This window comes from Eurypyga helias, unplaced genomic scaffold (genome assembly GCF_000690775.1).
Source record: "Eurypyga helias isolate BGI_N326 unplaced genomic scaffold, ASM69077v1 scaffold24928, whole genome shotgun sequence".
NCBI lineage: Eukaryota > Metazoa > Chordata > Aves > Eurypygiformes > Eurypygidae > Eurypyga > Eurypyga helias.
The window spans coordinates 1-66,963 of NW_010266958.1; the positions used below are offsets into that span (position 1 = coordinate 1).

The window sequence follows — 66,963 nt, forward strand, 5'->3', positions numbered from 1 at the left end:
GGGAGGGCGGGCTGCGGCACTGGCGTTGTTGACCCTGTGGGGATTCCAGGGGTGAACCGAAGTGGGGGGAGGCCCTGTGGCCTGCCTGCCCCCTCCCCGAGAGGAAGCTGGCCATTAAACACTTAAAACCATAGAATGGTTTGGGTTGGAAGGGACCTTAAAGACCATCTAGTTCCAACCCCCCTGCCATGGGCAGGGACACCTTCCACTAGACCAGGTTGCTCCAAGCCTCATCCAGCCTGGCCTTGGACACTTCCAGGGATGGGGCATCCACAGCTTCTCTGGGCAACCTGTCCCAGGGCCTCACCACCCTCTTCGGGAAGAACTTCTTCCTGATATCTAATCACTTCCTGATATCTGTCACTTGTTTCCCGGTACCTTAAGGAGCCTCTCAGTTGGCTTGCACAAAATTACTGTGTGCATTAATTTTTTAGTTTATCTTCGCTGATGGGTTGTAGACGAGTGTTTTAATCTTTGTTAACGAACATTACTCCGTGTATGAAGGGACACGTGATGGTGACAGCCCAGCCTGTTGTACCTCGCAGCCCTCAGCAAGGCAGGTGGTGTCCTACTGTGGCTCTCCTTTGTCCTTGAAAAATTAAATTAAAAAGAAGTACAAATTTTAAAATAAAAACCAATTGAAATAATGTTAAATAAATTTAAAAAGCATGTGGTCAGTCTGTGTTTACGTAGCACTGCAGTGGGCAGGGTCTGCCAGTGTTTGCTGAGAGCCTAGATCCCTAGGGAGAGCAGGACACACTAACGCAGCGAGGACAGTCCCCCTGACACTGTTATCCCCTGTATTTCATTTCATGTGCTGGCGGGACTGAGCTGCTCGAGTTGGTGTTGCGGCATGGCAGTTCCGAGCACATGTCTGAGTCTGGGTGGGAGGCTTTCAGCTGGGCTGCTGCTGGTCGGCCTTTTCATTTATACTGGAGTTGTCTTAAATATTGACCTGAAGGTTTGCTGGGTTCAGCTGGTCGCATGCAGTCTACACTAGAAGTGTTGTCTTTGCTCTGTGCTGTCAAACATGAAGAGATTAGTAAACAGTGCTGTGACAGTTGAAATAAGTGTCTGACCTGCTAGGTATTCCGGATATCATGTACAACAGAAGATTCAGTTCTACTGGGTTTGGCACAAATGGCTGTATTTCTCTAACACTGCATGCTTACTTTCTGGTGTTCACTGTTAGTAACAGTGTTTTCCAGTTCTTCTAAAAGTAGATGCTCCTGTAATAATGACTTTATAGAGGTTTTCATGTGATGTGTTTGGGACTGACAAGATCCCGTTGTGTTTCCCCATGAGATTTTGCGCTTTTTAGTGTACAGGCTGATCTAAAACAGCAGCTGACATCTTTGTTTCTGTAATGTTCTTCAAGTAACTGGATGCACCTGAAAGATTCAGTATGTGAAATGTTCTGTTGTAAACTCACACAGTGTTCAGAAGAAGAGGATCCATGAGCGGGTAGGATGATTGTAGGACAGGATGGCATAGCATTAAGTCTGTCATTACATCTGGTCATGTTTTTCATGTACATAAAACTTAAAATAACCGTACACGTCTAGATTTCATGTCTTGAATAGCTTGCTGCAGTGTAACCTTCCAGCTGATGCGTTTCTTTTGTGTAATTCTTATATAATATTTCCATTGAAGGACTTAAACTACCTGGATTCTAAATCTAAAAACTTATTATAATAAAAAACTTATTATAAATCATCAACTTATTATAATATTTGCTATTATTAAATTTGACAGTTGTGAAAAAATTCTTTACCTGAGAAAGTTGTATATGCAGTCTTTTTAACAAGTAAATAAAAGACGTGGAAGAGCATAACAGTGCAGCTAAGGGCTTGTTTAGCCTTGAGAAGAGGAGGCTGAGAGGAGACCTGATCACTGCCTACAACTACCTGAAAGGAGGTTGTGCAGAAGTGAGTGTTGGTCTCTTCTCCCTAATGACAGATGATCGGACGAGGGGGAATGGACTCAAGCTGCGCCAGGAGAGGTTTAGATTGGACGTAAGGAAGAAGTTCTTCACTGAAAGGGTTATCACGCACTGGAACAGGCTGCCCAGGGAGGTGGTGGAGTCACCATCCCTGAATGTGTTTAAGAGACGGGTGGATGAGGTGCTGAGAGATATGGTTTAGTGGCGGACAGATATGGTTGGACTGGATGATCTCTAAGGTCTTTTCCAACCTAGTGATTCTATGATTCTAAGGAAAATGGCAAGGAATTGGAAGTTTCCTCTTAGCTATTTATTTAAAGCTTGCCTTTTCTTTTTTTTTTCCCTTCCATCAGAGTTAATTTTACAACTGGATGGTTTTGCTGAGACAGAGTTCTGAATATCCAAATAACAAATGTGATAGGATTCACTGATTTGTATTCTTGGTGTGTATTTGGCATCTGAAAGTACTAGGTGATGAATAGAAGACAAACGACAGTTGACTATAGGAAGTCACAGATGATTGCAAGGTGACCTTTGTTTTACTTAAACTGGTTGCTCAGGAGGTTGGTAGAATTGGAAGGTGAGCTGAATTTGAGTATATTTTGTGCAGTAGCTGTGTATGAGTGTGCTGCTGTTTGATCTTTCCCTGATGAACTCTCAGCATCTTACATATCACATCTGATGAAACACTTAAAGCTGTAATGATGGTTGTGTAGAATCATAGAATCACAGAATAGTTTGGGTTGGAAGGGACCTTAAAGACCATCTAGTTCCAAACCCCCTGCCATGGGGGGGTTGGAACTAGAAAAGCCTCATCCAGCCTGGCCTTGAACACTTCCAGGGATGAGGCATCCACAGCTTCTTTGGGCAACCTGTTCCAGTGCCTCCCCACCCTCTCCAGGAAGAACTTCTTCCTGATACCTAATCTACACCTCCCCACTTTCAGTTTAAACTTGTTACCCCTTGTCCTGTCACTACAGGCCTTTGTCAAAAGTCCCCCCCCAGCTTCCTTGTAGCCCCTTCAGGTGCTGGAAGGCTGCAATAGGGTCTCCCCAGAGCCTTCCCTTCTCCAGGCTGAACAAATCCATAAACTTTAAAAATGTAGCATAGATAGATGGTGACTGTAGCAGAAATGCTACGGATGAAATACAAAAATAATTCAGCTGTGTTACATAAAGTGATGGTAGTGTAACTGTTTTCTTTTGGGAAGGTAATTTCTGGATTCATGAATAGAGAATGGTCTTGGAAGGAGGAGAACTAGAAACCTCTACATTTGAAATGGTAAATGACAGTGCATCGCCAGCTGATTAGTTTCCTTTTTAGTATTTGCATCTGAACCTAGGAATGGTTTCTGCTTTTTAGCCACTCACATTTGAACAAGTTTTTTTCAGGAACTTGGTAGGTAGTAGCAAAAAGACTGTGCTGTTTTTTTGGGTACAGTTAAGATGTGTAGACAGTTGTGTGTTGGTGGTTTGGTGTTTTTTTTTTTTTCCCCTAGAAGTGCTGTCAGCAGCTGTCTGTTTCCGAATTTGATCTTATTTAAGCCAAGAGTTCTTTTCCAGAGATGGTTGAACTATGTTATGGGTGGGATGATGCTCCTGGCAGTTTGTTTGCGCTTCTAGAATAATTTTTTTTCCCTCTCTCTTAAAGACTAGGGGAGGAAAGAAGTTGTTCCAGAAATCACCACTATGCATTTCTTATATATGCTGTTAGGGTAGTATTTTGAAATTCCTAATATTCCACCATCCGTATGTCTATAATGTTTAAAGATGTCTCTGAACAAATATGGTGTTTGCTGGCTTTTAGATTTTTCTCTATGTGTTGGGTTGTTAAACATTTTCTCGTGTTTGAGTATGCTGATAAACAGACAAAGCAGTATGTTATTAATATAACAAAGCAATAATCATGCATTATTTTACTCCACTTGTGTGGTTTCTTACAGCAGAGACAGTGCAAAACTAGTTTTACACCATCTCAGAAAGCACGGTGGGATTTTGGGGAATGTTTTTTGGTGGTTTATTGGTTTGTTTTTGTTTTTGTTTTCTCCTGAATATTGTTCTGGGTGCAGACTTGTTCATCCCCCAGAATATGGTACAGAAAAAGCCCAACTGACCAGACTTGCAGCACTTTGAAAACCAGCCCAGTTTTAACATAAAACTGGAGTGCTTTATTGTTCTGGCACATGGCTTTAAACTGCTTTCATCATGGTCAACTAACTGAATGTATGTTAAACATGAAGGTTGAATGTCTTTGTATGCAGATACACACTAAAGCTTCAAGCTTATGTATTTGCAGAGAGTGTTGAAATGTTTGTTCTGGTTGTTTAGGGTAGTAAGGCAAGGAAGATTACTGCTGAAGGATGTCAAGCTTTTATTGTCTTAATACCTAGTCAAACATTTTAAAAAATTTCCTAGTGTTTTTGGTTGGGTGGGGTTTTTTTTTCCTCCCAGGGCAGTTTTTCTTTGGAACTCAAATCACACTTCTGTTACACAATAGGTAATGTATGTTTCAGTGATAGACTGAATTTGTTCCTTTGTCTTGAAATTCTAGTGAAATTGGAAACTCACTAGAACTAATAATGATCAAGAGAAATAATAAATACTGCTGTTTTCCTAGAAAATAGGGGGAAAATACTGTCACATACTTTGCTTATTTTATGTGTCAAGCAAAGTTCAAGCAACAAAAGGTGAAGTAGCCAAACAATAGGTATGAGAATAAAGTAATCAATTACCTTGTAAAAAATTTAGGTGCTGGCTAACATAGGGCAAAACTATTTGCTATATATGAAGGTAACATAAGCTTTCAGATATATTTGAAAACTTCTGCTAGGAAACATAAAGAATGATGAACGTTTCAACCTAAGTGTTGTTTTTTGCAGTAGCGGTATTTACAGCTTGGTTACATCGATGGCATTTTTCAGTGCAGAGTTAACCTAGTAGATATGTGGAGCACTTGTAATAGCACAGGACTTGTGACAACTAGGACACTTGGTTCAGAACCCTTATAAAAGTTGTTAGCTGTGTTCAGAAAAAGATATTAGTGACATCGTTTACCTGGATCAGTATGATGGGTTGTTGAGCCTGTGTGGCTTAGGGCAATGTGTGGCTATGAGCAGATGATGGGAGGGAAACTTTTTGGACTTAAACAAATAGTAAAATTTAGACGTAGGAAAAAAGTCACGAGGTTTGCTGTTCTTTCATTTTTGTTTTACAGTTGACTTTTGCTGAGGCTTGTAGGAATTACTGTGTGTTATTTTCAGAAAGGTCCAGGTGCTGAAGAGCCTTAGCACAGCACCTCCATCCTAGGATATGTTACATGCATTTTGTCCTAGTTTATAATGTGTGTGAGGGTTCTTTCTTCTATATATCTATGTGTGGTTTTGCATTTTAGCACTGGGTTTCTGTGTGTTTGTTTTGGTTTTGATCTTTGGATGACTGAGAAGATTGAATGTGATGAGGTGAGATGGTCAGATTAAAGTGAAGACAGATCTTGAGAACTTAATGAGTCCATGGCTAATTATAAGGAAGGGGCATGCACTTAAAATTGTTTGCTTAAAGACCAGGAAAATGTATCCCTTGGCAATGAATTTAGAGTAAAAACAGCATAGAAATGCGATACACATTTATAGGGATTGAAAATATTTTTTGGCACCAAAATATTCTTAAGTCCTTGTATTCTTGAATGTGTGTGACATTGCTACACAGGTGAGCATTAATTATTTATTTGTCATAAGGAGTACCTGGAAAGAAGTGTCTTGTGCCAAAGGCATGTATAGCTCACATGTAAATAATGAAGATGAGAGAGAGACATCTATGAAAATGAGAAGATACAGAGCAGGCCATACAGGAAAAATATATATAGAGAAAAACAATTAAGCCAACAGATGTGGTTTTATTCAAGTTAAACAGTACAGAAACTTGTGTTTGGGAAGTAGCGAAGGCTGGTGTGAAATTGAACAAAACAAGGTATTCATGGTTTTTGTGTGCTAAGTATGTTTCTAATTCTTTACTTTCCTGACAAACAGTTGGATAAATTGTTCTCAGCGGTGCGTGTTTGGTTTGGGGTTTTTTTTGAGTTACATTGACACCTTGTTGGTGCCAGTGCAACTCATTTGGAGTCCTTGCTAAACTCTGTCATTACAACTGGTAGTCGTGTTGAATTCATTCATTCAATTCAAAGCAGGGGTTACAGTCTCTGTGTGTGTATGTGCGTGTACACGTGAAGCTCTTCACCTTAAAGAAGGAAGCGAAGGACGTTGGCAGAGGGGAAACACCCTCCTACTGAGGCTTACTTACTAGAAAGTACAATCAAGTAATTGATTGATGGTCTCTGGTAAGGAGCTGATGAACCAGGAGCGTGTTGTTTCTTATAGTGCTGCATAGTTGGGATCTTTAGTAGAGGAATGACCTTGTCCACTTGAACTTTATGTCTGTCTTGATAGTTCTGCTTCTGTGGACTTGGTATTATTTTACTGCATCTTTACAGGTATAACAAGAAAGTAAATACTGTTCTAATATCAGATGATTATGCCAAGAAATGCTGTTAACTATATGCATGTGTCATGTTAGGATTCTTGGAGTTTCTTTGAGAAGATCAGAGATGCATTTAGTGAAGGAGATTGTGTAGATAAAAGCTTGAACTGTGGTGGAGTATGTCCCATGGACAAGTGCAAGGTGAGGAGCACCTGTGCTTTCTCATGGTGCGCAGACAGGCAGGAAGATGGAGTAGGCCCTGGAGACCACGGGAACAGCCAAGGTAAGATAAAGTTGACGCTTGGAATATCTGAATGAAATAGTCCTTAAGGAAGTGCTGTTTGGTGGAGATGCATTTGATCTTTGAGCAGATAAAGTAAGGAATTCGACTTCCATTCCATTCTGTGGCGCCTCTAGAGCACTGTTAAGGTTTACCTCATATGCCATTTGACATAAACTTCATTTTAAAATACATTTTAGTGTTTTTCATGTTGTTGCTTACAAGTTGTTCATGTATTTGAAGGGGTTGAGCAGTAGTAGAAGTTAGAGACTTGGACACTATCATTTCCAAGTCAGAAAAACGTGGTTTTGGGTATTTTGCTCTTCTTTATGTAGTCTTCATAAACTGTTCTTCAGTAACCTAAAATGCAGACTGGATTCCTTCGTCTATTAGTCAGATACAGAGCTTCAGTTTGGATCATTTCTTCATATAAGACCATAGATAGTCTGTGATTTTGGGTGATCTTGTGGTTGTTCTGTCCTGTGTGGTGTCATTGTCACCACTGCTGTTCCACCCTACTTTCCTTCTTCCACACCCTTGTGTATTTAGCTTCTTTGGTCATGAAGATTTACTGGGAATGATTGAAACTGCACAAATTTCTGAAATAAATAAAATGTAACTTACTCTTTTTGGCTGCTTAAAGTTAGGTTTTTAAGTCTCACAGAATACTGTGTTTTAAACCAGATCAGTAATACAATTTCTTGCTCTTATAGCTTTCTGTCTCTTCCTGATTTCTCCCCTTTAAGCACCATCAGCACCAATCAATAAAGTTAGTATTTAAATGCTGCTTATCTGATACAAAACCAGTTAACATCTTAGCATCTGAAAGTGATATATGCTGGAAGTTTCTTGTTTCTTGTGGGTTGGTGGGGGGGGTGTGTGAGTTCCACATCCTTAGTTGAGTTGATGATCACAGGAATGGTAGAGGGAAAGAACGGGGCTGAGGAGTCCTGGGACAGGTTCAAGGCACAAGACTTAGGTTTTCATTTGCTTGTCTACATGGACAGGGCAATGATTGTGGGCCGTTCACCCAAGGAGGATATTTGTGTGCTATAGTGCTGGTTGAGGAGCAGAGGGAGATTACTGGAAGGACAGGGAACTGAAGGAGAAAAGTGGTGGGGGCACGACAGACGCTCCTGAGTTAGTCACCACTGGCTTATATGAGTTAAATGCTAAGAAAGCTGAGAAATAGTGTCATCTAGGCTTGGACAAAAAATTGTGTGTGTAATCCCATGACAAACAGAATTTTGACAGAAATTTGGGAAGGGAGATGGGTTAAAATTTCTTAAAACAGGAATACTTTTGGGTGTAAGAATGTTCTTGTGTCCCCTCCAGATGCAGGGGTTCATGGATATGTTCAGCCTGTTGGGAAGGTGGGGTATGGTAGGTGGGCTTCTCTTCTGTAAGCACTGATGATTGCTGCTCCTCAAATAAGAAAGCAGGGAAACACTTCTTTCCCCAGGTGGATTTGTAGTGTGTTAATGTTTTTCAAATAATATTTGAAATACTAGCAAATTACTTGTAAATGCTTTGATTGGTCATTTTAACACAGTAGATCACACACTGAAGTGTCTTGTTTATGAAATTTTAGACCTGAATCTTGTGTATCTTTTTGTCTTTATAGTGATGAAGCAACCATTATCTCAGGTACAAAGCTTGCTAAACAAGTTTTGAAAGAAGTTCAAAGGGATGTAGAATCATGGATATCCTCTGGAAACAAGAGACCTCATCTCACTGTCATATTAGTAGGAGACAATCCAGCTAGTCGTATCTATGTCAGAAACAAGATAAAAGCAGCTGCAGCTGTAGGTATGTGTTATGGAATGTAAATGAGTCTTTGGTAAGCCCAAGATACTGTTACTTAAAAATAGTGGAGGGAACCCCTGTTGTAACTTAATTTAACTTGCACTATTTTCTTCCTGATCTTTGAACCTAAAGAAAAGCAGTTGCATTGACATGTGAAGAAAGTGGTTTTAACGGCATGTGAATGGTAGCCATGCGCTTGATTCTGTATCTTAAAATATTGCTGGAAAACGCTTTGCACCCTTACTGTTGGAAACTAAAGGAGAACACTATGGATGGTTTTTGGCAGTTAAATGTCTTAACTGGCTTTGAGAGGCTTGAATGAAGATAATCAGAGAGAAATTATGTCAGGTTTTAGTTGTTTTGGCAAGACACTTGAGTTATTTTTGGATGTGAAATATTAGCTTTGGAGCATGCCTCCTCCGTACTTGGTAGATTCTTTCTTTTTCATGCAGATTTTCTCAGCCCACCTCCAACTGTAGTAGCAAACCCTTCTACCCCAGATTGATGGGAACAGCGATTATGTAACCAGTTTTGCAGGAAGATACTGAGAAGAGTTTGTCTTTGTAATGTCAATCTTCATGTGCATCTGCCATATCTTATGGAATATCTGTCCTGTTGAATGCCTTAGGTCCACAGTAGAGCCAGGCAAGCCAATCCAAAACCAAGGCTTCACGGCTCTGAATATGAAGGGCAAAATTTCTGACATAATGAAATCAAACAGTAAAGTTAAATGATTATCTGGGATAAAGCCTGGTCACTACAACATCTCATCTCCAAATGAAAGAGTATCGTAACCGAAGCAGGGAACTTCATTATTGTGGCTGCCAGTGAAACTGCATTCTTGTGAAGTAACTTGAAAAAGTTTATTTTCTAATAACGAGTTTTGTCCCACTGAAGTAGAAAAGCTGTCAGATACAATGCCACCAATGCTAGTGTAGCTTTATCTGTTCAGCTTTAGTTGTATTTCTCAAGAGCATGTTTGTAGGAAAGTTTTCTGCTTTATTTTCCAAATATTTCTAAACTCTTGTTTAATTTCAGAATTGCTCTGTCCAACTATATATATATATTTTAATATGTGTTGTTGTACTTGACATATGGTAATGCAGATATCAAGTGAAGACCAGAGAGTGAAAGCAGAATTTTTAGCAAGCCAAGACAGTTGTTGAGCATTGGACAGATTTTTAGACAAAATGACTAAGCTGTCCATAGGTGCATTTCCTGATACTAATATGTCTTCTGTTTTTGGTTCCTATCAGGCATTTCTAGTGAGATCATACTGAGGCCTAAAGACATTTCTCAGGAAGAACTCTTAGATATGACGGTAAAACTCAACAAGGATTCAAGAGTTAGTGGTTTATTAGTTCAGCTACCTCTGCCAGGTAGGTGACCTCTTTTGTCCCACTCCTCACATACAGTCAGTGATACTAATATGTCTTCTGTTTTTGGTTCCTATCAGGCATTTCTAGTGAGATCATACTGAGGCCTAAAGACATTTCTCAGGAAGAACTCTTAGATATGACGGTAAAACTCAACAAGGATTCAAGAGTTAGTGGTTTATTAGTTCAGCTACCTCTGCCAGGTAGGTGACCTCTTTTGTCCCACTCCTCACATACAGTCAGTGTAAAGTGGGTCTTTGTGACACAAGAAGCTCTTGCAAGAGGACATGGATAATGAAGGATTAGTTGAGATGGGAATTTTTTTGTTGTATAGTAGCCTGCAGTTAATTTTAAACAATAAAACAAATGAAATCAAGAGAATCATTTCATATTGTCAATGCTGCCTTTTTTTAAAGTTCAGTCAGAGTGCTTGTTTCAAGGAATTTCCCTCCACACACACTTTATCCAGTTTTTGTCTTTTGTGTGTGATTTGGTTGGTTGGTTTTTAACATGTTGCGCTGTTTTGCCTTGAACTCAAAGACCTTTGCGCTATTTTCATCCCCTCCATCATGCCAAGTTATGCTATCTAGTAGATGATGCTACAGGCTTTCTCACAGTGATTCCAGGTTTTGCCTTAGACATTTGTTTGTGTTTCCTGTGCTTTCCCTGCTGTTCCAGGTGAGCTTTGTGCTAAGGTCCTAAAAGCCTCTACTATATTCTTGGGTTTTATTTCCCTTCTCTGAATTTGTAATAAAATCTCCCTAAAATATCGCTTGGCAGTAGCTGCCAAAATACCATAAAACTTGCAGGTTTCGTCTAAATCTACATAAGCCAACTTAGTTAAACTGCTGGATGCTTTCTAATGTAGAGGTACTTAAATTACTAGTCATAATAAATTGACTGGCATGTTGGGTTTTCCTGGTCTTGTGTTTCCAAGTGTTATGTTTTGTTGTGCATTTATACTGTATGGTCTGAAGGGCAGGAGCTGTCTCTTTTGGCACGATTTCTAGGACTAGCTGGGTCTTCAGGGGTCACTGTTTATAGGCATCTCTGATCGTGAAGTTGCAGCTTTGCTTCTAGGTAAGCTCTTCATTTCTACTCTTGTTCCCAGTCTTGGTCTTCACTTTCAGACAGTTTTCACTGCTTTTATTTCTTATCTACAAAACATCAAAAAAGTGGGGCAGGTGTTGAGTGTTACAGAGGAAGAGAGGCTTTGTTAGTATTTGTAATATCAACATTCGTGATATAGTAGGTTTTGGGCTAGCTGGAATTGGCCACTTGTAGAAGAAAGCTGGCCACAAGGTGGAAGTGTAACCCCAGTTAAGGAGACTAACATCTTGGACTCCAGGGAGCCAACTCTGGGAGCTGATAAATGTGGTAGGCTTACTTTGAACATACTTCTCTCCCACTAAGAACAGATTAGGGGAAACAGATAATGTACACATTTTCATTTCAGTAGTAAGAACACATGCAAAGATGAAGCACTGACATCCCAGGGATGGAAATCTTTGAAGCCTGTAGCAAAGGAAACATCTGCTGGACTCCCAATCCCAGAAATGGGATTGTTGTGCTCACCAGAAATGGGAGGTGTCATGTGTCACTTGTTTTACTTGTGTGGGTACTCAGTAAAATTGTTAGGTACTGCTTGTGGAAATGCCTTGTTTATGAGGAGGATATCAGGTCATTACAGACTGCTTTTGAGCTGTTTGCCTTCATCAACACGTAGTTCAACAACAGACCAGTCTTGAAACATAGTGAATTTAAACCCATTCAACATAGGAAAAGAAAAAATCCCTGATGATTTTGTGTCGATTCAAAGTCTGATGCTAGTACCCTTAAATGGTTAAGCCCTAAAATATTTGGTTTAAGATCCCTCTCAAGAACTACGGTGCATCTCTCACAGTAACAACATGAAGACTAACTAGCTGCCTTCTAAGCAACAAAACTCACTGGTTTGAGGCCAGAGTGTTGCCTGCCCTGGTAAAAACCTTTAATCAGTAAGCAGAACTTTTTCAGTATCACATTGTCTGTATAGAGAAGTTAAATATGCAAGTTCCCATGAACTGAAAATCTTCACGTCCTTGTTTCCATAATAGATGTCAGCTACAGGTCTGATTACTGAATTATTTATTTTTCTCCTGAAGAAACCTACACAGAAGGGCAGAAAGCTAAGTTAGCTCATTTTCCAAAATTCTGTTGATTTGCCTTGTAATGGAAGGAGACAAAGCCTAGAAGTTGTGAAAACTTGATCAGCAGGGGCTGCATATTCCAGAGTCGAGGTTGTGTGGGGTTATGGGTTTTTGCAGTAAACCACACACAGGTGTGGCTTTTGATCAACACTGGGATAAAAATAGAAGCAGAAAATAGCTTTGTTCTCTTTCACTTTTGTGAGCTGGAGCAACTTAACTTTGAGGATTGTCATCTTCACCTGAGGCAAACTTTCTTTCTGTGCACCTTTTGCGTGTACTACTTCTGATGTGGTAATGGTTTTGTGGAGAGTATCCGGTATCTTTTTTTTAAATAGCCTGGAAGATGGCTATGAAAGGTTAGATATTTATTGAGATAGAATATGAAAAACTCGCAATTTTCTCAGTTGTTATCAGCAAAGTAGTATGAACCAAATGAGTACAAACATGATGTCCCTCTGTTGTGGAAGACTGTGTCAGCCCAAGTGCAGCCTGCTTTGGTGGAACTGCCTGTTAAAATCGTAGCAGTGTCCCAGTACAGCTTCTCAAAATCATTTCCAGGGAGCTCATTGCTGCTACTGAACAGTTTCTTCCTTGCGCCATGTCTCTGTTTCTTCATCCACATGGTATGTCTTTGAATCCCTTTTCTGCTATGTTCCTATTTTCATCAGTCTTCCCTTTTGAAAACCAGTCTTTGTTTTTTGTATGTCAACATTAGAGGCACACGTTCTTTATTGTGTAAGAGTTTGTCTGTGCGTGTGGGAGCAGGAAGGCAAGTGGTGCTGGATGTCACCTTACAAGTTTAGTTAACAAGAGGAAGGGCGAGCGCAGAGAGCAACATGGCATGGGGAGTAGCGTGGAATGACAGCAGGTAGGTTTTGTAGGAAAACTACCAGCTGGAAGGAGGCCAAGCATGTTCTTTGAGACTGGTAGTAACAGTAACATACTTCAGAAATCACTTTGTTCCTCTGGAAATAAATGAGGTTATCTGCAGTCGTGTGGAAACAAACCAGAAAATACATTTCTCGAGGCAAATAAAATCTACTCATTAACATAGTAACTGTCTATACAGCTTGAATTGGTTTCGTTTGTTGGGGATGGATGGCCAAGAGAGTGTTTCAGAAGTGTCTCTGGTGAGGAAGGGAAGGGGTCCCCATCCTCTCAGGCCCGTGTCAACCTACTTGTCCCCAGCTATCCAGCTGCATTTCTTTCCAGTACTATGTGCCCTTTTCTGAAATCCTACAAATCGGTTTTGAGTTGGGGGGGAAAAAATTCCATGTAAAGCGTGGTTTCTTTTCACTTTTCATGAAAGCATCTATTCTCTATTTCTGGGAAGCTGAAGACAGACAGCAATGAGGTGGCGTTTGTCAGAGCAGCATTCTGTTTTATCCCAGGCACAAGGAAAAGCTTGGCTGCCAAGTTCTTGTTTGATGAACAACTAACTTGCCTAAGGTTAACAAGTTTTCTTTTGCAATAACTGTTTAATAGGTTACTCCAATTTTCTTTCTTCTTTTGGTGTTTGGGGTTTGTTTGGTTTTTTTTATTCCCCAAGTTGACATAAAAACAAGATTATGGTTGCCTCCAATCAGGATTAGGCTAGTTTGACTTCCAAGAGACTCTTTCATCAGTGTATATAACATCTTAATTTCCACAGAACTTTCCTATTAGGATTCAGAAGGAAACTTCCCCCGTCAGAAAATGGGTAGTTAAATTCCAAATCATACCAGTCTGATTTAACTCTTGGGGTTTTTTAATTAGAAATCTTTTGACAAGAGGTTACCACATTTTAAGTTTTTTAACACACATGGTATCTTGTAATTAGGTAGCTCCTTTTACTCCTCGATCACAAAACAACCAAGCAGAGGTAGTTGACTACTAAAATCAGGCATCCTATATACGTCTATAAAATATTTTACTGGGAATGTCTGAATTTTGTAATCAGTTCTCATTTCCCTTTATTTGGCTTTCACAACATCCTGTTATGCTCCCTGAATTGGACATGGGGATATATTGCCTCACAAACACAGACTTCTGTTAGGGATTTAGCCTAGAATGGGCATCGTATCATTATATAAAAGATGCAAAAAGTAATCATTCTAAGATGGAAGGGAAAGGGGAAGTGTAATCCTGGAAGCAGCTGGGGATGTTATTAAACAATGAAGGTATAGACTAAAATTGTGACTGAAGTACCACAGAGTAAATACATCTGTTAAAGAAAGCTTGTTTTCTGTGTCAGTGTTGGGATGTTTTGTAGAGCTGTTCCTCTGGGGTGTCTTTACATTTGCAAGCTTTATTCTTGGGTTTGTAACTTTGCGGAGGTAGGACTGGCGAACACGCATGGGGTTTTCTCATAATCGGTACCAGTGTTTATGCAGTATAAGCTTTAAGCAGTTGATGACCTATCCCATATCCATGTTGCGTATGCAAAATGTTCTTTACAAATAAGTATGAGTAATTAAATTGTATGCAGGGATTGTCGTTTAAGCCATACTTAGTGTTAAGAGCTCATCAACGTCAAACAATTCTATTCATTCACACAATTTTCCAGTGATGTAGGATACGTTTTGGTCCTACTGATGAGCAAATTGCTGAAAACAGTTTTATTGTTGTATAATGGAAAATGAAATGTAGACCTTCTGAAGTTATTTCAGCTTAGGGTTTCCATACATTTGTTTAAAATGTACATTTTAAAATTTATTCTAAAATTTGTTTAAAATGTAAATTTCTAAATTTAGGCCATGTATACTATGTGATTTTTAGAGACACATAATACACACAGTAACTTTTCTCCTATGATTTTTTTTTCTTGTTGTTGATTCACTTAACTAACACTTCCAGAATGCATAAGTGACTCTGAAGTGTCTTGCATAAATACTTAATTTTATAGTAAGTCATTGCTCTAGGCTGAGTATCAGCCTCTCATATTTTGACTGTATTGCTTGTATTGGCAATGTCACAAACTGAATCATTTAATTTTCAGTAGATGACTTTAAAAGGTGAAGTTGTAACTGCTGCCTTTAGAAGCGGGAGTGTAGTTTTTTCACCATGAAGAATAATAATTACCCTAGCTAGTCCAGTCTTCTGCGTTGTCCGTGTAATGATTTAGAGAGTATTGATGACTTCTGACAAGGGAAAGAACTGTAATTTGAAAGCAATGTGTTTCCTAGATCACATAGATGAACGAACAGTTTGTAACGCTATTGCACCTGAAAAGGATGTGGATGGATTTCATATTATGAATATTGGACGCCTGTGTCTTGATCAGCCTTCTGTAATACCTGCCACTGCTGCTGCCGTGTGGGAAATTATAAAACGGACAGGTAAGAAACTGAACTGTCCTGAAACTCGTTTTATCTTGGAAGATGAATGAAGGATCAAGTCAGGTGTGAGTTAAAAGGTGTAGGTTATCTAAATGTATTGGGCTGATTGAAGAACAAACATTTAGAGGGTTAATCTAAATAATAAGGAGGTGCCAGATAGATGAGATGTTTTGCCAGTAGCGTAACTATTAATTAAGTGTTAGATAGTAATCCTCGTAGAATACTTCGTGAAACACTTAGGTAAGCTATTTTCTGTATTTTATAACGTTGCAAGGAACTCTCTCATATTACTGACCACCTGATAGAAGGTTTGAATGCATGAATTCTTGTGGAGGAAGGGGAAGAAGCAAGACCAAAAATGGGAATATTTAATTCAGTACTAGATGGGGAAAAGAATGTGCATGTACTCAATAGTTGTCTTTTTGTAAGTATGGCATACATGCTGTTATTGGTATAAGAGCTTCCATTTCCCTTTGTGGTCAGAGAGAAATGAAGTCCCTCTGGAAGGCGATTCAGGTAACCGGAATGAGTTGCCAGTTTTGCTTCTCTGACGTGAAAGCTGAAAGTTGTTTTGTGGATTCATCCCTCAAGTTCAGCCTTGTGGGTTTTCAAGTCATCTTGATGTCAGCAGTCCACAGCAGCAAATAACTGTGTCTTGGGGATTGAGAAGAAGGGGTTTAGGATATCAAAATAGTGGAATAAAGTTTTTGAGTAGTTATTTGGGTTTTTCTTCTGTCTTTGGTCTCTACTTCCCCCCTTTAGGAATACAAACATTTGGAAAAAATGTTGTTGTAGCTGGAAGATCTAAGAATGTTGGAATGCCAATTTCAATGCTTTTACATACTGATGGAGAGCATGAGAGGCCTGGAGGTAAGACCGTGAATGTTCTTTTAATGTTTCCATTTGTGAAATCATTAAAATAAAGCTGACCAGAGGATTCAGATAAAAAGAGAAAGCATTTCTCTTGTACAGATGTACAGTCAGAACAGGGAAATAAATTTGCTGATATATTTTCTGATGAATTCTTAGGAGGGCAGTTTCTGGACCTAGGCTGCTGGTGTTAGGTCATCATTTTGTTCTCCATTTGAAACAGCTACTGCTTAAACGTGGTTAGCACTGACGGGTGAGGATAATGCCTGACAGCGTGGCCTTCAAGAGCTGGGGAGTTCATGTGATGTTTATACAAAGTCGTATAGCTGTACATGTTATCCTCATGCTTACGTAATATTAATTTCAAGTTTTTCATAAACACGCACACACATATATAAATGTATAAATATGTGACATGACTCCTGTGTTGTGCTGTGTTAGGTGGTGATTATGAGAACATCCAAATGACCAGCAAAGTAACTTTTCAGTGTGAGCTCTGTGATATTACGCATTGGCCTGGGGCATTTTTCTGCAATGTAGTTTATATCTCTCTGGAAATTGGGGATTGTAATGCAAATGTTTTTAAGTAATTCCAATTACAGTAACATGCATGTGCTGCTATAATTGTGCTGCAGAAAGAAAAGCAAATATTATTTAAATAGAATACTGTCCTTCTGCAACTTCATTTTGACCTTAGAAACTGCCAAGGTGATGTGCGTAAATGAGGTAAACAAGGATGTTTAATCCCAGGCATATTTAATAGGAGCAGAGTGAAATCTGTTATTAATATAATGAAACACTAAAAGCTTCTCACTAATCATAGAGTTGGATTTTCCATTCAGCCTCTGTGGGAAAGTTGCTATTTGAATGTTCTCTAAGTGTTTGAATTGTAATTACCATGGGTGCATAGTTCTGGTCTCATCCCCATTCCCAGGAAAATTAGCAGCACTTTTGCCATTTGCTGCAAATACTGGGTTCTGTGGGTTACTGTCAGCGCAGTTCGCTTTGTGCAACAGGGTTGTGTTGTAAACTACTTAGGTATGTTTCTCAGTTGGAAATGAGGAGACTTAGTGACCTGTGATTCTTTCAGCACTTCATACAAAACCCATAGTAGTTGCATGGAAGTTTTTTAGCTGTAGCTAAGTACTGTTTTATAGCTTTCAGCTTTTGAGTTAGTTGGATCTGTGGTTCAGTTTTGTTGATTTGTATCCTGGGTTTGTAGTTCTCACTTGACTGCCTGGTCGTGTGACTTGTTCCGGGGTGGGGGGACGAGTCCATGAGTTTGTTTGCCTATAAACAAACTTCACTGTGCTTCACAGTCATCTGCCCACCTTCTGATTCCTGACATACTACACATCATTCACTGGCAGCCCTATTTGCTGACATCATCACTGATGGTGTGTATGTCAAGAATTCTATGTAGGGACAGAAGAATATTCGTATGTTCCCTTACCGACAAGGGCACTGGAATGTAGATGTAGAAAGAGTTAACTCATTTGCTTATTCTGAAGGAATTTGTTTATTTTTAAGGTAGTTTTTCATTTTTCCAATGTACCAAGTGGTTGTATACAGTATAAAGCAGCTGACAATGAGAAAACAAAGGAACATTTGTACTTCTTTCATAATAAAATAGCAGTAAGTATGTGTTTGTCATGTACACAGTGATAAATACTTTCACAGTTGGGGTAGTCTAGTAGACTTTTTATTTGTGACCTGCAGACTGGGCTGTCCTTGCAGATCTGGTTGGTTTTCTGAAGTTGGTTTCCTTTTCTGCATCTGCTCTGAGCAACAAGAGACCAGCCTAGACAGCGTGTGGAAGGGAAGGCAGGCAAAAAGATCATTTCAGCTGTACCTCAGTGGCTGTCAGAATTTCTGGAGGTATAGTGACAAAGAAACTGAAGGCATTTGAGATAAAGCTGACATAGATGGTGAAAGAGAATGCATAAAGCTAAAATATAATGAGATCAAGGAGGTGGAGTTAAAATAAAGTTTGGAAACGTGAATATAATAAAAATAATAGCTTAATCTGAATAGTCCTTTCCACACATTTTCTCAGTGACTAATAGCAAGGCAGAATTTATGCATTACTATCAGAGACATCTGCCAGGATAGAAGATGAGAAGCTTTAGCAAGTTTCTAGATGCAGTGTGGAGTTAAAAATTACAGGTTGGTGTTGCTAATTTTATTTTTTACAAAACAAAGGCAGGCTTTCTTCTCAAGCGTGTGCTTAGGACAATTTAAACCTGTCAATATAAATGAAGTGGAAGCTTTTTTATTCTTTTTTTTTTAATGGGGGTGGTGACCAGGCAAGACCTGCAGTTAAGTGCTGAAAAAGAACTTTCTCAGGTTATCAGTCAGGGTAGGGTTTTATCAGCAGCTGGGCTGATTTGATTAAATAATATTTATTGAAGTGATGCAAGGAGTGTGTGTGATACCTATTTTTTTTCTTTTTTTTTCTTGTCAGTATTTATTATTTTACAGTTTTATGAACAAAACTGAAAAGCTGGGGTCTGTCTTAATCTATAATGTTTTGCCTGTAGAAACCATAATGTCCTGCAGGTGGCAATATCTGATCAGATCAGAAAATTACCTGACCCTATACAAAACAAATTATGTTTTGTGGAGGCAGGTCACAAGACTATTTCTGTTTTATAAACCAGTGAGTTTACTCAGCTGTATCATGCAGAACCATAATTACTAAATATCTTCCTCCTCTTTCAGCAGAAGTAGCAGTGTAAAAATAGTTGTTTATTTTCTGTTTTGGCATGATCACAAATAAATGGAAAGCCTCCCCTTTCTGAGGTGTCTGTAAGCTTCTGGACTGCTATTCTGAAGGTAGGGGCTTCTTGGTTTTTTTTCTTTTTTTTTCTTCTTTCTGTTTTGGTAGTGAGAGTAATTACTTGGCTTCAGGAGCTGACTACAAATTCATTCCTCACTAAAATGTGAAAATAGCACTGATTTTGTTTTTCCAAAGGTATGAATATTTGTAGCTTTGGATTTTACCCATTGTTTTTTCTCAGCCTCTCTGCTGAGTACAAGATAAGAGGTCAAAAGAATCTAATTATTTATATTTTTTTTTTGAATGATAATGATTTTGGACATGTCATCCTCCTTCTTTTGCTTAAAATAGGTGTCATAATATTCTTCTATTTCATGTAAGCCTTTCTCTGCAGAATCCAGAGAAAAGTCTATTTGCCTTTCATGTGTGGGATTCTCTGAAGGGCCACTGTTCCAGATTTCAGTGTGATTGATAGAGCATTAGCCAAGAAAAGTAAAGTGTGTTACCTCAAAGGATAGGCAGGGTTCTTCTGCAGGGGAGGAGTGATTTGTTATTTATGTGTTTGGCGAATGAGGTCTCCAAAGAAGGAGAACTCCAACTGTCTATACAACCTGTATGCTGCTCTCTCAAAAGAGTTCGTGTGTGGCTGACATACAAACGAATCGGCAGCTGGAGAGATGCTGCTTTAGCTTAGCAAAATGAGGAGTATCAGTGAGTACTACTTAGGTCTTATTACAATTGTTCTGTTTGTATGAGTTACTTCATGATCCCAAAGGTATTCAAGGAAGAAAGCTGAAGGAATCTTGACATGCAGGCTTTATGGACTGGCTGGGATGTTGGTATCACAAGAAGGGTTATGGCAGAGATGTTTTGAAGGCTTTTTGCTGTCTAGAGCTCGCGATGCACTTAAATTCATGGGAAATTATAGAAAGTGGGTGAGAGACTTCTAAGTTTTAGCAATTCCTCTTATTTCATGGAATTGCTTATGCATATCTGCACTCTTCTGTTCTTGTTATCTGAAAATAACATCTGCTTCTCTTTGAGAAGAGAATATACACTATAGAGACAGAAGAAGAGGATCAAATATGAGGGGAAAGAGCTGAAAAGTTGAAGCACAGACAGGTTGAAGATGAGATGCTTGATTCAGAGAGTTAATGACATGAGAGGCACGGATTAGATCAGTCACAGACCTGAGGATGCAGATGTGGTAACATCTGAGATGGCAAAACCTTCTATTTTAATGGTTAATAATGTGGCTTAGGGGTCTGTGATGAGGGGGAGGTGGAGGTGAGGGGATATAACACCTGAACACTGTGCAGTACAAATAGGAGATTTCCTCCCAACACTTTCCCTGTCAACTTTAATAGCTCTTATCTTTGCTGTTTTCTTGGGCAGTTCTTGAGGGATCACCACGCTTGCTGTTGGATGCAGTGTGAGACTTCAGTCCCTATCCCCACCAAGTTTTTTGTGTCTTACTAGGAGGGTTTATTTGTAGCTTTTTGACAAGCAGTGTAGATACCCGCAGGAGCAGGCCCCAGGTCTTTTGAGTCTGACCGAAAGGATGTGGGCTTCTATTTGTGATAACTTCAAACACTTCCTGCTCTGGGGTGAAGTAAGGGTTCAGCTGGGTTTGTTCTATTGGAAGATACAAGGCATGGTAGGACACCTGCGGAAAGCTGAGCACCTTTTTGTCCAGTCTTTTCCATTCCTATTGTTGTGCTTGAGCTACATAAAATGACATTTGAGTGTGTGGAAAAATAGCTGCACTGAGTGTATTGATTCTTTAAGTGGTTATGGTGATAAACCTCAGATCCGTCTGGTCGGAATTTTGTAAATACTGATGCTGCTGTTGGTTGTGTTCTGCATGTATGTTGAAGAGTGCCTCTCTGTGATGGAATCTGGTAGTGTTCCAGTCAAGAGAGGGATTTTACTGTCTGACCCTTTCAATTATTGGTCAGCAGGGTGTCTGAGCAAAGACCCTTGGCCCAGCAGTGTCCTTGTTGTCATGGCTACTAGGCTCATTCCCTATGCCATCAGGTCGTGCAAAGACAAAAGACTCGGTTGTCATCTCCTGTTGCTCATGTTATCAGCTATGTGAGTTCTTGAGAGAGGGAAGATCAGTAAGAAGTAGTGCCACTTCACTGAGCTTGAACTACCAGTTATTCCTTGAACACTCAAAATCTGTCAAAAACATGTGTCAAAGACTAAACTTTGACTCGAGGAAAACGCTGTTAGGAAGTTAAGTCACAGGTGCAGGGAAGACTGCAGTCTTCCTTTCTGTCTAGATAACAGAATGTCAAGGGAAGCATCGAGGGAGCTTCAGGACAGGTGAATGATGACGAACATGCTTGAGGACAAAGATCCAAACATGGTGATCTTGTACTTGAAGCTTCAGTTCGTGACAAACAACTGAGTCTAATTTGCTGTATGTAAATTGTGCTTAATAAGGTAGACACTGGCTTCCATGCAGGTTTGCTCTGGGTAATTCTACTAAGCGTAATGAAGCTGATTAAGGAATAAGTTATTCCATAGTGTATAATTGAAATCATCCTGTGTGAATTTTTAAGAATAAATGTTTTTTCATGTGTGTGAACAGCAAGTGTTTTAAGTGTTCTACCTATGCTGAAATAAACAGTGCAACCCAAGACAAATCTGATGATCATCTGTACTGTTGATAATGTTCCAAAGTCTACCAAAGTAATGCTCTACAGGCATCTTATGTGGCAGTTAATTGAAAATCTCTTACATTTCAGGTGATGCTACAGTGACCATTGCTCACAGGTACACACCAAAAGAGCAGCTCAAGATCCATACACAACTCGCTGACATTATAATAGTAGCTGCAGGTAATACTAGTTGTTGTTGATATTCCCAATCACAACGTTTAAAACCTAAAAAATGAACTTTGGTGTCTGTGTTGGTGGCACTACTAGCTATTTCACATTTCACCAAATAATTGGTGCTTGTGCTTGCTGAGGGTGTTGCAGTAAGTAGGATTTCTTGTTGTAAGAAGGGCAAGTGATGTGACTCTTTGTTCTTGCCCTTCACATTTGCAGACTCATAAACTGTTTCTCGTCACATGTGACACCTTTCCCTTAGGGAGACTTTAGAGTGAACTCAAGATTGGGAACTAGTCAGAGCATAGTTTATACAGGTATAATTATGTAAATTAAAACATTCTCTGTGCAGTGCAAAAATAATGAGTCATTTAATTTTTGACAGGAAAATTTCTTTAAATCAGCTGGAGACTGCATTCATAAAACAAATGATATCATTCCCTTGCTGTTAGGATTAAAGGCAGCCTTGCCAAATTAACTGGTAGTTTTGGTAATGTTATTAATGACGGAGTATTTATTTTTTCTTTTATTGTTATCATGTAAAGACGAAGAGAATGGTAATTGCCTAGAGGAAGGGATCTGAAAGATCCGGGTCTATTTTCATGTATGTCAATGCAGAGTGAAATGCTTGCCATTTAAACTAGTCTAGAACAAAGAAACAAGCAGAACTCTGCTTCTTAGAAACCTGTTTTTTGTTTACGAGTATTACAAATAGAAATATGAAAAAAAAGAAAAAATTAATTTACTAAAAATCTTGGTTAAATTCTGTGTCCCCTTGCAGCTCAAGATATCTTCCTCCTCTTGTACCATTTTGGAGGACTGCAAGAGGATTGTGTCTTTCCTCTTTTTTTCCCCCCTTCCCCCCTTTCAACATCCTCAACACCAAAGTCTTACATACTTATTTTCTACATGATGACGGACAGGTACCTGTCTAAAGCTCATCACTTCCTGTTTAAGTGAGAGGTCCTTTGCTTCAGGGCTTAACTATCTCTTTCTCATGCCAAGTCAGGGAGAAGAAACAGCTCAGTTGTCTCACATGTGATTACTCAACTGTGGGCCTGACCCGAATTCAGACACTGTGAATGCAAAATGAAGATATGTGTCCTCATTGGAAATAAACTACTAACTTTTCATCCAAACTCACTGCTTCCAGTTTAATCATCACTTCTGATTTTTCAGGCTGAACATAGTTTGTCATCAGTTATGCTTTGTAGTTAAATGGTTCAGTAGCACTTCAGCTCTGTTTTGTTACTCACATTTTTTTCCTTGTGTCACTCTTAACAGGAGCATGATACAACATTCATTACACAACACGAGATATACTTGGATTGGTGAGAGAACTTAGGGCTAGATTATGCAAACAGTATGCAGCCCTGGCCTGGTGGACGCTCTGGGGAAGATTACACTTTAGAAAGGTGGCATCCCTCAAAGGTTCCCCTTGGCACAGGGGCACAGTTCTCAAGTAACTTTGGGATCATGCATTCCCTTGAAATGTATGACCTGTTCAGTGAGTGTTGCAAAAACCGTAACTTCTATCCTGCCAAGCAGAAACAGCTGCTGTCTTAGGCCACTGTGCAAAATGTGCAAATGGAAAACAGCTTTTTGTGTGTGTCTGTATATAAGAGCAAGATTCCTGTTCTCGTTCCCTTCTTGGCATGTATGACATTCAGAAAGGTTTCTGGCTCCCGGTTTGGTGACTTGTTGCAGTGAGTCTGTTCGTTCTGAGTGGTACCTTATCTCTGAGGAGCTTTCTGTTCACTTGCATTCATGCCTGCTAACGCTTCAAATCAGGTGCTTCTGTTTTCTCTCTGGAGTTGAGCATACTTGTCTTCATATGTTGTCTTTTGTTTGCTTGCAGCCTTGTGACCCCAGTTCTCCTGCTCATTTTGATTGTAACTGTCCCTGCAGTTTGTTCCTTCCCTCATCTTTGACAGCTATCCCTGCCTATACAGACATCCCATGGAGTCTGTTCTTTTTGCCATCGGCCCAGACCTGTAGTGAAGATTAAGATTAAATTCAGTGTAACCTGTGTAGCCACCACGGTTCTTCCAGGGCAGTGGTGGAGGCAGTAGGCAGTCTCTGTCTGGTCATCCTACTACTTCTGCGTCTTGACTTTCCAATCTGCCTTGAGAGAGAAGACTCACCTGCCTGCTAGGTTTGGAGAGGGAGGAAAGAGGGTGCCAAATGCCAGATGAGATTCTGCTGGGACTACTTGTGCTGTTCCTTGGGACATGATCTGTGGTCTTCCCATATAGGAATTGTTGATTCGTCAGTCACTTTTATTTAGATAGTGGCTGGTTAGTTTTCTCAGGAGTTGGCTATTTTACAGTCCTTGTACCTAAACTGGGATTAAGTAGGGCTTTGTTTCTCTTCTGTTTAAAATGTGATTAATAATTTTCTACAAAAGTTACCAATGAGAGATTTTCCCACATTCTTCAGGGCATTTTAGGAATAGCTGCTCTTACGCTTATCTCTTCCTACATGGTATGTTAAGTAGGCTTAAGTAAATAGATCTGCTCATTTGGTTTGGGGGTTAGTTTATTTGTTGCTATTAAGTATTTGGCCTGTTATCAAACCATTTTACAAAGGGTGTAACTGTGCAGCTTCCGTTAATATGATTCTATCCCTATCACACAGAGATCATATACCCCCATAAGGCTGAGGCATTATCCAATTGCCAGCCAGCTTGCAGCTGATTGCCTAAGAGTGTGATGAAGTAGACAGTCAGATGTTATCAAATGGTATAGGAAAGAATTTGAGGTCTTGGCTTGCTCAATATTAGAAGCAGAGTTTCAAGCTTGGGTCCTATGAGGGAGTGATAAATGGAGAGTAAAGAAGGTTCTTATTGCCTGTATCTAAATGACTAACTGGCTGTGATCCAGCACTTCAAACGAAGCCAAAGCTCTTGTGTAGCAGCACTTGCCTCCAATCAAACTACAGTCTCAAACCGTATGGATTTGCTTGGTTTTCCTTTTTATTTTCTCCACCTGAGAGAAAGCTTTGGTGGGAAGAGGGGAGCTTAGACTCCCTCTGTGGAGTTACTCTGTTACTATGATGAACGTTCTTCACAGAACATACAACTGATGGAATTGCTCAAGAGCAAGGTGGATTGCAGTTTTAAAGTTGGAATTTACCGTCACTCAAAGTTGGAGGTTGTATGGTAGGAAAGAAATTTAGGAGATCATTTTATGTGAATACAGAGAAAGGATTGCCACTGATGCAATTAAGGTGTGATAGGCTAATGCAGATGCTGTGTAAGGACTTGATATTCTTGGCTTCTGATAGCATGCAGTGACTTTGGTCTCAGGTACTGCTTTGCCTTAGCATTCCAGGACATGCTTCATTTGTTGTGAGTGTCAGATGTAAACTTAGAGATACCTGGTCACACACGATGCTGTTTGTAAAGCAGTGCTAGTACACTTGTTCTAAGATAGCCTTTCCTGTAATTAAAATTGCTCTCCGCAAAGGGCGATCCTTCTGTCCTCCTGTTCTTGAAAAGGAGGTCTTCCTCTGCATCAGGCAGAGCTGTTAGCATGCCATACAAGTCTGACTCTGGCTTCAGCACGTTGGGGAAGCTAGATGAGCTTGATCTCCTCAACTTAAATACGTGGTGCTACCTGCAGCTTGCAATCCCATGCAGCAGTGACCTTAACAAAGCAGACGACGTTTACTGTCCAGAACTACTGCCTTACAAAATGGTGTTTGCCACCCCCTTTGGTAGGACGCAGGTCAGATTTTGTGTGTAATTCAGTTTTCATTTTTGTACTTAAGTACGAAATTGTTACAATTTTTAAGTACAAATGTTTCAATACCTAAGTAACTGTTTTCATGTCTCTTGCTATGTATACAGGTAGCTTAGCTGTGCTGGCTGCAAACATAGGGCCACTGGCTCAGCTCTGCATCTGTGCCTTGAAGTGACCTTTTAGGTTTTCTGGGTCCTGACTGTTGAACATCTTTGTGATTAATATCCAGATATTTTACATTTAAATGTGCTGAAGAAAAATGGTGCATATGACATAGCTGAGGTGGCTTGCTGCAGCACTCTTGTTGTACCTGGAGTTTCTTAATAGCAAAAATATTGTACACCAGGACACCACACAGATGTAGGCTGCTGAGAGCGGATGGTTTGGAGTGCTGAGTTCCTCTTCTTGTGCCAAGTTTCTGATATCCTTGAAGGCTGCCATGACACATAAAAGGCTAATTCTTTGCCAGGTTTCCTCAATCCTCATTGCTTTTGGTGTTTTAGAGGTGTGACCAGACAGATCAGCAAAGTCTAGCACCCCCAGTGAGAATAATGTTTCTCAGCTGATGTCTTATGTTGCACAGATTCTATTTGTCTCTTGCAGTAGCATGATTGTGTCTGTGTTCAGTTGATCTAATCCCAAATTCTTTTTCTGAAAAATTACTGCCTAACCATCTGTTTGCTGTCTTGCCTTTGTTGAGGGGTAATTATTTCAACGTGAATGTGGTCTATACCTTCCTCCCTGTTGAACGTCAAGTGGTATTTGATGCTTTACTCCTTTTTTCAAGTGGCACTTCTGTTTGAAGTTCTTCCCAGCTTTGTGTCATCTGCACTTTGTGCCGCTACTAAATAGTAAGTTTTCTCTACCATTGTGCTGGTGACATTGTATGGCACCTGGCCCTTCTGGTACTCCCTCTGCACACGCTTTCATTTGCATGAAGTACCGTTGGAGCCTCTTACCTGGCTACAATTACCCAACTGGTTTTCCATCCAGTATGTTTTTCTTCCTTACTTATGAGATGATCAGGTGGAGAAAGTTTTACTTGAAAGGCAGTTGCTTCTCTCCTACAGACTGAGCTGATACTGTTTATTATGGGTAGATCTGAGCTGGCCATTTTATTTTTTTTTTTTTTCTTGTTGTCTGTCTGTTGCTTATAAAAGACAGGAATCAAAAATAAGATGGCAGGATTGATCAGATTCCTCTTGCCATACTAGCCTGTTTTTTGTAGCAGTGGTATTTCATATAGTTCATGTTCATTATTTAAGAAACTGCTTGAAATGTACAGCTAACAAATAAAGTATATGAGAAATCGGATAAATTGAGTAACACAAATCCAGTGCAGATATTAAAAAAGCAAAGATCAAAGGAAATGCTGTGGAGGTGGTTTGCCTCAGCAGTTGACAGCACTTCTGGATCAGCAGATCTCTGACAATACTAACTTTCTTGCGGCTCGCAGAGCATCTTTATTATCCAGCTTTTCTTTGGAAATCTGTGAACTGCTACAAACCAGCAAGTACTTCCTTCATTGAGATCATGTTGATTGTTTGTGACTGCAGGTTTAGCTGAAAATATGTAGTCAAAATGAGCGAAGATTACATTTTCACATAATTACAAACTACCTGAAACCGAGGAATAACTGTTTCCTGTGTGTGATGTATAGACAAAAATTCAAGTGAAAGAATCGCCTTCTTTTTTTGTGCTTACGTACACGTGCATGCACACACTTCGGTATAATTTGAAACTGATGACTTAAGACTACCTGGCCATGTTCATCAAAGATATCTTGATGATTCCAGGTATCCCAAAGTTGATTACAACTGATATGGTCAAGGAAGGTGCAGCTGTGATTGACGTTGGCATCAACCATATCCACGATGCTCTTACAGGAAAGACCAAATTAGTTGGGGATGTGGACTTTGAAGGTCAGTGAAACGCTCTTTATACAAACTTGTTGGATAAGTATGTTGAAGTTATTGAGATTCATTCATGATAAATACTTGGCATTATCTAGTGTCTCAAACGAGAAGACACTTGCAGGTTATCTTTCTAATTTATTTACCTAAATAAGAAAACAAACTCTATTTTCATATGTGTTCTTAAGAAATGGTATGTTATTTAAGAGAGGAAGTGTTACTTTTAATTACACATACCAGCAACCTTGAAGAGATGCAGATGAGCCCTGATGGCAGTGTGGTGGCAGAAGGTGCTTGTCTCCACGTTTCTTTAAGCCTTTGTCAGTCTGAAGTGTTCCAGGATTAAGCAGTAAAAACAGTTTCTGCTATTTCATGAGGATAGGGTCTGCCACTGTTGATAGCAAATATTATAGCACCCTTCTAAATCCTCCTTTTTTACTCTTGCTCTACACTTACATGTGAGAATCGTAACTTCTGCTTTAGAAGTATCCTTTATGCCAAGGTTTAATGCGGGTTCATCTGTTAAAAGTCTTGGTCCAGGCAAGCCTAGCAGATAAAAATTGGTGTTACATATTGATCTTTTTATGTTTAATGTGTTGCAGAGCAAGTTCACAATGTAACTTGATTAAATATCTCTGCTCTGGAGGAGCTCCAGACTGGAATAGCAGGATTGTTGCAGTTGAAAATTAAAGCTTATTGGCAGAGTTGAGTGTGGGAAGCTTAGACAGCATTTACCCACATTATTAATGGGTCTCAACAGTTCCTTATTTTGATAAGTATGAAAATCACCCACAGGTTTTTTTCACGGTTATTAGCATCTTGGCTGGCATAATGTCTCAAAGCTTAATTATATTCACAATGTTTCTAGCCAGCTGTATGTGTTTGTAATTACATCACTCCCTTAGTTCCTGCTGCTTTTACTCATCCTACATGATATCTGTCTGTTAAAGTTAGTGCAATTACCTGCACGAGCGTAGCTCAGCGGTTGTCTCGGCATGCGTTTGGAAATGTATAGCTGCATGTGTACAGTAGAGCTCCAGGAGAAAACTACTTTGAGTGCAACTTCAAACTTTTTTGGTTTGTTGTCCTGCTTGTACTGTGACAAATAAAAGGTTATATTTTCTATTTTCAGAACTAAACTAAAGTACAGAGAATTTTCGGGATTTTTTTGTTTGCTTTAGCAGGTATGGGAGGAAAAATCTGTAACTTTGAGAAACATGAAATTGTATCCTTTTTGTTTGTTTGTTTTAAAATGTGAGCCTTCTGAATGTAATATAGGTGTAGATTCAATGGCGAGGCCGTGATTCAGAGTTTCAGCAGTGCACTGTATATGTCTCGTCATGTCTGCTGTGGGTTGTTCTCAGGATTTTACCTGGGGGGAGGGAAGATCCAAAAAAGGGAGGAACTTCAACTTGGATTATGCCACTACAGTTGCAAGTAGCATTTCACTGTGTATTGCCAAAGGGAAATTGTTGTTGGTTCATTGGTATCGGTGAAAGTTTCACTAAATCTCTGAGCAACAACAACAAAAAAAACCCTGTTGTATTCAGGTCTAAATACTAAAAGGTAAATCACCCTTGCCAAGTGTTTGATCTGGCAGTTAGGAAGTGGAACAAGCTAGTGTATTCATGTAGCATATCATCGTATCCTTTTGCTCCATTTGATCACTTGATTGAATTTATATTTGAGCTCAGGTGGAAATGATTTTGCAGTTTAAGGCCAAGTACATAAATGGCTGGCATGACATAGAGCACCTGTGGTAACATCATATAGTCCACCAATATGTATTGTCTCATCACCCACTTTTTAAAGTAGAAAAACGTGGCCATGGGGGGAGCAGAAATTTTACTGAGCAATCAAGGGTTAAATTTGATTTATAAGAAATAGATGGAAAAGGCTTACTTCACCACATCATCTGACTGAAGTGGAAATTAAGTTTATTAGCTGGGTGGAAACTGTTTTGATTCAGTTGTCATGTCCTAGCAATGCTTGGATGCCATCCTCTAATCTCTAGGGGATAGGTTTAACACTAAAGTTTATTTTTGTCTCTTTAACAACAAAAGGATGCCATTTCCATTTTCTTTTCTTTCATCTTGTTCATTATTAAGTTCCATCTAAGAAACGCCTGAAGGAAAAATTTTCTACCACAAGCCAAGAGAATTTGATAGCGGCTCAAAAAATGAGTTTTGAAGTCTGTTCTAAAATCTGTGTTTGTTTGAGTCATGTCTGCTGCTGTAAGCACAGTTGCATGCGGTCACTCGCAGCCCTTGACACCGTTTCCCAGGGTGAGCTGAGGGCTGACCGCTGGCATATGCTGGTGTATGTGCGTGCACACTCAGTCCAAGGAACGCGCTTTGGCTGTCCTTCAGACTCCGGCAGATGAGGAGGAGCAACAAGGTGGTTCAGTTTACGTACAGAAGTTTAACAGCATCAGGCTTGTGCATATCACCATCATGGCTGCTGTAATGGTTGGCTTGGGTAGTGATAGCATCCAGGAACCTCTGTGCTTGTTGGGTCTAACCGTTCATTTTGGGCAAATATCCTGGGCTGTATTATGGAATGTCTTTAAATGGTATGTGTGATTTGCCCCATGTCCTCTGATCCTCTGAACTGTATCCAAATGAAGAAAGGCATTTTTTTGGTCCATAACAGCTTAGTGTGCGGGTCCAAGGTGTCTGAAAGATCAAGAAAGGGAAACACTGTGCACGTGGGGGTCAGCTGCCAAGCATGGAGGTACCTAGCCTGGTATTACTAGGGTATCTCAAACTGCATGTGCATCTCTCCATATATAAGTAGCACAGCACATTCGGTTTATGTTAAGAATTTGCTGAAGTTTATGGTCCAGAGAAGGGGCATTAGGTAGCTTTTGGGAGTCACAAGAGGAAGGGTGAAGTGACAGGGGGGAGGGGGAATGGTGGCATCCTTAGATTATTGCCAACGTTGGTTTATTTACTTTAGGGCAGCAAGTTTCAATCACCAAAAAGGAGACCTGTTTCTCTGAATGGGGTAAGGCGTGTGTGGGTGTACTTGGCCCTGTTTTATAGGGCTTTTGTTGCCACAGCAATAATTCAAGGGGGAGGAGGGCTGCAAGGACCAGGAACATGAAATAAAGCAGCAACTTTCCACAGAGCATTTAACTGGAATGGCTTTTTTGGGTGGAGCACTATTTCCAGGAGTGACTGGTAGAGCAGGATAGTAACACGCCGGTGTAGTAGGCAACCTTTGAAACTGGAACTGGAAATGCTCACAAAACCAAAGTTTACAGAACTCAAGTGGGATTTGCTTTAAGTGCTGTCTGTATTTCTTTGTGATTTCTCCCATAACTTTGACAAGCAGGTGGTAATGCTGTTTTCTGAATCTCCATTGGATGCCTATATAGAAAAGAAATCCTTTATGCAAGACCTTTGTAGGTGATGTGGTTGTGGTATCAGTGGAGGGGTTTATAAATGAGAGTTGCTCTCCCGACGTCTGTTTTGCACAGCTTAGGCAGTGTAAATGAGATTCTAGAAAATGGGTGCCACCGGCTGGGAGGGGAAAAGAATGCCTCAACAAATGATGGTGTGGTGAAGGGTGATGGGCATATATTAAGAATTTCCTTCGAATGAGGGACAATTGTACATGGTGAATGCAGGGAAACCAGGCAAATGGTATGTTGAATACTACGGAGGTGGAGAATGGACCAGATTCACACTGTGCTTCTGGTTAGACCAAGTGTACCAAAAAGAAAGAATCAGTTGGATGAAAATCAGGTAAATGAATACTGTCCTCATCAGCTACAGGACTAATTGACTATAAAGTTATTGGAGAAGTTTCAAGAAACTTGTCCACTTGCCCAAGTAGTTTGAGATTTACCACAATAATCTTGGAATCCAATGTCTCGATTGAATTTCTTGATACTCCACTAATGCAAGAAATAAGTGAGAGCGGTGGCATTAGGCTCTGACTGCTAACTGGTGGCAGCAAGCTGCTGGATAGCCAGGTCTAGGTCTTCCTCCTTGTCGTGCAAGGGTGTAAGTAAGTGATCTTTGATACCTTGCTTTTCTGCTGCTTATTATCCCAAGGCTACAGCAATATCCCATCCATCTGTCTGTGCTAATTAGCTGAATACAAAGAAGCTGTTGTGCGTAATTCTGTGCTGGATTTTTGTGCCCAAGATGCCACTGTTGCTTGGATTTCAGAGGTACTGGAGGAGGGAAGGTGTTTGCATTACTAGAATTACAGTACTGGACCATAATTCCTTGTGTTTCTTTTACATTGCTATTAAAATAGCTGCAGTAAGAAAAACAGAGATAACATCTGAAAGAAGGAGCTAAGAGAAATGAGGTAGATGCTTGCTGGTTGATATCCCAGCGGTGCTCAGTGAGAGTGAGAAGAATCCCAGAATGTAGAGCAGAACATGGGATATCTACTGCGATTGCTGAGCACGTGATTCACACTTATGCAGAGCTGCTGGGATCCAGAGTAGTTTTACAGGGACTAATAAAGCTGTGTGGAAACAGTGCTTAGGCAGGAATTACTCTGCATCACTTAATGCAGATGCACAAGACCCAGAACTCCTTTCAGGTTCAGACTTGCCCTTGGTTTGTGTGATTAACCCTATTAGGTGTCTGATGTCCTTAGCTTTAAAGGAACCTAGGAATGAAGGGCTGTTTCCAAAGCAGTGGATCCTGTTTTTCAAGGAAACAATCTACATTTCATTTCTTCTAAAGAATCAAAGGAAGATTTTAAGGTTCTACAGAAGCTGCAGAATAGCAGCTCCTCCTCCATAGGCACCTAATTTGCATTCCAACATTTTCCAGATTGGCAGAGGAATGCCTGGGAGAACAGCATGCATCTCAAAAGGAGAGTTAAAGCTAGGCACGAAGTGATGGTGTTGCTGAGAAGCAGAAACACCACCTTCTGAAGGAACCCACAGTGCAGCACCTTACTTGCTGACCTGAGGGCGGTGACACTGAAGTGCTGCCTTGGAGCTGCTTTGGCCTCGCTCATGAGGAAAGGACAATCTATTTACATTTTTGAGGGCCAAGTTATTTTTCCCCCTTCGGTTGCTGTCATTCATCTTGGAAAATTGCATTCACCATATCTGTATTTACTCTTACAGATGGAAACTTATCAGATGGTAGTTTCCCCAACATAGACACCTGCTGCGTGTTTTAAAAATCTCCATCAGCTTTTGTGAATAAGCTTTCCGGGTGGTTTTATGCTGATACAAAGTATGTCTTCTGCCACACTGACCCACAGGGATTTCCATAATGATAGAGTATGGGTGGAGAAATTCCCCAGCGACTTGTGAAAACAGTGTACTGTGTGTTTACTGCTGAGTACGGTTACTAACACTGGAGGCAATGAATGTTGTACATGATATTCATTAGAAGGCTTTCTTTAAGGCATGGTCTGATTGTGGATTGTACCTCTTTGTAAGTCAGATAGGAGTTGTTTGACTAATACCACAAAAAGAGGTATGTAACATTGCCATGGAAACAAACATTTCAATTTAAAATGCCTAAAATATTTTCTGTGTTAATTACCATGTTCACTTTAGATGTGGGTACATGTCAGTAATTATGTCGTTAATCTGGGAATTCGTAGTAACTCTGTTAACCATAAACACCCATCTCAAATGGTAGGTAGTTGAAAACAGTATAACTATTAAAAGGACAAATTATTTGGGTTTGAGAATACTAAGAATAAGTGTGATATGAAATATTAATTAGGTACAATTTACATTTTAAAAAAAAGAAAAAAAGCCTTGCAATTTGTTTGCCTTTCCAAATATTTTAACAGTATGTTTGATGGTACCAGTCAACTGAGGAAGTTGTAATTGCCATCTGTTCTCAACGGGGCTTAATCTTCTGTTCTTCAGTTGAGTGAGATACTTGCTGTTAACTTCTGCAAATGCGCTTTATTAGGTCCCTGCTTTGGGGTGTTCAGACTTTGGATTTTTTATTTGATGTACACCCTGCCACCCCCTAAAAATCTAACGAATGTTCTGTCCCAAACACCCAACATCCGGCTTTTCACATTTGCTTTTGGTATTTGTTTTTGTGAGACCTTGTTATTCTCAACGGTAAAGCACCACGTACATTCAAGATGAATGCACTTAAAGCAGAGGCAAGTTGTCTTGTTTGTTCCAAAGTCAAGGTGCCTAGTTTTCCATGCGTGGCTCTTTTCTCATAGCCGGGTATAGATTCTGCTCTGTGGTGACTTCAGTGAAAATGTATGTGCTTGTGTTGGAGTTGTGCTTGCTCAGTTTTCTCTGTGTACGTGTGTGCGCCTTCTTAAAAACAATGCTTGTAAAAGTGGGGGTTGAGTTTCCAAGAAATTATTTCTATGCAAGCAAAAAAACCCCAAACTAACAAACAAAAACCCTCTCATGGTGGCACTTGAGGGAAAAAAACCTCTGTAGTAATCAGGTTAGTAATATGCCATTTGGCCTAACCATTATTAGCAAATAACTGCTCATTAGTTTGTTATGCGATGTATTCCCAGCCAGTTGCATATAATTCCTTTGCAAGTAACCTGCAATTCCAGTTGATTGCAATCTGCACGTTAGATAAGAATATCAACTCAGTTTATTGGTACGTTATATTAATTCCTCATGCAAAGAGGTGAACTTGAGAGGTGCTAACTTAAATGCTTAAAAAAATTAATCTGTATGTATTTACCTCTTAGCAAATGCCTTGAATGCTTGTGTTAACTTTGGGTCGTCTGACCCTGTTCGTGGTTGGAGCTAATTCAGCTGTAAGAGTTTCCTTTTCTCCTGAGACTTTGGGGACATCTGTGCCCCCGGATGCCTAGTTCATTGTAGGCACCGTGGTAACACAGCTTAAAAAAAGTCGTTTTCCCTGGAGGAGCTGAGTATTTACGGCTGAAGTTGCAATGAGAATTTTGCCACTAGAATCCATTTTTCCTTGATTACAACTCTCATTTTTGTTCTTTGTCCATTTTGTGAGGCAGAAAATCAAATTGCTAAGGACACTGTACTTTCTCCTGAGGTTTTAAGTTCACTTTTGAAATAGTAGAATGTCTTTGTTAGAAGGTACAAGCCAGAGTGGGGGAAAGAGGCTGAATAGGTGGCTTTGCTGCTGGTTCTCTGCTGTTGATTTTGCTGTTTAGCGCAGACTCTTGCTCTGCATGCTGCTCCTCAGGAACATGGAGGTTTTGGGGATCATCTTTTTACCTACAGAATGAGATCCCCACCTTCTGTAGCTCTCCTGGATGTTGAAGGTACAGTATGACAGTTGGCAGGAGGGGGTGATGTGAGTCTGCGCTGCCCATCTGGGGCTGTCCTGCCCTTGTGTCACCCAGACATTCCTGGGCCAGCTGGTCAGCCAGGTCAAACAGTCAAAAACTGCCCTTCACCAAATATTTGGTGGGATTAGCTTTCCATGTGCCTGACCACAGGCTGCATGAGTGTGTATTGCTTCCATGAGGAAAGGGCAGCCTGCTGCAGGTAGATCAGCTCGAACAGGTTGTGGAACCGTGCCGCAGAACGAGCCCCTGGGTAATAATATTCAGATGAAGAAAACTGCCTTGCAGCCCCAGTCCTGGCTGTATCCTGTCACTACCATGGCTGTAGTAAGACTTCTGCCTTAACTTTTCCCCTGTTCTCTAGTACTTGCCAAGTCGCAGTCCCTTACGCTTGTTGCCAGTTAGCTGTATGTGGGCAACTGAAGGGGAAGAAAGATTTTTGGTAACATTCTTAGTCAATACCTTTTTCTCTTTTCTCTAGAAGTAAAGAAGAAGGCTGGCTTTATCACTCCAGTGCCAGGAGGGGTAGGACCTATGACTGTTGCAATGCTTCTGAAGAACACACTCATAGTTGCTAAAAAGCTCATTTATTAGAGCAAGCGGGCTACCTTGGACGAAGAATCCAAGTTGTTCTATTTATTGATAGACAAAACATTTATTTTTTACTACTAAGATATTTATTTCTACATCATATTTATTTTTTCATGTAAAGTACACTAAACCTGATGGTTTACAAAATGTTGAAGTACTTTGTGTTACCTCCTACTGACTTACTGTGAGCAAAAATGGAGAATGCAGCCTATGCAGATACATTGGTGGTCAATTGTGTGTGTGTGAAGATGAAGAACAAAGCATGAGTTACAAATATCCCTGTGTATCTGGGGATGGACTACAATTACCAACATCTTTTAAGCGCTTAGGACCCTCAGTTCTGATCAAACAGTATAAACTGAAGTTTCAACATGCTGGATATCTTTTAAAAATAAGGTTTGGCTCCTGATGTCATGAAGCACTCTGGGTGTAGTTTCAAGTCTTGAAATATTTTTTTCAAACACTTAAGAGCAGCAGAAATCTTGAATCTGAAAGGAGGGAAAGACTGAAGTTTTTGTTTCAGCTGCCAGGCAGTAATGTTGACATGAATGCGAGTGTTCAGTACATGCTTTAGAAGAGTCAAGTCAACTTGAAGGCTGGTGAAAATCGACCTTGCAAGAGCTATGCATGAATCAACAGCTAGAATTGAGGGCAGAATTACTTTGTTTCCGTGTCTGGATTTGTTTGGCAAAATGTTATGGTGCATAATATCCTCATTTCACAAAAAACTGAATAGATGACTGGGCTGGATCGGACTTCAATTAGGTAGAATGTAGTTAAAGCTGCTATGTATGGACATTATGTGTAATGAGGTGGTGGGTGGGAGGTGGAGGAAGAGGAAGAGAACAGCAAATGTTTCTCCCTGATGAAATATTTGTGTTGAAATTTTAAGCCATTTAATAATTCTCCTCTTAAACTGCATGGAGGGGTTTTTTTTAAGTCCATGATATAAGGCTCAGCCCTCTGAATTCTTGGCTACAATGTTTGGATGCTTAAAGGCAATTGTGTGGGGTAGTAAGTTCAGCATGTTTCTGTTCACAAAGATTTTAGTTCTAAGAAGGATCTAGAATAGTCTCATGCAATGTAAAAGTTGGAGTGGAGTTACTGCTGAGATGCCAATTGAACTGAGTGTGTGCACTGTTGACATGAAGAGCCTACTCCAAATCCCACTGGAAGTCAATGGGAACCAGTTTGGACTTTTATCTTTGTGTTTTTATCTTAGTTGGGATAACTTTGATTTGCCTTCATCAAGGGCCTTAGGTGTTTGCCAGTAGACTATAGATAACTTGAAAGGGGAAGAAAAAAAGTTGTGGCTAAATACTACTGCCATTAAACAAAAAAATATGTGTTTACTGTAATAAAAAAACAAGATGGAGCATCACTTCCGTTCTGTTGTTCCTGTGATGGACTTTCTCGGAGTTGTGTTGAAGGCAGTGTTTAGAAAAGAGGTTGACAGAATCATAACTGAATATGTAGTGCCAGTAGTGCAGACACTTGCTTATCTTATCTGTTTGAACTGAAGTGGTAGTACAAACGTTAGGGGGCTCAACGTGCCTATGGAGATAACACTTAGACTGATCAACCCATCACTGACTAAAATGGAATAAAACTTGTTCACTGTTACGTTAGTCTTGGTGAAAAAATTTAATACAGTTTTGTGGGTGGTCGTGGGGTTTTTTAATCTGTGTCGAGTGAGGAGAATGGAGATCTTTCACATATTCAGTCATTACTTTTTTTTATCTGTTTACATTGCTCTTACAGATTCGTGTTTTTCTTCAACTGTAATCTCTCAAATTTTTTTCAGCAGAAAACTGATTTATGTCATTTTGCTTGTCGCTTGAGTGAGTCTGCCTCTCTCATGTCCTACAAACAGTTTATTGTGCATCTTAAGCATTTTCACATGTGGTGGGTGGGTTAGTGTCACACACAAGGCAGTGAGACCGAGGTTTCACTCAGCAGCATGTTATTTTCAGAGCTGCCAGACCCATCTGTGAGAGTATTCCTCACTGGGACAACATCCAGGAGGAGCGTCCAGAGGGAGGGGCCTGTTCACCAATCCAAAAAGCATGCTCCTGTGCCAGACCTGGTCAAGTCTGGTCCAAGCATAAACACCCTGTGGCGGGCAGAGGCACGGCCGTACCCACTGAAGCCTTCTCGCATGCCTACCGCGCCCTACAGCTCTGTTGCCTAATGACGAAGCCACCTCTGGGATTCACGCTGGATTAAGCTCCCATTGTGTAGCTGTGTGTTGAAAGCAAGGCTCATGAGACTTAGCCCTGCTTGGGACTGATAGCAGAGGTTATCCAGGTAGGCATAAACACTACTGTCGATCCAGGGAGTGCGCAAGCTGCACTCGATCAGTGTGCAGGCATGTGGCAATTCAGGATAGCGAAGGAAGGAAAAGCCTCCTGGAATGCAGCTGCTGAGCAGGAGAACGCATAATTAAAATGTGCATAACTAGCTTGTGTTTTTCCCTTAACATGTGAAGTGGTTAGATTTAATCCTACGAATCACGGAGGAGAGCGAAGCATAGAGGGCAAAGTCGAGCTGACCGGAGTTGTTAGAGCATTTACCAGAAGATTTTTGGTTTTAAAATATAAAAATTGTGAAATGTTTTTGTTGCTTGGAGCTCACAGTTGAGAAAGCGAAAGTTGTTGCAGGGGTGAAGCGCGTAGCTCTTTGAGAGTCAGGTGGTTGATGTGTGCGTACATTATTGAACTGGGCCTCTCCGATGTACTAGGGCAGATCATCTGGCTACGTAAGTGGCCTTCAGAGAGACCAGTCCTACTTGTTCCACACTGCCTGTGACCAAGGAAGCTGGGCAGCGTTTGGGGCTGTGGAGAGTGGTTTAGTATATGAAATGTGTACGACACGTATGTCTTAGGAACCTACAAGCACCTTATGTACAAACTATGATTGTTCCCATTATGCACACCCACTTCTGTGGAGAGGCAGACATGGGCTTTTATGGGAGTATAGTGGCAGGAGTAATGAAGGAATTGCCTAATATAGGAGGCAGCAGCTTCCCTGCCCTTTCAGTCTGCCTTTTCTTGGTGCCTGTGCTTTGCCAGATGTTGACTTCTGCCCCGCACAACCATGCATAGCTCCAGCCAGCAATCCCAGGCCTCGCGCAGGGCTGGTGGCCTGCCTTGCTTCAGTGTTACACACGTGGGAAGGGTGAATGAGAAGTGATTAGCATGCCCCTCCACCTTGAGAAGTGATTAGCATGCCCCTCCGCCTTGCCAATGTACTGTAGCCTGTGATCAAAGGCCTCTTGCTGGCAGTCGCAGATGGAGAACATCATCCGTTATCTTTGTGTCTGATCACTTCCTACTCTCGGCACTAGCTGTTCTCGCAGTTGTTCTTCTGGATGGGAGAGAACTGTGGTACAAGGAGGACCAAGGAAGGAACAGGAGGAAAGCAGGAGCTGGTCCTTGGACCCTGAACTCAGAGTAGCATCCTGAACGCTGACTGTCCTCCTGGAAGCAACACAAGACCTACATTGCAAAGGGAAAGAAAGGTCACGTTTTTCACAATACGTCGCTTTTCATTTTGCTCACCTCTGTTTTGCTGTATTTTGTTGATCTGCTCTGGCAGATACCGGGTCTCTCTTTAAAACTGTATCTTTGCATGCACAATTATGCCCACAGGTAATAGGAAACCAGGGTTTCAAAAGAAAACCTGATCCCATTGCTAGATAATAGCAGTTTCCTAAATAAATGTGTGGTTGCCTCGGGGGTTGAGGTGGTTGCCAGATGCACCTTTTTTTGATTGGTGAGAACAGCAGGTGACGCTTCGTGGCATATAAGTGCAAGAGGAAACACGGGAGCGCAGATAAGCAGAGCAAGCAGCAAAGCAAGAGAGCCACCTGGAAAGAAGAGTTGAGAAGGTGTTAAAGCAGCTGTTTGCCATGGCATTTGGAATGCTAATCTATATTTTACTGAAAGGTAGGTTTGGAGGAGGCTTTTCAGTGTTGTAAGATTCAAGCCTTTGTTGAACTATAGCTGGCTCTCTGAAATAAGTGGTAGGGGTGAGAAGCATGCAGAGACATTGCAAAGCAGAATTACTTTAGCAGTTGTAAACCTGAATGAAATTTTAACTAATAGGGCATAATTTGGACTCTTTGAAAAGAAGCTACTTGGTGTAGCTACTTAGTGCAAATAAGTGTATCATTGTAGTATATTACAGGTATCTGTGTTGTAAATTGCATAAGATAATAGAAGGGAGATGTATTTTGGAAATTTGCAAACAATAGTTTGTTTCGCTACAATCCTAATTAGGCTGTGGCGAAAGGAAGTTTGAGTCAAGAATGTTTTAAATGAACTGTTATTATATTGCTGCATGGTGTCAGAATTGTACTAGCTGGGTACATTTTTCCTGGATGAAATGAACCTTGAATAGATATACTGAGTTTTTCTGTTACAGTAAGCATCTATTTGCATTACACAGCAATGGGAGCACTGAGTGAAGAGTCAACTGTTACTGTTTCATCCCTCAGCACAGGCTTATGGAATAATTGGACAAAAAACAGTGCTGAAGGTATTTCTTTTTTCTGCTTGTCTCTATTAATCTGTCGCTTAAAAAAAAAACTATTATGATTGTAGCTGCTATAATGTTCCTGTCACTTGGACACTGTTGAACTTTGTGTGTGTTTTATTTGAGATGAGCTGCTTTCTTCATGGAGCCTTAAAAACTTCTCTGAAGTAATAGCTGCCACTCAGCTGGGGTAGGCTCAGTGTTGACCAGCCAAAGGACCATTTATCCCAAGTCAGTTAAAATTGGAAGAAGATATTTTAGGGCTAATTGGGACAGATTATCTGCGTTTCTGATGGTCATTTCTGTTACTTTTAACTAGTGCTTGGTTTCTAGCTGTCTGCACTGTGAAACTTTATGCACCCAACTGAGAATGCAGCAAGCATAACCTCAAGTGATGCCTCTCATTACTATTACTCAGTAGTTTCTTTCTTTGTTGCAGTTTTGCTTTCGGCTATCGCAGCTTCCACAGCTCTCTTCAGAGGGTTAGCTCTCTTTTCTTTTTCTTTTCTGACTGAAATGTGAACTCAAGCTATTTACCTGCCAACATCTGAGACCAGAGCACTGTTTATCCTGCAAGCTGCATTCTTGATGTTACTTCAGGTGCTAGTGATGTCATTACTTTTGGAGAACTGTGCGATCTGGAACTGAGGTTTTGGCAGGTCAGTAAAGGACGAAGGGATTTTAACTGTGATACTTATTAATGTCTTTGTACTTTAAAAAGAACATAAACATGCATACAAATCACCTGCTTTTAATTGCAAGTCATCACAGGATGTCTTACAAGCATTTTTAGTAGATCCATAAGCTTTTTATTTTTCTCATAACAAGTCAAACTGGGTTTTGTTTTGGTCCAATTTTGTCATAGAGGTACAATGTCACAGATATATATATGTTCATCCATACATATAACATATGTAGGTTTCATATATACATATGTAATATATATACACTCACAAATGTATGTGAAGTCAGGAAGACATTGATTTTTTGACTGACATAGCTTGATTTATTAGCGCAGCACTGTGGTCTGGTTTAGTGGATTTGTCTGTGACATGGTTCTTCCAGAGTTGCATACAGCAACCAGGAGTATAATGAAGTAGAAATATGTTGTGGCTCGTTAAGTACCCTGTTTGTATTATTTCTAGAAAGCAGGAGCTATGGGTCATGTTTTAACAAATAAGAGGTGTCTTACGGGGACACGGTCATGTCTGTAATCGTCCCATGTACCCTTATGGTAGCTGTGCCTGTGCCAGTCAACTAGGTACCAGCGCTTTTATTCGAGAGTGTGTTCCCCTCACGGGTAGAAGCAAATTCACAAATGTGAAAGCACGCATTTACACAGGTAGTTGAAAGTATATTTTGGCACACCTTTTATGAAGACAGTGAAAAGTTAGAACGCGGCATTTCCAGGCAGAAGGTAGAGAAGAAATGTTTAAAGAGTCACCAAAGAAACAGGTAGGATCTTTCAGTATTTTTGTTGTAGCTCCTATTCCTGTGCTAGTTAGGTTTATAGTAAGGTTAATAACCAAGGTTCAGTAATAACTGGATCCTAAGAAAATTAAATCCCATTTAAGTATCGCTGGAGGAACTGGCAGTTCTTCATTGGATTGCAAGTCCTCTGGGGGCTAAGGTGCAGTTTGTGGAAAACCATTAATTTCTGCTTGATCTGTTTGCCTCCTATTTTCTAGTTCATGTCCTGCTTTCTTATTTTTTTGTCCCATAGGCTTTATTTGTCACTAGTGCTGGGGCTAGGAAACATTAGGCTCTGTGATCAGCCAGGGGAAAAAGGTGACAAGAGAGGACACCTGATGGCAGAGACATGGCAGGGATAAAGAGGTTCTGATGTTGTTTGGGCTGAAGGGGAGCCTTCGTAGCAAAATGGGCAGCTAGGAGTAGGGAAGGGCTCAGTTTTACTGGGGAAGAAAATGAGATCCCTTCCATGCCGTGAGCTTTCTGCCTCTGTGCAAGGGAGGCCCTGAACCTGGGGCTGACCCCTTCCCTCCCTCCCCTTTCTGACTCTCCTGTTCCTCCCCGACGCCCCATACCTGGAGGCTGAGCTGTCGTGGTCTCAGTGGCTGACTCTTTGTTGCCACTCCGTCAGTTTTGGCATGCCCAGGCTTCCAAGTACCTGTAGTTTTGATTTCATGTCAGATCTTGCCAAGTGTATCTGCCTGAATGACTCAGTTTCAGGCAACTGTCAGGTGCTTACACAGCATGCTTTTCTTTGCTCATGTGACATGAAAGGACACAGGGATGTGTTCATTCAACAGGTTATTTAGTATCTAGGTGGATAATGTGATATGAATTAGCATAATGTTCTGGGGTGGGTTAGAAAATGGGTTTTTTTGGTTGTTTTTAAGACTAATCATTCTTTCAGAGGTAACTTGTACTTAGCAGTGTCAAAATAATTAGTGTCTGGAATTTTTGTGTGCATGTTTAAGATCTTCGCAGAGAGGGTGGTGAGGCACTGGAACAGGTTGCCCAGAGAAGCTGTGGATGCCCCATCCCTGGATGTCTTCAAGGCCAGGCTGGATGTGGCTTTGAGCAACCTGATCTAGTGCAAGGTGTCCCTGCCCATGGCAGGGGGGTGGGAACTAGATGATCTTTAAGGTCCCTTCCAACCCAAACCATTCTATGATTCTATGATCTGATCTTGCAACCCACGATGGACAAAGCTCTTGCTCCTGACAATGAGGGAGGAATGTTTTGTCCATTCGCCACCTGTGCAGCCAGATAATTTGTCTCAAACGCTTTCTAGGCAGGCTTCTGCTCCAGTCTCACCTTTGTTTCTAACACAGGACTCGCTTCCACATCACTGGGGAAGCGGTTGCCAGTACCTGTGGGAAGCGAGGTTTCTTCCCGAGGTTGGTAGGTGGAAGGCTGCCACCCCTTGGCAGTGGCGGGGGAGACGAGGAGGGATGTTCTGGCTCTGAATCCATCTGGTGGGACTTGGGGTAGAAGTGGCTGGGCATTTCACACCTCTGGCCCGTAGATTTGTACCTTCCTCAGTTTTGGGTTTTTTTCTCCTTGTATGGCAGAGATACAAGTGAAATATCAAACCCGTGCAGTAGACATCATTTCGGGGTCTGGTAGAAGAGTAGTACTTTGGGCAACAGGAAATGCACATTAGAGGGTCCTGTTGAGTGGTTTTGGTCAGTGGTTTCACAGCACTCTGTTCAGCCCTCTGTGCTGAAATGGTGATTTAAACCAGTTGGTGCCTAAGTGCTTGAGGAGAGGCACGGGGGAAGCATGAATGTGCCATTGCCTGTTTCCTGAAACTCTTCCCTGCAGAGCTTCAGTAGCTGGTCTGCAGGTACATTAGGCCTAAGGGAAGATGGACTTTTGCAGGTCTCCTGCATCCTGGATCTCCTGGGCTTGCTGAGCCCTGTAGCTGTGTTCACCACATGCTTTGGTTTCCCTTGTGCTCTCCCCAGCAGTGAGCATGGTACAGTCCTCCTGTGCAGAAAACAGTATCATCCATCTCTTGTCATAATACCTGTCTTTTCTTCCTGAAATCTGTCCTTTCTTCAGTTCTTCTCTTAAATCTGTCCTCCAGAGCCTGGACTTGTGCTGACTCTGCTCTCTGCCAGCAAGCCTGTCCTCAGAGCCAGCCAGAAAAGAGCCAGAGCTTGACACCAGAGCTCACATGTAACCAGCACCAACTTCTTCCCTTGCAGAGTGCGTGGTCTGAGGCAGTGGGGTGCCTGCCCTACACGGGGCTTTCTGTAGCAGAGGTAGCATTTCGGTTTCAGTATATGGGGACAATCTAGCTGTGGTAGCATACGGCTTGCTGCAAGGTGATGCTGCATGCAACTCTGGTCTGTGAGCCGCTTCAGGCACTCTTCTGCGGCATCGTAGTGTACGACAGAGGCAGGGCCTCAGTGTCATCATATCCTTTGGGGTGTACGTTTTGTCACTTGACTGTTAGGCCAAAACTGTGCATTTGGTTTATAGTTTTTAGTGTTGTTTTTGTAGCTTTAGATGTGCCATCTCCATAGTGTGAAACTTGTGACTTTTTTCCTTACAGGAATGGAAAATATGTCCTTTCCCCAGCCCCAAGAAGTTCATTTTAAAGCAAGACATGTTTTTTCCACCTCTGTAGCTTTTCCCGATGAAGTGTAGTAAACCAACGTGTTATTTTTCAAGCAGACTTGGATATTTAATTATTTTAAGTCTCTTGATATGCTAGAAGTCAGATTACTCTGCCAGGTTTTAGAGGGCACTATTTTCAAGGTAGTGTTGCTTGATTTGAGTAACAGTGGTAACATTATGCTTCGTAGAATCATAAAATGGTTTGGGTTGGAAGGGACCTTAAAGATCATCTAGTCCCACCCCCCCTGCCATGGGCAGGGACACTTTCCACTAGACCAAGTTGCTCCAAGCCTCATCCAGCCTGGCCTTGGACACTTCCAGGGATGGGGCATCCACAGCTTCTCTGGGCAACCTGTTCCAGTGCCTCACAACCCTCTCTGTGAAGAATGTCTTCCTGATATCTAATCTAAACTCCCCACTTTCAATGTAAACCCGTTACCCCTTGTCCTGTCACTACAGGCCCTTGTAAAAAGTCCCCCCCAGCTTCGTTGTAGCCCCTTCAGGTACTGGAAGGTGCAATAACGTCTCCCCGGAGCCTTCTCTTCTCCAGGCTGAACAAACCCAATTCTCACTGCCTTTCATCATAGGAGAGGTGCTCCAGCCCGCTGATCATCTTAGGTGTCCAAACCACGTGATTCGCAACTGAAGTTGTGAACTGCTCAAACATGCAGGCCTGGAGTAGAGCAGCTGTTACCATCACTTGTTGTCTCTGTGATGAAGCTGCATGAAAGACAAAGAAAAAATTTGCTTAGTTGAGGGCATAGCGGTGATTCCTGCCATTAAATGGCTCAAACTGGAATTTGATCGAGAATTTAGGGGGTTGGTGGTGTTACTCCTGAAAAAGATGTTATGGGATCTAGAGTTGCTTGCAGGATGACTAGAGGCTTGTGTCTATGAGGATGGTTCCATCAGTGTAAGATCTCCAGACCTTGCTTCAGCAGTTAGTCAGAAAGGAAGTTTTCTGCTTGCTGTACCTTTATTTAATCACTCTGAGCAGACCTTGTCACTTTCCTGATGTTATTTTTCTTGTGGTCATAACTGAAAGCTGACGTTGACATACACTTGGTTAGGAAATCACCTTCATCCATCACTGAAACAGTGCTCTGAAATAGTAAGACATCGCTTGGACACCCCACCCCACCAGCAATTCCTGTAACTGGATAGAGACCCGTTCATACAGATATTTGCTTTGGTTGTGAAGTTTTTGAGCTGTCTCTTCACTTGCCTCACCCCTGCTCCTGTGTTGCAGATTTAGGCTGGCCTCTGCACCCCTCCGCAGCAGGGTGCCTTGCTCCTGCGCTCAAGCCCTCTCCTATCAGTAGGTAGCATTGATATGAGATCCCCAAGAAGAGTTTTGACTTTATTCCCATTTGAGCTGCCATGGTTTGATTAAGGTAGTAATTTAATGTGCTTTTAAAGCAGAAGCATGCTTATTGACCTGGATGCATATAACTTTGGGCATGTTTAGAACCTTAATAATCATTGAAAGCGGGGAGGTTTAGATTAGATATCAGGAAGAATTTCTTCCTGGAGAGGGTGATGAGGCACTGGGACAGGTTGCCCAGAGAAGCTGTGGATGCCCCATCCCTGGAAGTGTCCAAGGCCAGGCTGGATGTGGCTTTGAGCAACCTGGTCTAGTGGAGGGGGTCCCTGCCCATGGCAGGGGAGTTGGAACTAGATGGTCTTTTAAGGTCCCTTCCAACCCAAACCATCCTGTGATTCTATGATCATGGCCCAAGCTTTTGCACATGAAGACAATCCGGCCAGTCGTGGGTGGTTACAAGCATAATTGGACACTCTACTAACATTAGACCCTGGAGAACAGATGGAGGGAGCAATCCCACCATTCACCCACAGCTGCAGAGCTGGCAGGCAGGAGTGTAGAAATGCAGTAGTTTGTCTTGTGATGGGGAAAGAAAAAAGGAATTAACTAAGTCAGACTGGGAAGCGTACTGAGAATAATTCAATGCTCCCATTGTGTCCTAAACCCCTGATATTCCTGGGCTGTTTTTTCTGACTGGGTTGCAGGTAGGATATGCTGACATTACCCTGGGTGAATCTCCCGTAATCAATTTTATACATGCTTCTCCAGAGCAAGTGATGGCTTAGAGTTTGTTCTTTCTCTAAAGCTGTGCTGGAATATCTAAGCAGCTTGTTCTGCTTAGCGGTGTTTGGATCTGCTCGTGAGACATAGCACAGTAAATCCATCTATGAAGTGTCTTCTGCAGGCAACATCTGTTCAACTTGAGTTGTGAAAATATATTCAAATGGAGTTTTTTCCCTAACTATAACATGCCTTTTTGCCCTTTCACAGTAGACTACACAGAGCAGCCAAAGCTGTTGAAGCTTATGCAGACCTGTCTTGAAGAACACCACAGCTACTGTATCAATGGGCTCTGTGCTTTCCACAGCGAACTGAGGAAACCCATATGCAAGTAAAGAATCCCACTTCTAAGTATCCTTTTTAGAAAATAACAGCAGTAGCATTGTTTCTTTGTTTGCTACGTGTTACTACTGTAATGTGACTAGTTTTCAGCAGAGTGCAGCTTTCAAGTGCAGGTCAAGTATTTGCAGGCTTAAAGTTTGGCACGGGCTTGAGTGCTGTGGTGGCTCAGGACTGTTAATGAGGCAGTAGTGCTGCGCCAGTGTAATACTGAGGAAGGCAAGGGGAAAATTCACAGCTTTGAAGGTCACTGCTGTGATGGCATTTCAAATAGCAATTGGTGCTAGATAAGTACTAGAGGAATAAGTAGATTTTCACAGTGGACACAATGAAGGGGGAAGGATCCTCCAAGATGTCAGCTGCAGCTACCTTATTCTGCAACTGTTTATATACCAATCAGGACTATGGTGTCCTTAAAATTCTGTAGTGTCTATACTGGGCAGCTTTGGCCTTTTGGAGTCATTAGAGCAGCCAAGGATCAACGGAGCACAGTGCTCTTCGTCCGCGCCCTCTGCAATGAGGGTATGTTTAGACTGTGTTTGCTGCTGTGACTGCAGTACTAGAGCTAGCTTTAAACTAGATAGACTGGGGCAACTGGTAGTCTTGGTGAAGATGTTCTGACTGAGCACCAGGTTCAGCCCATCCTTGTTTAGACTTGTTCTAAATTGTTTAGAAGTGATGAAAACTAACGTGTTTCTGAAATACAAAGCATAAGAAGTTCTGAATCATTTTTGCATGGTGTATATTTATTTTGTAGGTGCCTTGCAGGTTATAATGGAGAGAGGTGTGAACACTTAACACTAAATTCATATGCACATAATTCTTATGAACGCTACATTGCTGTGGGAATTGGTGTAGGAATACTGACAAGTGGGATACTTGCTATCATCTACTGCTACGTAAGAAAGAGGTATGGGAGATATATAACCTTCTGATTGCATTCATCTGAATTACACTGGGCAGGAAGAAAGAGTGCAGAGTTTTGAGGGCACCAGGAGTGTATTCTTGCCTGTTAATGATCTGCAGTGAGATCTTGAAGGAGCTGACACTCTATCCCTCTGCTTTCCAACCTGCCATTCAGGTGAAACGGTGTGGTCGTCTGAAGCATGGATTTCCTTGGGGCTTCCTAATTGAGTTTATATTTGGGTTCTGTTCAGACTGCTGGGGTTTTAGATCTGTCTGCTTAAAATCACATGATGTTGTCCGTTTTAGATGCAGGAAATTGAAATCACCCTACAAAGTCTGCATGGGCGAGACGGCATTGTGAAGATCTGGCGTTGGGACACTTACCAATTTGCCTGTAAACAGGAGGAAGTTCTGCTGGGAAGGCCGTCCCGCGCCATCTGGCAGGTACCCCAGCCTCGCTGATGAGATGAAATAAAGGGAATGACGGAGCGAGTGCATAGAAGGAACTCCTGGAGAACTGATGGGCTCCATTCACTTTTGAAGAAAGACTTCCTCTTTTTAGTAAAGATTGTTAGATGAGCAGGTCCAAACAGCTAAGGATACTTGCAGCCCTCTCAGTGCTCTCCTGCGGTTGGTATTTGCTGAGGGGAGGACTGGTTGGTTTTAGCTGTTTTCAGTCATTTCAAACCTTAGCACAGTGTTCTGCTGTGGTCTTTCCTGTCTTTTTATTTTTCTTATTTCTCCTCTGGAGGAAAAGCACAACCTGTGTCACACTGGAGTTGTATTCTGAACATCATGTGCTGACAAAAAACCGTTTGGGTTCTGATTTCAGTGTCTGCTGCCTATGTGTGTGGATACACAGCCCTCTTCAAACACAGCAGTTATCTTCAGTGTGCTAAGCAAGTTATAGGCTTCTGTTGCCATAAGGGACAAAATCATAAAATGCTTTGGAATGGATGGTTCTCAAAAGCTTACTTAAACATACAAATAGAGTGTAAGCAGTTCCTGGAAAATAAGTTCATGACACCTCTGGGCATCGCAAGCACTTACGGATTTCATAAGCAAAGGAATCGGACATCTTTCTCCAAATGGCTTATGGAGTGTGCTCATGACAAAGAACTCTACTCTTCCCTGACTTCAGATAGCAGCTCAGCAGATTCACCGAACTCCAGGCAGAACATTACATTGCTGCACCAGGATTTCAGCACAAGACTTCAGTTCCTGGAAAAGCTGGAATTTTGTTGTGAAACCTCACTATAGTTTTGCCCAGGAAATGGACTCTCACATCATGTGCACAATGTGACCGCTCCAATAAGAAAGAAATGACTCTAGGGATTTGTTCCACCATGGACACACAGCTTACATATCAGATGCTTGGTTTTCTTCATCTTGTCTATGAAGAATCACAAAGGTAAAAAGATTCTGTTCAAGGAAAAGGGAAGATAGTTGGTTCTGAAGACAGTGGCTCTACTGTGGCTTCTCACTGACAGTTGGAGTGATTGCCAGTGCTGATGAGACTGGAGATGGCTCCAAGAGATTTTCATTTCAGGTGTTGATGTTGCAGATGCATCTGCTATGCTTAGTCATCTATGAGAAAAAGGCAGTTGGGTACTTTGAGATTTTATGGAATGATATAGATCCTAAATTTAAGTGCCTTGCTGGAAAGCTCGATTTCGTTGTTATATGAGTTAATTTTCACAACAGGATGCATGTCATTTTTTGGAAAAAAGCCTGTATTTGTGAGACTACCATGATAATGCTGAAATATGTATGAAAGACTGGGTTTTCAAAGGGTAAATGTACATTTGGCACTCGAGTGGCCTGAAGTTCAGTGGGCTTCTCACACAGGGGGATCCTGGTCAGTAACTGAGTCATCTTGGCTCTCCATTTGATACCAATAAATAAAACAACACATCCCACACTGGTTGGTTGGAGTTCCTGTGCAGCAGACTGGAGCAAGTGGCACATGCATGCACAGAAAGGATGTGAGGAGCTGGACGGAGACAGACAGCAATCCTTTCCTCTACGCATTGTCATCAGTGTTTTTTAAGAGGCACTGAGCAGGTTTTCCAACTCTCAGCCTTTTTGTTTTCTTCATCTCAAGTTAAATATTGAGCTCTCTGTATTGTTTGCTCATTTCCATTCTTCTGACCTTTTCTTAGTACCCACTGAGACACAACTTCTACTCTTCACCATTTTCAAGTCAGCTTTCAGTAGCTGCCCTAACATTTTTTGTGTCACATGTATGTAGTGAGAGTGCAACTAGATGTGAATTACAATCTGTGCACCTGCACAGACACACAGAACCCACCCTTCATCCCTCACACCCGCTGGACAGACTGCACGGAAATACCTCTTAGAAACATGCATGTCATCAGGAAAACCTGTATCTCAGAGAAAATTGTAGAGGTAGATCAGCCAAAGGATGAAAAACCTCAAGGCTTTTGTCACGTGAGTGAATCTCCATCTCTGCAGTGAGCTGTCTCTTCCTGCGAGTGTTGCACTCCCTTCTAGAGGACCAACCCTTCCTCGTTACGGAGGATGTGTCTTGGAGCAGGCACGTACACTAACACCTCGTTCAAGAGTGAACACACAGTTGTTAAAGGAGTTCTAAGGGCAGGAGTTCGAGCAACTTGTCCAAAGAGAGCTGCTGGGGAGTGACGGATTTTGTTTAATTTTGACCATTTGCATGTTCTCTTACTGACTGTTCGTGACATCCTTTACATGCCGGTTGCCAAGCAGGTGCCTTGTAGGATATGCAAGTGCTTTAAAGGAATTTACTCGTTGCAGTGAGACACTCTGTACCTATAGCGACACACACTGACTTCCCCTTCTTAATGTTTGGTTAAGCATAACTGGAAATTTATGGCCACAGCTTAACAGGAGACTAAATAGTGAAATGCTGTTTCTCTAGTTTGCCTCCTGGTCCAAAGCAGCTTTAGAGGGGCTGCCAGTGAAAGTTTGCTGAGTTTTTTCTGCTAGTGGAAGAAAAACTTGAGACTGAAACACCACATGAGTCTGTGCCATGCAAGGTAAGACTTTGTGTCAGGGCAGAATGAGAATAAAACGCAAAGATCAAAGATGAGAAGAAGAAAGGAAATGGAGGTGTTTGCTTTATTTTCTTTTTCTCAGTGGTATCGAGGCTTCTAGAAATGGATTCCTTGCCACCTGGGTGCTGAAGCACAATCTTGGAGCAGGCTACCAGCTTCTTAGCCATCCAAGGCTGGTGGCAGCAACAGACATGACAGCTTTCTCCCTAAGTCTGCAGTGTTTACAGGCTGTAGCCCGTGTAGGAGAAGAGTGTTGTCATTGCAGTTTTAAGGGATTTCGTCAGGCCCAAGCAGCGTTTGAGGCATCGCTGCATGAATGAATCACTCTGCTGTTTGATGCAGTGACCCGGCCGAGGAAGTCTGCATTGCCTCAGATTGCTTTGTGGAGTCAGCCATGCTGAGCCCTGCCTTGATAAGTGACAGATGCTACTGGACTAGTATGGTTTGTTGCTGCTTACAGTGCTGAATTTCCTGTGGAACTGGCCTGTCAAAGATCAGGATCATCTTTCCTGGCTCATTTATCAGGCTCAGACTCCCTCTGCAATGGCATAATTAACAGTCTCATAAGCTTCTGCTTCCTATTAGCTGCATGTTCCAAAACCTTTCAAGAGGAGCCCCTGTGTTTGTGTGGTTTTCAGGCAGTCCTGCATCAGCTTTGCTGGGGCACCATCTCAGCAGGGCCAAGAGGCATTGAAGACTGGAACCTGCCTTTCTGAAGGACAGAGCACTTGCCCTGTGTATGATCAGGGGTAGTCGGACCAAGTTGTGTGGGTTACCTCGGCTGCAAGGGCCCGGGAGCAGCCAGGCCGCTGGTCCATCTAGTCTGATCCCCAGCTAGCGACTGCAGACAGTGCCAGAGGCTCCTGAAGAAGGTCTTGGAGGTCTGGTGGCAGGTAGGTAGGAGACTGTTTTCCCTCAGAGAAGGTTTTCTCTTATTCTCAGGAACGAGGAGTAAGTTTTGCATAGCAGCACAGCAGGGCTTCTGGTCCTTCCCACCTCCTGTGGTAACCCAGCTGCTTCTAGTGCATATTGAAAGGGGAAAAACTGATTTGTGTTCATGTGGATAGGGCAAGGTTAACTAGCATGTGGTCTGTAAGTACTGGGTTGTAGCCTAAGAACTACCTGTGAAACTGGTTACTTGCTAGTGGCTCTGGACTTTATGCAAAAAAAAACCCCAAAACCTAAACAAAACAAAAATAACAACCCCAAAAAAATTGCATGTCTCTCAGCAAAACTATACAGCTTTGTCATTCCTTACACCCATTATATGCTTTATTTGATTACTGGTCCATGAGATAGACTGTAGTTGGAAAAGCATCCCACAAAGGGAAGGCTAACTTGACAAAATATTTAATAATGAAGTTCACAGTAATTCCCATGACCCCTGAAGCTTGCAGCTTTTCATGGATTTGTCTTCATAGCATCCCTGTGAAGTGAAGTAGTTCTTTGGGGATGATGTGCTGTGGAGAGCTAAGACAGGGAGCGATTGAAGCCACATGAAGGCTTCAAACTTTTCGAACTTGCTCACAGTGCTGTAGCTGATTGATCATTCTTCTGCCTATTTGGGTTCTTTTAAGAAACGGTTCTTCAGCAGATTAGTAACACACTAGCAGTTTGGAGAGAGGGGTCAGTCTTGGTTAAGTGAAAGTTTGATGGCAAACAGCAAGAGTTTGTTTTCTGAATAATCCTTTCAACTCTGTATCTTACCATAGAATCATAGAACGGTTTGGGTTGGAAAGGACCTTAAAGCCCATCTAGTTCCAACCCCCCTGCCATGGGCAGGGACACCTTCCACTAGACCAGGTTGCTCCAAGCCTCATCCAGCCTGGCCTTGAACACTTCCAGGGATGGGGCATCCACAGCTTCTCTGGGCAACCTGTCCCAGTGCCTCACCACCCTCTCCAGGAAGGTGTCTTGTATGACATGAGTGAAAATTTGTGTTTTAACTTTAGGAGCTGTTCAGGAAAATGTCAGGACAAAAGGTAAGTAAGGGATAAAATGCACCGGTTCTTGCTTGGGTTTCAAGGGGTCACTTCCATAGCCCAAAGGTAGGGAGACTGCAAGCGCTGTCTGCGCAGCTGAGCGCTGGGTGGCCTCAGCATCGCAGAGCTCGGGTGGCCTCTGCAGGGGTGTCTGCCTGCTCGCGGGCCTGTTGGTAGCCTTGCTCTGCACAGGGAGATGCCTCTAGAGGTCCCTGTTGTACTATAAATCCAGGAAATCATTTGGGAATCCTTTATGACCCAGTTAACAACCAAACAGGAAAAAAAAAAAAGTGCAGGTACTCATTAAAAGCTCAGTGTAAGTAGTCATTAATTATCTTGACAGCAATAAAATTTTGTACTATGACGAGACTTCAGGTTACTCCTACTCTCGCTGAATTGAATGGGGGCAAGAGCAGGCTGTGAAAAGCAGCTCGTAGCAGGCTGAAGGGGGTGTCACAGCACAGCTGACGCCACTGGTTTGTGCAGAAGAGGAAAATGTTTGCTGTGGTGGTACTTGGGGCACGGTTACACCAGGCCTTTTACTAATTACTCAGTTACTGGAGCAGATGGGAAGAGCACGCTCTCCTTTCCTGACGGGACAAGGGGGAATGGCTTTAAACTGAGAGAGGGTAGACTGGGATTGGGTATCAGGAAGAAACTTCCTGGAGAGGGTGGTGAGGTGCTGGAACAGGTTGCCCAGAGAAGCTGTGGATGCCCCATCCCTGGGAGTGTCCAAGGCCAGGCTGGATGAGGCTTGGAGCAACCTGGTCTAGTGGAAGGGGTCCCTGCCCATAGCAGGGGCATTGAAACTAAATGGTTTTTAAGGTCCCTTCCAACCTAAATCATTCTATGTTGATGGTTGGGTGGCTGCTGGGGTTGCAAGCTGGGGCGCAGGCTGGTTTGGGGTGAGACTCTGTAGGTACACTCATTGCAGGTGTGGGCAGGCAGACCCCTAAATGAGCAGTTAGGTAACTGCAGGGAGAAGAGGTGAATGCCTCTTCTAGGAGGTCAGATTAAATAATAGAAGAAGTGAAGGCACAGGAAAGGTCAAATTGCTTTAAGCTGTATGAAGCCAGATACAGGCTTAGACGCAGGGCCTCTGGCCTGCCCATCCAGGATCTAGGTGACTGCTTTTCTCCTCTCTGCAGACCAACATGTTGCCTTTATATTTAAGGGAAACAGCAGAGGCCTAAGGCCTGGAAAGAGAGCCAGGTTGCTGTTTGCTGGATTTGGTGGATGTCTTGTTAGTGGAAGGATAGAAACTGGTAGCATCAAAATCTAAATCTCTTTGTCCGTCTTGCTGCAGCTTCGAATTGATAAATGTTCACATAGAAAAGGAAGTCAAAATGTAAGCAGTGACACAGAAAAACATCATAATGCTCAAAAGACTTCTGTCATGGAGTCTTCCATGTAGCTGATTTTTAGAGGTTAATTATGGTCCACATCCTGCTATTAACTTTATATAGAATCAACAGTTCCCATGACAACATAGAAGCTGTCGTATAGCTGGTCTAAGCCAATCATTTGGTTCATCAAGTCAATTTAAAATTCTAACTTTATTTTTCAAAATATAAACATAAAAGTAGTCTGTGAGACAAAATTTCCTAGACAAATTAGGGTAGAAACTGCTTTAAATGCTCATTCTCTGGAGCAGTTCAAGATGAGCTCAACGTGGGAGTCGAGGCATGTCTTGTTTGCCGTTTTGGGGGAGTTTTCCGTCTTATGGTTTGAGGGGGCTCTGCCCTGTTGTGGAAATAAGGCCACATGTAAAACTGAACTGTAGCTCTGCGCTCATTTTTCCAACTCATAAAAAGGTCAGAGGTATCCAGATGTGAGATTTTGATTCCATATCTAACATTGAGTCACTTAAACACTGATTTTTAATTAAAACTTCATGTTGAATTTATCTAGTGAATATTTTCTTGTAAAGATTCCCTACAGACATCTATGTTTAACAGTGTTTGGTCTGTTAATAAGCAAAAATACAGTTTGCTGAACTTTGAATACCTGATATTCAAATGTCGAGCTGTTTCCTGGTGATGACTGACCAAAGCACAGGATGGTAGCATTGCTGTTGGCTGGTTAGAGCCAGGCTGATGGAGGGCTAGCCTGAGGCGGCTGGTGGGGAAAAGCTTCCTAGGCAGGGTATGCTTGTGAGCCCAGAGCTGAGTGCTCGTACCTTCTGCCGCAGACCCCAATTGCTCCTGGAAGCCCAGGTTTTGAAGCAGCTGTTTCTTTTTGCAAATTCATTTGCTGTAGCCTTCAGCTTCCCAAGGCAAGGAGCCACGTTAGGACACAGGGGTGGCAGTGTTTGAGTTTCGTCCCTGTTACTCCATAAGATGTTGTGCTCTTTGCTTTTTTTTTTTTTTTGGTGTTCAGGGTTTTTGAGGTTGGGAGCAGAAATGCAAGGACCCTTCCCCTGTTTTCCGTGTTCAAGACTGGTGTGCAGAGATGCCTTTCCACAGCTCCATCTGACAAATCATACAACCAGGGTTGAGACATGAGAGGACAGGGCCGTGCTCTGCAAGAACATCTGACTAAGTCAGGCAAAGCTAATTTGTTTGACATCATTTCTATACGTAAGACTAAGTCTGTTTGTGTCCCATTGTTACGGCAAATCCCATGATGAACTGCATTTTATTGACTTCTGTCGCCCGTTTGACAGAGCCCAGCAGCAGATTTGAATATGAGCAGTGTTCCAGGAAGCTGTCTTAATAGATACTAATTCAGAATTTAAAGGTTGCAGGGCAACAGATCAGCCTCGCAGGTAGCTGTGGCAGCTTTACGTAACAGGGAGGACCTGGGCACTTTGGTGCATCCCTGCTTTGCGAGCGGAGCAGCCTAGCAGCCACCCTTTGGGTAGTGGAAGCAGGCTGAGATGAGTCAGGCAGGCAGGGACAGCAAGGAGGACCTTGAGTTACAGGCTATGGAACCAGAATATGCGGTATTTAGCTAAAAGTTTTGTGCCTTTTCAAAGCTACAGCAAGTCATGTTTATGGGAGGGATGATGTTCAGGAAGAGAAACTCAAGGGGAACCCCAAGTGGCCTTATCCCTCTTTGTGATTTCTGGAAACTCTTAACATCCAAAGCGTTGCTTTGTTGAGTAATAGTCTGTCTCTGGCATGACACGTGGTGGACTTTGGTAGCTTAATCTGCCTTCTGGATTAATAGATTAATAGCAATTAGATATCAGGAAGAAATTCTTCCCAGAGAGGGTGGTGAGACACTGGAACAGGTTGCCCAGAGAAGCTGTGGATGCCCCATCCCTGGAAGTGTTCAAGGCCAGGCTGGATGAGGCTTGGAGCAACCTGGTCTAGTGGAAGGTGTCCCTGCCCATGGCAGGGGGGTTGGAACTAGTTGGTCTTTAAGGTCCCTTCCAACCCAAACCGTTCTGTGATTCTATGATTCTGTCTGTAGCAGTGCATGCACTGAAACTGGCCAAGCTGGCATCTATCACCCTCGTAGAGATGGGCAGGGGAGGGAGAGGAGCTGCTGGGAAGAGTGCCAAATACTGCAGCTGGACTTCTGAATGGGAGATTGTGTCTGCCCTGTCCAGAGGAACAGGACTTGGGTATGTGTTGGTCCCAATCTTGGCTGCTTTCAACGAACACAGCCTTACTGATCTTAGCAGGGCTGGTCTGTGAGTGCTGAGGATTTCCCTTGCAGTGGATCATGAAGGTCTAGAAGAACAGTCGGCCTGTCTTTATACGATTGCTTTTCTTTTCCAGCAAGGGAAGTAATTGAATGCTCAATTCCATTTGATTAGGCTATGGTGCCTAATCTTTCTGTTTGACTTGAGATCAGAGATGGGTCTACACATAAGAGTAAATCCTTTGGTACTGGATGGCTGTTACAGATGGCTGTGAAGACCTGCAACTAGGGGTTTCTGCTAATTGCTCTTGCAGTGCCTTTCTCAGGGTGGTGTTGACTTGCAGAACTGTGAATTTCAAGATAAGCATGAACAAGAAGATGAAGGCAAGTTGAGCCTGGCAAAAGGCACTGTGCTTAACGAAACTGTAAAATCAATCACTTCCAACCTGATGTTGTAAAATAAGTCAAAAGAGGACTGAGTATTTCAAAGCAAAGTGAAGTTGGAAGGCCAGAATTACATTTGGGGATAGCAGACTGGTTCCACTAATGCAGAGTAAGATCAGGGGAAGGTCACAGGAGATGAATATCTCACTGCAGTGGCCTCTGATTCAGCTGTGTTCTGGTTTCCCACTTTAGCTTTTACAGCTGAACAGCTTATCATAGCCCCCACGCAAGAGTGAGCGGGCGCAGCTCGGCCTGTAGAGCGTAAAATGACAGCTCTTAATGTTCTCTGTTGGATGTGTGGGCCCTTGTTAAGTGAACACTGGTGCCAGTAGTAGAGCTGGTTTTGGTAGCTTTGTTGCAAACGACTTTTCAGTAGTTTGTGGGCTGGTGGTGTAAAGGATCTGGCTGGACAAAGGCACATCTGATTTTGCTCCAGTTGCCGAGCAGGCAGAAAGTGAGCCCTGTTACAGCAGTGCCTGCAGCTCACTGTGCCCGCTCGTGTTTGGGTATCACTTGCACAAGTGCCTGTGTGTGCCCAGCAGCTAGTGCTTTAAGAGTGGTGTTAGAATCATAGAATCACAGAATGGTTTGGGTTGGAAGGGACCTTAAAGATCATCTAGTTCCAACCCCCCTGCCATGGACAGGGACACCTCTCTCATTGTGTTCTCTCATTTCCTAGCTAAAAATAATTTTATGGCTCTAGCTGCTCATGGATGACTTCTGGGGTGTCTGCTGCCACTCGCAGAGCAGTGCCCTTTCAGGGTTTCCGGATTTTCCGGGGTGAACCGGCACACTGAAATACAGGCAGGACTCCGGAGGAGCTGAAAGACAGGAAATTCTCTTGCCCTTTCCCCTTGCCTTGTTAACACTTCTTTCGACCTTTTTTGGTGGCACGTTCATGATTTCTCATGTGCAAATACATTGGAAGGTTCTCCTCCCTCAGGCACTTCTCAGCCATCTCCTGAATTCCTTCCTCCATCGCTAACTACGTTTTCCATCAAGATTACAGCAGCAAAAAAATGTTCTCTATGGGCTAGGTGCTCCCCTGTGCATGAAAAATGTGAGCAGAAGCCAAGAAACACCAGGATTTTCTTCCTGATTGTTCCCTAGAAGAATGGGGAGTGACGCAGGGAAGGGGCATGACCTTACACCAACACACGCGCTCCGAGGCCTGCACAGAAACGGCTGTGACCTCAGCGAAACTGTAAGGAGTTCAGGGTTGGTCGGACCGAGGTGTGCGGCCCCTCACAATGCTCCCTGACCCTTGTCTTCTGGTCCCATGTGGTGCCTTTCCGGTTGGTCCTTCCTGGCCTACACAGAGCAGGTGTCCCCTCTTCCCACCAAAAGCAGGTGCCTCGATGCAGAAGGAAAACACGTAGGTTTAGTCTGTGCAGGCCGTTCCCTTGCAGGGGGCACCCGGAGCTGCGGAGGCGCGTGTTAACCCCCATTCTGAGCTCTGCCAAAGGCTGAGCTGCACCCCACTGAGAAGAAACTGCAGGAGGTCTCATGGGGTTGGGAGGAAGGGTGGACCCTCCTGTCCTTGCTTTCCTCCTGGTTACTCAGGGCATGTTTGCGCTGGTTTGACCTCAGTTCATTTAGGCAGAGGGAAGATACCCCTGTGTGGGGCACCACTACAAACTTGTCCAGTACCCTCTCGTGATTGAGGTGCCGTATTCAAACGGCAGCCCAGAAAGCCTTTCAAGGGGTATTGAAGATGATTTCAGGTAGGGTTAGGTTGATTGGGTTTTAACTATGGGTATTTGTGAAATGTAGTGACTTAATTTGAGACCCCACCTGGAGTAGTCCAGCTGTGAGCCCTCAACACCAGAAGGATATGGACCAGTTGGAGCAAGTCCAGAGGAGGCCACGAAGATGCTCCGAGGGCTGGAGCCCCTCTGCTATGGGGACAGGCTGAGAGAGTTGGGCTTGTTCAGCCTGGAGAAGAGAAGGCTCCGGGGAGCCCTTATTGCCCCTTCCAGTACCTGAAGGGGCTACAAGGAAGCTGGGGGGGACTTTTTACAAGGGCCTGTAGTGACAGGACAAGGGGTAACGGGTTTAAATTGAAAGTGGGGAGGTTTAGATTGGATATCAGGAAGAAGTTCTTCCTGGAGAGGGTGGTGAGGCACTGGAACAGGTTGCCCAGAGAAGCTGTGGATGCCCCATCCCTGGAAGTGTCCAAGGCCAGGCTGGATGAGGCTTGGAGCAACCTGGTCTAGTGGAAGGGGTCCCTGCCCATGGCAGGGGGGTTGGAACTAGATGGTCTTTAAGGTCCCTTCCAACCCAAACCATTCTGTGATTCTATGATTCTATAATGCCTCCACTGAAGGCTTTTCAAGAGAATTAATCATAAAGTAAGGCTCTGTGATTTTTCCCAATTAGTTCTGTCTCAACTCCAAGCCCTGCTACAGGCAACAGTAAAACATCTGTTCACTTCAGTGACTTAGGCTACTTCCACCATCTGAGTCCTTGGGTATTTAGGTGTTTATTCTTTTGAGTGCCATGGGATTCTTAAAAGTTCCCATTTGTTTGTGGTGTTTTGTTTAGTAAGAAGTACTGTGATACGTAAGAAGAACAGGTTAAGGGATACAAGCCAAAGTGCTCTTCAGCAATAGCAACTCACAAATGTAGGTGTGCTTTGAATATTATTAGAAGGTTGAAATTCCCTGGGTGAAGGGGAAAAACACTTAACTGTATATGGGGGCAGTGTGGACAGAGCCTGTTGAAATCCTGGGCATTTTTCCATCAGCTTCATTAGGCTTTGGAGCAAGACTGCAGGTGTCTCATGGTTCCTATGACACTGGAGAATCTGAGGGTGTCTGTCGTGTTTGGGCCAATTGTGCCTCTCCTGTTCATGCAGGTGAAATTGTAGCAGAGTTAATGTTGATTTTGAGCAGTGACTTGTGATGTAACATGTGACAGCACTGGGAGTTAGACTTTGTGTAGTTTCATAAGATTTTTATACCAGCCATCAGTTCTTCATGCCAACCACAGGACTGCTGGAGACTGTGTGCATCATCCACAATTAAAGTGAATTAAAGTGAGAACGTTTCTCTCCTTCAAATCATTTTATCTATTTGTATTGGAAGAAAACATGGTGCAGGTATGAGCCCAATTCTCTTTGTCTTCAAAACATGTGAATAGTGCCCTGTTGAAAACATGCCATTATCCTTGGAAGAACTCGGGAAGTAAAAAAACATACCCAAAACCCAGCGATGTGGAGGAGAGTTGGATGGCATGTGCCCACTGCTGTGTCTTTTCTGACCCCCATAGGAGCAGTAGGGCTCTGCCATGGCACAGTGGCAGATCTCTGTGCAAAAAGATGCAGACTGGGGCTTGCCTAAGAAACGTCTCTTGGCAAACCGTGGCCTCGCGCATTCTGTACATGTGTTAGGCTGGTTACAGCCTTTGGTGGCTGCGGGGTGGCTCGGCCCAGTCAGTGTGCAGGAGCTGGACAGTAAGGGATGCAGTGTAAAGTAGCACAGAGACTTGGTGATGCTGACCAGAGGGGCACAGAGTGCTGTACGTCCCAGAGTGCATAGGGAAGTTCTTGAGTTTACATGGAAAAGCTTTCAGAGACTGTGATTAATAACTAATAACCGCTGACTGCTAAGGTAAAACCTTTTCTGTTCCCAGACAGCATGGAAGTTAGTGATGCTGACAGGTTTATCTGCATATTCTTCACAAAATCTTTAGTCCAGTCCTTTCCACACATTTAATTCCCTCAAGGTTTATGGTCCTATGCGGAATGCAAAAATGGTATCTTAATAGAAATAATTGAAAATTACAATTCTGTATGGTTTAATGCATGTCACTGCCAAAGAAATCCAAGCAAAGGTTTCCACAGATCACAAAGAATTAGTCTGCATCTGCTTTAGGAGACCTATTATTTCAGAAGCTTGAGCTCAAACATGGGTCCATCTCAAACTGCAGAACTTGTAATCTCCAGTATTTTTTGTAAAGCATTAAGCTACCTGGGTACGAGACATCAGGTCAAAGTTTATTTGGCCTGTGCTAAGGGTGAGGAAGCAGCAGAGAGAAGAAAACAGGGGTTAATCGCTGAGATAGCCATGCACAGGATCTGACGTGCCCCAGCTGGCAGAGTAAGGAGGCTCAAGGGACGAAGCAGTCATCACATTTGAATATAATGACCAGACAATTTTGCCACTTTTAATTCTCTCTCCTTGGTCAGCTTTAAATTTTCTTTTTCACGCAGCATGGATGGGGGCTGTAGCATCAGGAAAAGGAGCCTCGGAGGCAGCCAGTGCCACCTCACTGTCCACGGAGGAAGCGGTCTGTGAGAAGGGCAGGAGTCTGGATCACAGGAGACGCAGGTACAAGCCTCTGCCTCCACACGTGCATTTATTTGGTAGGTTGCAGATGCTGTGCGTGCCTCGGTGCTGCCATCAGAGAATTATCAAAAGAGTTGCGAGGATGCCGTGTGTATGAAAGTATTACAGACTCGGGAGGCAGTTCATAGGTGCCGGGGGATGGTAAACCAATATTTAGTTGTGAAGTAACACACTTTGCATCTGTAAGTTGCAAACCGGTCTCTCCCTCAGCACGCACCATGAGGGAAGCAGGCAGCATTTCCGCAGCCAGCTGAAATTGTATGAAGACTCCCCTGGCCCTGGCCCGTCACGCTGCAGGGAAAGTGAAGGCTTCTCCGTCTCGCCTTTGCTTTTCCTGCTTGCCTCCTTCAGCCCTGCTGTCCATAAACAAGTGGGGGGAGTTTCGGGTGTTACTAATTTTAATAAAGTGGTTTTAGGAATGTTTTGCCTCTCTGGAGCTTTCATAACATATACTAATAGAGGCTTTTGGCAAGAGCAGTAAGGCAAATTGCTCCCACCCTCTGTTAGCATGCGGTAAGCTGTGTCTATCCCAGCAGCCACACGTGACTGAAAGTCTGAACGCAGCACAGCACCTGCTAGGCTGGGAATGCCCTTGGGAAACACCCCAGCCTCTGTGTCCAGCACAGAACCACCAGCCTCTGCCCTCCCCTACCCACTGCTCATTATCTCTGCCACCTCGTGCAGTTCTCTGGAACCGCTTATTTTTGAGCTGATGGGGAACGTTGTGTCATTGGGATTGTACGTCCTTGCACCATGGTTGCCTCTAAGCCTTAATTTCCTTTGCTTTTCAGGGCTTCTTGCATCAGACTTTCAGGCACTATTGAACAGAGACATTTGTGTTTATCTGCCTACCTGGTAAGGGAAAGGTAAGCAATTTTTATGCTTTAAATGCCTTTCATATCTCCCCAAGGGCATTTAGTTATCTCATTCCATAGCTGCAGATACACTTTTAGTGGGTGTAAGTTACAGTTTTCTCCTGCTTTATCTGCAAAGCAATCTGAAGCCCAGCTGAGTTTATAGTGCAATACACAGTGATTTACCTTAGAACAAGTAGCATCAGAACTTCACACCACTGCCTTTTCCTCATTGTTTTAAATTAAAAGAAATGTTTGTGATCCCCTCGTTTACAGTGAACACCTTTTTCAGATACAGTTGTCTATTCAGGGAATGCTGATGGTGGGTTAGAGGTGTGAAAAAAAGGCCCAACATTTCCCACTTGTGGTGGCAGCAGGAATGACCCCAGACCAGTCTGTGCCTCTACGTTGTTGAAGAGCCGGGGTAGCTCTTGCAGCCAGAGCAAAGGCTGCTCTCAGGGGCTCAGAGCATGTCAGGAGCAGTATCTCCTGTCCTCCTGTTCCTCCCACCCACGTGGCTGGTACAGGAGGAGAGGAGAAGAAAATGGGGTCCTGTTTAAGAAGGTTTTGATGGCACCAGCACCACTGAGGTTATTCTGGACAATGGACTGAGACATGTTCTAGCTTCTCTTTGCTTGTGACACAGCATGTGACTCTTGCCCTTTTTACTGAAGTGGAGGGACACACATGTGTGCGCAGGAGAGAGGAGATGCAGAGTGGGAAGGTCATGAAACACAGGAAAGCTTATCTCAATCTCCTTGGAGTTTTGTGCAGGATGAACAAGTCTTGCAAGTCCAGTGCCTTTTTCTGATACATATTGTGGAATTTTGGGAAGAAAAATCATTGCAAGAGCACCAGGTGCCAGTGTGTGTTTTGTGCCGGGCAACCTTGGCTTTAGGCACTGCCATTCTACCCAGTTGCTGTTCAGGATTGTGATCAGACAAAGCAGCGAATGAGCGTGATCGCTGTAGGAGCTCGGAACTGGGAGATGGGATGGCAGTGTGCTTGTGAGAGAGAAGACTGGCTGGGAGATGAGCTATGCAGCATCCAGCTTGGAGTAAGGGGAAGAGATGGGCTGGGCTTTAGTAGGCCCAGCTAGTAGCCAGCAAAGATTGCTGCATGTGCCACTGGAGGAATAGGACTGCTTGGCGAAAGAAGAGCCAAGGCTGGGGAATGCAATGCAGCCACAATTCAGGGACAGAGATGTAGCTAAGGGGCTGCTATGGCCCTTCTGAAGAGGCCAGGATGTTCAGCTGTGCTCTCTTTACCTTCAGAACTATCTTCAGCGGGGACAGTAAGCTGGACTGGCTTAGTTACTGTACTGCATGGCTTGACTGAGCATCTTGGATGGGAGGCCATATTTGGTTTGTGGTCAAGGGTATGACAGAGGTAGGGATGAGGGAGCTGAGGGAAACCAGCTTGGCGTAGAGAAGCATTGAAGCCCGTGGATACAGTGTTGGGATCTGTGTAATGTGCAGACCCCAGGGGCTTGGTAAGAAGTAGCTCTTAACTTCAGTGGGCACCAGGTAGCTGAGCCAAGATTTCTTTGAGATGCAATGTGTTTGGAGACAGCAACAATATACATTCTTACGAGGACCTCCTCACCTGCCCAAACAGTATTTAAGGTTGGGTCGACTATTATTTCTTGAATGCTTTACTGGCATTTGACCTTTTGCTAGCACAGTTGTAGCCTGGAGTAATAGTTGTTTAAGTCACTTGTTTTGGAGCTGAGGACCTAGGTCAGACTACTTCGCATCAGTTACCTCCCAGTAGTCGGTAATTCACATGTAGATTAGGAGTGACATAACTTGGTGCTTCATCTTCTCCTGCACCAAGGGTTCTTACTGTTGTCTTTCTGTTAGCTTCCAAGCTGGAGCTTCCCTCTGTGGGAAGGCAACTCCTCCATCCTCCAGAGCTTCCTACCTAGTCAGTTAAATATGTGCTAACTGGGGTAGGCGTGCATTGCATTTAATACGCTATTTTGCTTAGAAGGAGCTATGGACCTCTCTTTAACTGCCAAGAGGATGTGTCCTGAGGTGGGCTGCTAAAACCTGACAGCTGAGTGTTATGACTTCTTTATAAAAGGCATTTTTAGATTTACTGCAGAACACTTGCAGGTTTATGGACAGGTATCTAATTATTGACCATCAAAACACCCTATTTTGCAACACTGAGGGAATTCCCCAAAAAATTTCAGATTTTTCTGTGTGTACACATGTGTATCACTGTCTTCATTCAGGTAGAGCGGAAGTTGGTATGAAAGGTGCAAAAACAAACCTACCTCTATGTAAGATGTAGCAACAAGAATTCAGAGCAGCATAATTCCCACACTTTCTCTACCTGAATGAGAACTACAGAGCATAAGCCTACAGAAAGTGGTGACAGCAGTAGCGTATTATTTCTTCGATTTATACTTCCCCAGAAAATGCTCTGAAGATGTACCAACTCCACAAACAATTCGTAGAAGCCATGAAGCAGAAGCATTGATGTGTGCGTTTGGAGGCAATTGTTGTGGTCAGTAACAGTTGTGCAATGCTACCAGGGAAGTTTTAGTCGAGAGAGGCTTCCTAGAGATGGGCATATATCAAACTGGTCTGTTGTGAGCTTGTGAGCGCAGCTGAGGGATTTCCAACAGGATATTTACAAATCGTTACTATCCTGTTTATGAAAACTCTGTAAACAATCAAAGGCCTTTGCCCAAAGGCTCCAATATTATTTAGATCTACGTAAAAGACAATTCCAGCATTTGCAATGCAGTGTGCAACTCTGATGATATGTGACGCGTTAATCAAAGCTGCCCCAGTGTAATCAAATGCACGCAGCAGTGCGCAGCGCGTTGCATAAGAATGCTCAGGGCGAGAGGGGAAAGAGACTTGCATGGAGACCTGGGGTTTTTTCAGTTTAGTTAACCTATGCACCCTTTAAAGTGGTTGATTTGGTAAGTTGGGTAATTAGCTTTGCGTACAGCAGCCCTTCCTGGAAACCTCTCTCCTGGTTCACAAAGGGGAATGGTAGAACAAACCAGGGAAGGGTTGAAAAGGATGGAGACAAAAGAGCGGGGCCGTGTTCTGCACGGGCTCTCGCGTCTGCCGTGTCACCTAAGGCAGGCCATCTCCTGTGCTGACTTAATGTCCTTTGTTTTGGTTGATATCAGGCAGCTTGTGTGCTTGGTTTGGGCAGGGTCAGTTAATCTGGGTGTGGAGCTGGAACATGAGTTATGTATGAAGGGGTGACCTCTGCTGTAGGCATGCCAAAAAGTGTCTTCTCCTGAGCATCTAATGTGCAGCCTCTATTCAGACTCTTACAAAAAAAGGTAGTTTTTAGGGATTTCTATTTTCTTTGAAAGTCCTGGAGATGGACTGTTGTTACCGAGTTTAACTAGATTCAGAGACCTAAGTTGTGTTTGGTCTTGTGTTTGGTAAGCTTTGGCCGATTGACCTTTGTATGTAGCCCTGTTTTTCATGTACGTCCTTGTTATGTATGAAGGACAAAGACCCTGGCTGCAGGAACATTGGTCGAGAACAGCTTAGTGCTGTTCTTAATATAATAACCGACACCAATCGAATTAAACCCAGCCCTGGCCTTTGTCCTGTCCCACTTGATTTACTTGATGCGCTCCAAGTGTCATAAAGGAAATCTCCTACATCTCTTAAATAAACATCAACCTGCAGGAGCGATGAGGGGTGGATGTGTAGATACCACGCAGAGGTGTTATCCATGGAAGTGTCACCGTCAGCCAATGGGCTGCTGGCACCTCTCCCCTGGGACATGGAGTTGCAGATCCTTCTCCTCGTCCCATCTCCAGTGTACACAGCAGATGACCAGCACCCTCCCTGCCCATGGTTGGAGAGGTAGGGATGAGTTCCCAGGGGCACTTGACCTGGGGGTAGGCCTAGGTCTTTGCCTCCCCTTGGGCAATCTCACAACTCCTTGCTGAGAGAGCAGAGAAACATGCAGGGTCTGAACACGTTTTGGTTAGCTCTTTAGTCAGAGAGGAATCCAGGCTGCGCTCCCCAGACGGGCTGGGGAACAACCAGCTCTGACCAGAAAACTGAGGTCTGTCTCCTTTCCCAGTGGCTGCTAGCAGCCAGACCTGCATATGTGAGGGGAAAAACAGTGTTGCAGGCAGATATTTTCACCTGTGCTGGAGCTATTTCAGCCTTTTTCTGACCCACAGGGGCCTATAGTCTTTCCCTGGGGCTCCCTGTTGGTCTGTGGCTAAGCTGGCTAATCCGTTTCTTCAGTCTGTGACCTAGGAATAGTGTCTAGGGAGGCTTGGATACTTGAGGTGATGTTCAGACCATGGATGGGAGGAGAATCATAGAACGGTTAGGGTTGGAAAGGACCTCAAAGACCATCCAGTTCCAACCCCCCTGCCATGGGCAGGGACACCTTCCACTAGACCAGGTTGCTCCAAGCCTCATCCAGCCTGGTCTTGTACACTTCCAGGGAGGAGAAGGTGACTAGAAGATGATTTCACATGGACTTGGTCATTCCCAAACCAAACCCCAGAGGTTTCCGCATACCATGTGACTCATGGCTGGCACTCAGAAGTTGGTGGTGCTAAATTCACTGGAGATCAAAGAATACGGAGTTTTATAGCAGGTTAGGCCCAAACCGAGAAAACACAGAATGGGAACATCTTGTTGAGTGTTCCTGATCCCAAAGTATTCCTGATTGGCTTCTTTCCCTTCTAGCTGCATCTCAGCTGACAAAGAGCATGATACGAGCAGCTTGGCTCCGAGCTGATGCTAGCTGGAAGGAGTGCCATGGCTTATTTTTGCTCGAGTTGTAGGGGAGCTTCACTGCCGACCACAGTGTCCTAGTTTGAAATGTGACTGTAGAGATGAATTGGGCCCCAGTGTTTATAGGTTCCCTGGGGCAGGCTGTCTCATCACATCTGCATGACAACAGCCAGCACAATAAAGGCCTGATTCTGACAGCTTTTTTTTTTTTTTTGGTCACTTCAGTAATTGTAATGATTAACAGTAATTACCAGAACAGTAATGGGAGTGTCCCATAATGCCAGTGGATGGGGGAATTCCACTAAGTGCATCTGCTCCCATGCCTAGCGCTAGTTACCAGGCCAAACAAATACACTGTGGACCCGTGCCTCTTTCCTAGATTTGGTTTCTGGAACGTGTGCTGGCTGAGCTGGTTTCAGGTGAATTGCTGTTTACTCCGTCATCCCTAATGACACGTTCCTCGTGTGGAGGGTGCCCCAGCTCCCCGTGCGCATGGCTGGCGTGCAGGTGACAGTCACCACTGAGTCGCAGCCAAAATGCGGAGTCGGCGGACGGCTGCAGTGCTAGTGGTAGTGCAGGGCCTGGAGCTCTGGGCAAGTCGCAGG

The 66,963-nt window shown here is 42.8% G+C and overlaps 2 protein-coding genes across 2 annotated transcripts; both read left to right on the top strand.

Annotated features, from left to right (window-relative positions):
- The first annotated feature begins 6,600 nt into the window (after positions 1-6,600).
- MTHFD2L (methylenetetrahydrofolate dehydrogenase (NADP+ dependent) 2-like) lies at positions 6,601-35,369 on the top strand. The gene is made up of 9 exons (XM_010157264.1): positions 6,601-6,697; positions 8,030-8,072; positions 8,319-8,503; positions 9,757-9,879; positions 15,230-15,382; positions 16,145-16,252; positions 21,785-21,877; positions 27,408-27,533; positions 35,257-35,369. The coding sequence occupies exons 1-9, from the start codon at positions 6,601-6,603 to the stop codon at positions 35,367-35,369; spliced, it is 1,041 nt and encodes a 346-aa protein (XP_010155566.1).
- Positions 35,370-39,276: 3,907 nt separating this feature from the next.
- On the top strand, positions 39,277-47,704 carry EPGN (epithelial mitogen). The gene is made up of 5 exons (XM_010157263.1): positions 39,277-39,313; positions 39,816-39,905; positions 46,309-46,429; positions 47,195-47,347; positions 47,650-47,704. Exons 1-5 carry the CDS (start codon positions 39,277-39,279, stop codon positions 47,702-47,704), a joined length of 456 nt encoding a protein of 151 aa, XP_010155565.1.
- The last annotated feature ends 19,259 nt before the right edge of the window (positions 47,705-66,963 follow it).

What these genes read in the sequence shown, in the direction of transcription:
- MTHFD2L (XM_010157264.1), top strand. Translation starts at nt 6,601, where the DNA reads ATGGACAAGTGCAAGGTGAGGAGCACCTGTGCTTTCTCATGGTGCGCA. An exon ending in CAGCCTGTTGGGAAGGTGGG is followed by an intron (nt 8,073 to 8,318) that starts GTATGGTAGGTG and finishes TTGTCTTTATAG; the next exon opens with TGATGAAGCAACCATTATCT. An exon ending in AAAAGCAGCTGCAGCTGTAG is followed by an intron (nt 8,504 to 9,756) that starts GTATGTGTTATG and finishes GGTTCCTATCAG; the next exon opens with GCATTTCTAGTGAGATCATA.
- EPGN (XM_010157263.1), top strand. Translation starts at nt 39,277, where the DNA reads ATGGCATTTGGAATGCTAATCTATATTTTACTGAAAG. An exon ending in AATCTATATTTTACTGAAAG is followed by an intron (nt 39,314 to 39,815) that starts GTAGGTTTGGAG and finishes TGCATTACACAG; the next exon opens with CAATGGGAGCACTGAGTGAA. An exon ending in GACAAAAAACAGTGCTGAAG is followed by an intron (nt 39,906 to 46,308) that starts GTATTTCTTTTT and finishes GCCCTTTCACAG; the next exon opens with TAGACTACACAGAGCAGCCA.